The sequence below is a fragment of the Malus domestica genome, chromosome 17 (genome assembly GCF_042453785.1).
Source record: "Malus domestica chromosome 17, GDT2T_hap1".
NCBI lineage: Eukaryota > Viridiplantae > Streptophyta > Magnoliopsida > Rosales > Rosaceae > Malus > Malus domestica.
This window is the reverse complement of record NC_091677.1, coordinates 21,021,743-21,093,831: the sequence shown is the minus strand read 5'-3', so window position 1 is coordinate 21,093,831 and position 72,089 is coordinate 21,021,743. Positions and strand designations below refer to the sequence as shown.

At 37.4% G+C, this 72,089-nt stretch overlaps 2 protein-coding genes across 2 annotated transcripts; both read left to right on the top strand.

The window, feature by feature from the left end:
- Positions 1-31,621: 31,621 nt before the first annotated feature.
- LOC103439064 (ATP-dependent 6-phosphofructokinase 3-like) lies at positions 31,622-36,307 on the top strand. Its single transcript, XM_008377614.4, has 13 exons — positions 31,622-31,859; positions 32,770-32,816; positions 32,929-32,968; positions 33,045-33,107; positions 33,195-33,332; positions 33,524-33,682; positions 33,790-33,843; positions 33,959-34,027; positions 34,130-34,259; positions 34,578-34,834; positions 35,277-35,325; positions 35,460-35,614; positions 35,873-36,307. Exons 1-13 carry the CDS (start codon positions 31,758-31,760, stop codon positions 36,062-36,064), a joined length of 1,455 nt encoding a protein of 484 aa, XP_008375836.2. The 5' UTR covers positions 31,622-31,757; the 3' UTR covers positions 36,065-36,307.
- A 13,889-nt stretch (positions 36,308-50,196) lies between these two features.
- LOC103439065 (ATP-dependent 6-phosphofructokinase 6-like) lies at positions 50,197-55,255 on the top strand. Its single transcript, XM_008377615.4, has 13 exons — positions 50,197-50,684; positions 51,743-51,789; positions 51,902-51,941; positions 52,081-52,143; positions 52,230-52,367; positions 52,447-52,605; positions 52,713-52,766; positions 52,908-52,976; positions 53,078-53,207; positions 53,528-53,784; positions 54,225-54,273; positions 54,408-54,562; positions 54,820-55,255. The coding sequence occupies exons 1-13, from the start codon at positions 50,583-50,585 to the stop codon at positions 55,009-55,011; spliced, it is 1,455 nt and encodes a 484-aa protein (XP_008375837.1). The 5' UTR covers positions 50,197-50,582; the 3' UTR covers positions 55,012-55,255.
- The last annotated feature ends 16,834 nt before the right edge of the window (positions 55,256-72,089 follow it).

Genomic DNA, 72,089 nt, shown 5'->3' with positions numbered 1-72,089 from the left:
CATATTTTTCATCCAAGTAAATAGCCAAATTAAGAGTCAAAATCGAACCTAAAGTGGAATATGGAGAATGGAGATGTAGGATGCAAAGATGTAGAGATGACCAAAGATGACAAGGATGATTTTGTCCACTGCACGAGGAAGGAGAAAAGAAAGACTGAGAGAGGCTACCAGAAGAACTGAACATACCATGGGAGAGAAGGGCTAGGAGCCTAGGAAAAATAGACGGCGGGATCGGGAGAGAGGTTACGGGAGGGGGGAGAGAGAAAGGGATTAGGGCTTTTGTTTTAATCAAATGGTAAAATTGCAAAATAATGGAATAGAGAAGGGGTTTTTTCGTCCAAAAAAGTTCTAATAATATAAGTCAAATAGAATCCAACGGTACAAATTTACTCTCATTTATCTTACGGCTGTTATTTAAGTAAACTCTGTAATAGTTTTTTTAATTAATGTAGAAGTGTAAAAAATATAGAAAAAATATATAAACATTCGTAATGACAAACTTTACAACTTTCGTGAAGTTAACTTCAAAATTCGCCACTATAATCATATAAATCATAGATCAAAATTTAACTGTTGATTGTTGTCTACATTTACACTTCATTTTTCTCATCAAATTTTGTTAATTTTCGGATTTTCTTTTTGAAGACATGATCTATTAGAGGATGTAGGAAGATGGATGGTTTGGATTGTTGATATTATGTTCAGAGTTTTACGATTAGTGAAAATATTGCTTGATGTTTATAAAGTTTCTACAAACTATATGACATCGACTCATATTTATGTTAACCGTAAATATTGAAATGTGATATCAAAGATCTGAACCATTCATCTTCTTGCATCCGCCAAATGATCATGTTTTCAAAAAAGAAAATTTTAAAAATGAAATTCAGTAAGAAGAATAAAGCATAAATGACAATCGACGGTTAATTATAAATTTAAGGTTTATGGATTACAGTATTGGATTTTGAAGCTGACCCCTTCATGAAAGTTGTAAAGCTTGTCACCATGTGTCACATCCCAGTCCCGGCTCAGCCGTAACACAATATTGTCCGCTTTGGGCCCCGGCCATGCCCTCATAGTTTTGTTTCTGAGAACTCACACGAGAACTTCCCAGTGAGTCATCCATCTTGGGAATGCTCTTGCCCGAACTCGCTTAACTTCGGAGTTCCGATGGAATCTGAGGCCAGTGAGTTCCCAAAAGGCCTCGTGCTATATGGAGGTGGGCATGTACATATAAGGCACATCTCCCCCTCTCCGTTGGTCGATGTTGGATGTTACAATCCGCCCCCTTAAGGGTATGATGTACACCACACGACAGAGTGGCTCTGATACCATTATGTCACATCCCAGTCCCGGCTTCGCCGTAGCACGACATTGTCCGCTTTGGGCCCAGGCCACACCTTCACGGTTTTTTTCTAGGAACTCACATGAGAAATTCCCAGGAGGTCACCCATCTTGGGAATGCTTTTAGCCCGATCTCGCTTAACTTTGGAGTTCTAATTGAATCCGAAGCCAGTGAGTTCCCAAAAGGCCTCGTGCTATATGGAGGTGGGCACGTACATATAAGGCACATCACCCCCTCTCTGTTGGTCGATGTGAGATGTTACAAATGATTTTAAATTTCGGGGACGAAATTTTCCTAAGGGGATGGATTGTAACATCCCACATCGACCAACAAAGATGGGGTGATATGTCTTATATGTACATGCCCACCTCCTATAACACGAGGCATTTTGGGGACTCACTGGCTTCAAATTCCATTGGAACTCCGAAGTTAAGCGAGTTCAGGCGAGAACATTCCCAAGATGGGTGATCCACTGGGAAATTTTCGTGTGAGTTCCTAGAAACAAAATTGTGAGGACGTGGCTGGGGCCCACTAAAGTGGATAATATCGTGCTACGGTGGAGTCGAGATTGGGATGTGACATAATGGTATTAGAGTCACTCTGCCATTCGATGCGAGTGTGCCGATGAGGATGTCGGGCCCCTAAAAGGGGTGGATTGTAACATCCAACATCGACCAACGGAGAAGGGATGATGTGCCTTATATGTACATGCCCACCTCCTATAGCACGAGACCTTTTGGGGACTCACTGGCTTTGGATTCCATTAGAACTCCGAAGTTAAGCGAGTTCAGGTGAGAGTATTCCCAGGATGGGTGATCCACTGGGAAGCTCTTATGTGAGTTCCCAGAAACAAAATCGTGAGGGCATGGCCGGGGCCCAAAGCGGACAATATCATGCTACGGCAGAGTTGAGACTGGGATGTGACACCATGAGTGATTGTATATTTTTTTTTTACATTTTTTTATACTTCTACAATAATTATTATTAATTTTATTAATTTTTCCCTCAAATAGAAAACATTATTCATGAGGGTTTGGAGGATTTTAAAAATCTAAACGATAATGTAAGTGTAACCATTATCTACTCGTGGAGGAATAATGATGAATCACGAGTGTTTATATATTCTTTCACATTTTTCCTACTTGTATGTATGTCTTCTTAGTTCTTGCCTATACATATACTATACTAGTTTATTTTAATTTTGGACAACAGCATGTTAAATAAAATTTATCCTAATAGTGATAATAAGGAACTCTCATAATAAAAATAAATAATGACTAAAACTTTTTCTTTTAAACTTATATAGAATAATAATACAAAACTATATATTTAATATAGAATATAATGTATATATTAATATGGCTATTGTATTTTATAATAAATCTTTTAGTAATTAAACTTTAAAATTATCAAAATAATTTTTTTCTTAATGGGTCGAAAAGGGTTGCCCACTTGTTATCCGCTTGTATACCCGTTAAGAACCTGTTATTAACAGGTTCTTAACGGGGTCACCTGATAATGACCTAAAACCCGTTATTTTTCGTGTCGTGTAAAAAACGGCAGGGTTTACCTGCTGCTTTAAGACCCCCATCCCCCCTGAAAGGAAATATTGTGTGGGATTTCAAGTGACTAGCATGCATATTCAATTCAAAATTAACATACATAAGCAACGGAAGCATATTACCAAAGCTATAGTCATGCAAATCCCCTTCAAAAAGCATAGGTTCATATTTGTTGCATCTAAGAAACTTATTGAAAAACAAGTTTAAGGAGAAATGTGTTTAACCTTTGGAACTTGACTTAAGTCCAATAAGTGACCGCTTCCAAGACCTCACCTCTTGGAAGTTCTTGAGCCTAGCCGCCCTTCTTGCTTCCTCCACCTTGATAGGTTTGGAACTCCTTTGATTCTCCTCTAGTCTCCAAGATAGAAGACCTCTAAAGATCCAAACCCACTAGTGTAGTGAGATAGATGTTGGCATAACCAAAAGGGGAAGAGATGATTAGCTATTTTCTCCTCTTGGTGGCTAGCCTTGTGTGTGTGTGTGTATGAGAGAAAGAGAGAGAGAGAGAGAGAGAGAGAGAGAGATTTTGTTTTCCCTTGAGGTAAAAGCTCACACAAAACCCTAAGGAACCTTTTCCTATATCTTTCTATATAAAGGTGAGATAAGTAAGTTAACAATTAACTTTTACCCCTCTCTCCTTTAATCACCCTAATGGCCGGCCACTATGTGTTAGTTTGGGCTTTGGCTTTTATTAATTTAAGTCATTTTTATGCTTGAATTAAAAGCCCAATGGGTTTAGGCCCAATGGACCCAAAAGTATCCGAACTTTTCTTTAAGCCCAAAACGATATTTTATCACCTCTATGATTTATTTAGACATTCTAATCAATCATAATACTTAATTAATCCAATTAATTAATTCCACCATCTGTTAATTTTCTCAACACATGAGTGTGTCGATGTACAATCGTTTTAGGTTCCAATTAGCGAGGCAGTGATGTGATTGGTGTCAATCCAATTGATTAGTGTTTATGGAATCACTTAGTGAATTAAAACTTATTTTATTTCTCCTTTTCTTCTTTGATGACTACTTATTTAATCATCTAGAAGAACCCACAAGCCATGAGTGACATCTAACCATATATCATGGCTACCCAAGCTAATGTAGAATTTGGTCGAAGAACCTATTCAGTTGAAATTACAATGTAATTCGATCATTCTCTAATACAATACTCATAATCACATTACTAGGGTATGGATACTTTACATCAAACCCCTAATGTGATTATACTAAGTTATATGATTCAATTGAGTCATATAGGAACGCCTTCCATCATTACGCTCGATACCTTGGCCAAAGATTGCCGAATCATATATTAGAGTATTCTTCCTCTCATAACGAGGATTAGAGATCCTTTGTTGATCATTCACATGCCTCTGAGAATAAATCACTGACCCCAACAATGCATAGAACACATCCAAGATGGGATATGGTCACGTCTTATTATCAAATGATCAGCAACGTATCCCCAAGACAACTATGATGTTTCATGTCAAAGGATTACTTACATTATTATAACCAGTAAAGTTACTTGTTTGACATGTGAGTAGACCTCCATGCAAGTACTCTCGTTTGATTGTGTTCAGTGAACTCATTCCCTTAATAAGCACCTAAATACTTGTCTTATTGTCAATACACGAATGGCTTGAGACTTTCCATCTTTCCCATTTGAAGGGGACATAGTATGTACTGGTCTATGTATTGTCAGTGTCCTTATGACAATCCTACGACCAAGAACCTTTTGGACATTATGGTTATGTGAAGAAGGTCTCTGCAGTCTAACATCATTAGATTACTTCTTCCATCGTCAATTGTCCATGGATTCACTATTTTAGACATATATCGTTTATTGAGATAGTCCTAATGAGTGACTTTGCCTTTTGATGTATTAGAGTTATCTATACATACAGACATTGCCCTGAAAGGTTTCTTCCAAAGATTGACTTTCAGGGCATATCTGCAACACCCCACACCTCCACCCCCCTCCCAAAATTTGAAACACTGTATATCAGCATTCATTTGTGGAGTGACCACCTGTTTGAGACCCGTAAGGGCAGGGTTGAGATCTTTTAGCTTAGATGTCGAGAAGAGGGTCTTAAAGTATGCATCAATGTGGTTTCTAATCTGACCATCTTCTTCCAACTAGACTTTATCAGAATCTTTAAGCTTCAGAATACGATTTTTTTGGCGGTGCTGGATCGTAGAGTGGTGGAAGAAAACAGTGTTTTTGTCTCCATCACACAACCAGTTAATATGCAACCTCTAGAGCCCTTCTTTTTCATTTCTCCAAACTTCCCCTAGCTTTCTGGTGGTTGTTAAGTGAACCTCACATTTAGTGTCGGCATGAGGCTGAAAGTCATTACCTTTGAGAACTTTGAGCAGCTTATTTATAGTTATCCCATTGTTAGAGAATTTTTTGCTCCAAGTTGACAACATACGAGAAAAATGAGATAAATTATTAGCAAGCACACCTAAAGGAATTATTTATATTATCATTCCAAGTTTCTTTTACAACACTTAGAAACTTAGAATCCCTAAGCCGAAAAGCTTCTAGGGAGAAATGACTGGGACCAAGAGCAACAACTTGAGCAAATTGAATAGTTAGAGGCTGATGATTAGAGCCAATTAAAGTATTGTGGGATATCACCATGTCAGGCCAACATTTCGTCTATAAGAGATTAGCAACGGCTTGATCCAACCTTTCCTCAATATTCCCCCACTCATCTCAATCTCTTTCCCAAGTGAAAATTGGACTACAGTACCCAAGGTCAACAAGAGCTTTCTATTGCATGAAGTGTTTTAAGTATCTACAGCCATGATCCTAATCCCTTCCACCTTCTTTTTCTCATGTGCCACAGTAGTTCATTAAAATCAACAGCACAAACCCAAGGCAAGCCAAGATCCGAGAGAGAGGTGTCCCAAAAATAACTTTTTTGATGGTTATGAGGAGGACCATAAAACCATGAAATATGGATAGGAGTAGCCGCTGACTTCTCTTGGATGCATGTATCAATGACAAAATTATTGGCAGAGAGGATTTTGATGGTAGTACCTGTAGACATCGAAATTTCGGTAAATAAATGTTGACCGATAAATCAAAGTTTCAACGCTCATGTATTACATAAATTTTACACGTAGCGTATGTCTAAACAAAAAATCGAAATAAGTTGGAAAAGTTATCAAACAGGACACATGTCAACACCTGGCAGAAACGACTGGCATATTATATTCAAAATTAGGCATTGGAAAATTCTATAAATAGAAGTCATTTCATTCATTTTAAGGAGGAACCAAAATCATTAGGCAAAATTCTTGAAGCTCTGAAGCTCTGAAACTCCGAAGCTCTCAAGCATCCAGGTTCCCGAAGAATCAAGAAAGCGTTCGTCGTTCTTCGTTCATCGTTCTTCCAAGATCAAGCCCTAATGGCCCTTTGGATCAACAATCATCCACTGTTCTCCAAGATCAAGCCCCGACGGCCCTTGAAGAAAGTGTTCTTCGTTCCTCGTTCATCGTTCTTCCAATATCAAAGCCCCGACGGCCCTTGGATCAACCATCCACCAATTCAAGATCAAGCTCTAAAGGCCCTTGAAGAACTTCCACCAATTCAAGATCAAGCCCCGACGGCCCTTGAAGAAAGCACCATCGTTCATCATCCGTTCATCCAAGATCAAGCCCCAACGGCCTTTTGGATCAACAACGTCGACAAATCCACACATCCAACCGTTCTTCAAGATCAAACCTAAAAGCCCTTGAAGATCCATTCATCACTGTTCTTCAAGATCAAGCCCAAAAGCCCTTGAAGATCCGTTCATCACCATTATTCAAGATCAAGCCTCAACAGCCCTTGAAGAAACACTCATCCTCAAGATCAAGCCCCAACGGCTCCTTGAAGATCCGCTCAAATCCACCTTCAAAGATCAAGCCCAGGGCCCCTTGAAGAAACTTCCAACAGTTCATCCAAGATCAAGCCTCGACGACCCTTGGATTAACGAAACATCCACAAATCAATACCTTACGGAGATCGAATCAGAGGATCAAGTTATAGAGAGATTGTAACCCAAAATCATCACATATAAATATTATTTTGTGCACGTTGTTCTTGTCTCTTTCCTTTCAGGAAATTTCCGTGTTCACAGTACCATCTTTCAACCAAATGCATAACCCACCAGACCTACCTATTGCAGGAACAAAAAACAAATTACAAAAGCCCAAGGAATGTCCCACTTTTTGGACTACATTGTTCTTACATTTTGTTTCAGATAAAAAAAAACAACCAAGGCTTATTTATACATAATTGCTCATGATGAGCATCCATTGTCTAGTCTTGCCCAATCCCTTGACATTTCAAAGCTAGGTAGATCACTTATCCCCTGTGGCTGCATTAGGCCAGCCACCAGTACCCTGGAGAATGATAGGGTTCTCCACACCCTTGAGAGTAGCACTGTCAATCGAGGTAGTATCAATATCATTTGAATCTTCAACCGAGGTAGCCGATTTAGTTATTGCCATATGGGAAAAGACCTGCTGGCCCCGACGAGGGTTAGGACAACCACGAGCACAAGCATAAGTAGCCAGCCTTCCACTCCTAGATAGCTTGGTTCCCTGCACCAAAGAGGGAAATAGCTGATTCTCCAAGAGTAATGTTTTCTGCTTTTTTGTACCCAAGTCCTCCTCACAAGTAGGGACCTCTCTCTTCTAAGTATTCTTGATATGCATATGATCCAAAGGTAGTTTTCCTAGATTTCTTAACAAAAGACTTTGGGTAATGGTTGATATGGTCGGCCTAAGCAGGGACCCAACTTCCATGACATGAGAAGCATTTAGGTTCTTGGAGAAAAAGGCAGAGGGTGGCGGATGTGGATTATTACTGATGAGGAGTCCCATAAGGTTGGAAATTTTGGATAGAGTCCCATTTAAGTAAAAATGTTGGGACATGAAGAGATCTCCTTCAGGAAAGTATATGGTTGACTTAGGTGGGGTAGCAGGAGTTGGGGTGTAAAGAGTAAAAACTATTGACTTTGAGGTTGGTAAAAAAGTCATAGTTGATTGAGAGGACTTTGCAAGCCAACTAGGTGTGGAAATATTTATGCATGGTGGATATTTTTTTCTACAATAAGTCAAAGGCCGACAGTTTCAAAGAAATACTAGAATTGGTCTCCAAATGGGTAGCCATACCTGACATTGGCTGGGTGGGGAAGACATATGGCTTAGTAGGTGATAGACTGAGAGACAGGGAGGGTCAACCCTCAAAATTTCCCGGTGTGTCATGGTAGAGATGACTGTAGCAGAAGCACCATCTAGCAGTGGTTTCGTTAGAGGGGTTCCTAGAACCCAAGGAAGACCCTGACCCTTCTTTGGGGTGGAGTTCCAACGTTTTCCACCCCCACTCGTAGAGTTATTTAAGCGGGTTGCAACATGAGTGAGTCTTGGTGGCTAGACCTGTTCCCCTACCATAGCAATTGAATAAAGATAATCTTTGTTTACATTTGGCACTTCATGCTCACAGTATTTGTTAAAGTGACCAAGTCTTCCACAGCAAAAGCAATATTTGAACATCACCATTGTTCTTCCACCATCTCTTCTTTGTAGCTAGAGCATGTTGGAAAAGGGTTTCCTTGCATCCACTTTAAGCCTTACTATGAGAAAGTCACAGACTCAATCTAGACATTCAAGAGGATCATCCACATCAATGACTTCTCCAAAAGGATTCCTAAAGAGATGAGCATTTTCAGAGGAAAATCCTCCTGAGGCATACCATGCATTTGAACCTAGTCGTAGATCCAGTAAGCTAGTATTTCCTCAAATGTGAGGTGCGGTGGCCACTTATGAATGGCAAGGCAGTATCCAGCTATATTCCAAGGCCCATCATCAAGGACCCTATTGGTTGCTGACTCTGAGTGTGCAGTGATGGTAAAGGTTGTATCCATACGAGCTGAGACTTTGAAGTCGCCATACGGATACGACTCCAATCTATGTTGGTAATTATAGATTCATAGTAATTAACGATATAAACCAAAGGACGCATGACTCCTTTGTTGACGACAATCAAAGTGTCTTCAAATGAAGAAGCAGAAGGTTGTTTTTCTCTACATTTCACTACATTATTTCTAGCTAGGGTTCCTCCTGCGAGCAACAAAATCAAATCCACCATGTTCACATACTCAAATCCAATGTTTACATAGGTATGTCATCCTTTCTTTCCTCTTAATTTGTTCAACATAATTTGTTTGTGATTTTTTTTAATTTTATTTTCAATTCAAGGAAAATTATTCTTAGCTCAAATTCACTGAATCTCTAGTTGCAATTCCCCTAAAAAAGTTTAATTGGTTTAATAAAATGCATGCTTGTTATTAGAAGCTGATTTTTTTTCCCTCGTAGGAAACTGATTTTTATTTATTAAATTATTTAGTTATTTAATTTTGAAATAGTTTGTTGGATAAGTTTGTGCATCTGGGTGCTACTGAAAAATATCAAAATCCATAATTTAGTTTAAAAAACCGAAAACTGAACTGAATACCGAAAAAAATCGAACTGAAAAAAAACCAAACCAAATTAAAAAAAACCGAACCGAAAGTTATTGGTTCGGTCTAGGTTTCGATGATTCAAAAAGTGAACTAAACCGAATTAAATATAATTAATTTTATTTATTTAATATTTACGTGTTTATATTCTAAGCCCAATATTAAGTTTAGACCTAAGTTTTAAGCTTTTATTTTTGGCCAACCATTAACCTATAATCCATGTCCTTTTTCTTCTCCCCACCCAACCCTCTTCTTTCTTCCATTTTTTTATCCCCCCCCCCCCCGACCCTCTTCTTTCTTCCTTTTTTTTTCTCCCCACCCGACCCTCCCTATCTTCTTTCTCTTTGTTTCTTCTTGCATCTTCTTTCTCTCTTTTTTTCTTCCTTTACTTTCTTTGAAATGGAAAAACTGGAAGCAAAGTTGTGGAGCATAGACCAATTTTCAAATTTAAAAAAAAATTTAGGTTTTATAAAAAAAATCGAACCGAACCGAAATTAAACCGAAAAAAAAACAAACTGAACCAAAATTTCGGTTTGGTTTCGGTTTCAGCAAAAAACCAAACCAATTGAAACTAAACTCTTTGTTTCGGCTGATTGAATCTTGTAGGGAATTATTTTATTTTATATATCTGAAGAAATTTTCAGAATAATTGGTAATGATTAATTGAAGTGATCTATTAAATCGTAACATATGCATTATTTATTATCCAATGATAGTGATTATTTATATTGTTCATGTTATGATCCATGTTCCTGTTATGATCAAATGACAGTGAGGTTATTGTTAGCTCATGTTATGTGAGGTGCCCTTCTGTGATTGGTGGTAAACCAGTATTTGCAACTTTTTCACAGTAGGCTATTTAAGTTTTATTAAGATTCTTGACACTGACACATGGTTTTTGGCTCACATATCTCTGGGCACAAGCCCTCGCATAATACTACTTCTATGGGGACCTTGTTTCTAGTTTTTAGGGTTCCTTTCTAGAAGAAAGTCAATGCACTTAAGGTGTTGTGTGCAAAGCTTTATGAGATAGAGAGGTCTAGACTTCACGTCAATCGAACAAAACTTTGATCTCAACAGGTATGCGGGATATGATGTATTTTAGTTGAAATAATTTGGTTTGGCTTTGCTTTCAATATTGATATATGGTGATCAACACATTAAACAGATTGGTAGTGGGGATAGATCTGAACGCATCCGTACATACAATTTTCCTCAAGGACGTGTAACGAATCACCGTGTTGGCATCACTACGATAAATGATGTCATGCAAGGAGAGAATCTGGATGCAATTGCTTCTTTCAGTTCTTCGCAATGAAAGTATGACGACTAGCAATAGTATACTATACCATTCTTTTGTGCTGATATATTAACTGTTCTTGGTGAACAATATCTTACTATGCAGTTAAATCCTAATACTGTATTTTTATACGCTTGCATTTGTGAATATTAGTTTTTATATGAACAATAGTGGATTTTTGTATGTAGTTAAATACTAAAACTTCATTTGTTGCTCTAAAAAACCGTGCAGCTCCCCACAGCAGCTCATCCTGATTTTGTTTTTACCAAAGTAGAAAGGTCAATACAACAACAACAAAGTATTATCCCACAAAGCCTTATCTCGTACTCACAACTTCTAACCGGAGCATCTGTAGGTTTTCGTTTCATATGTCCAAACCACCTTAACCGATTCCCTCTCATCTTATCTTCAATTTCGGCTACTCCTAATTTGTCTCGGATATCCTCATTCCTAATTGTTGGGAATTTATACAAATATAATATAAAGAATTTGATATAGGACATACCTTGCGGAATTAACGAATTATGGATTGTTGTCTCGTTCCTAAGAATCGTTTCACGAACTATGAAGGAGAGCATCATCCAAGGGATGATTCGGTTACATGTAGCCCCGTTAAATTGCCTACGTACCTTGTACCCATGCACAGGGTTCAAACCGCCGTAGTTCTTAGTAGCCTCCTAATCCTAGGGCCAAGGTGATACCCTAGAGGTTAAACTAGGAGAGAAAAAGATTACTAAGGTTGGAGAGCATTATCTCCCCTCTCTAAAGCTAAGAGAATTGGTTTTGTTGGTGTCTTCTCCTTTCCCAAAGCCCTTTTTATATAGTGGCTAGGAGGGAAGAGAAAAAGGAAAATGGTCAAAGTGGGACAAATACCACATATCGATAACACACCCTATATTGGGTGTATAAATCCAACATCTCCCACTCACCCACATAGGGTGTTGGAACCATCTTAATTAGCTCATCTAATTCTCATCCATTATAGTTTACCTCCTCATACAGGATATGGGACGTGCGACCTTGCGAAAATGAACGTACACATCCAGGAGTGTTGTCATTAAGGTATCACCAAGCTTAACAAGAGTGCATCACTCAGAAGTTCATCACTTTATACCCCAGATAGTTCGTCATACACCAAACTTGACATTCTTTATCCCTTTTACGATATAAAAAGAAATGTCACATTCCACGAGTATCATGTATCCATGTTTTACGTTTAACAACTAATATCAAACAGACGATAGCTAGCTAATGAATCACATGACATATTGTAGTCTTTAAACTATCTTCCCTATGCTCTTAAATCACTCTAATTTGGTTTAACTGCTTGCCTAGACACGTCTCTTCGGATAGTTACTAACTTGACCATCTTAGATAAACGTGCTAAAGTAGTGACCATTAAACATCCTATTTCTGACATAGACTTTAGTTCAAAGGGTATAAGGGTATGATCACATAGATCTAGTGGCTCATACAGTGACTTGAAACAGGGATCAATTTGTCACTCCCACTGTCGTCCGCAACTAGCACATACAGTATGAAATGTATGCTATGGTGTATTCTCAATTTAATGAGGGTGTCACATATCCATTGGACATACACCATACGGATCTTAATCTAAGCGCTATATAAACGCCTAACTTAAGCGTCTAGCCTAGTCACCCCTTTCGGCGCCTACATAGTTACTCACATCTGGCTTGACAAGCTTTAACATGGATTTCAAATGGAAAAATCTCCATGTTTGACCTTTGCTAGGTCTCATCTTAGAATTCCAAGGTGACATATACATATATATAGTGTATGTTTTGTACGTGAAATCATACGCATGTCTGGTCTTGCACTCAAATGCATTTCAAACATATATGTCTCATCCTGCTCGCTACCTCAGCGCCAGGGCAAATCGTTTTGTGTGAGTGAAACGGATTTTAGCTTAGTGACACTCGGAAAAAAAATGTGCATCATAACATTCTCAAAAACATTAATTCTAATGAGTCTCTTGTAGCTTTTATACCTAGGAGTGACATATCACCACTATTGCTAGGGCCGCTATAAACACGAAAAATCTGTATCGAATGAAACAAGAACACGTGTACAAAGTAAATTTGTATTGATTTGAATTTGTAGGTTACAATCTCTGTTTACAACTTTTCCTCTGATTTAGTCTTCAATTTTGATGTAGATGGTTGATTGTTGATCCAAGGGTCACGATGACTTGATCTCGAACGAATGGTTGAACGATTGCTTCAAGTTTTAAGCTTGAAAACAATGCGTGGATGGTCTTCACCTAAAAGTTGCGGCAAATGTAGTGTTTGATGCGGGATTTCATTGCTTCAAGGGTCTTGGCGACTTGATCTTGAAATGAACGTTGCTACAAGTTTATAAGCTTGCAACAAAGTCTTGAAGGAATTGGCATAAGCGCTTATTGATTCTTCAAGGAAGTGTTTCGGCCTCGATCAAGCGAAAGCTTTGGCTTTGGTTGAATGTTCTTCGAAGAGAGCTTTGGCAGCGTATTAGTCTTCAAAGGTTTGGTAGCGGTTCTTCTGTGTAGAGATTTTTCCACCCTTATGCTTATGGGAGGACCTTGTATTTATAGGCTTCTCAATGCTTGCCTTTGGGTGGATTTGGCCTTGATTTGTGTCTTAATTCGTCCATGGGAGAAATTAGGCATATTTTGTGTCTTAATTTCAGCCACTTTACTCCTTTGGTTGAAATTATGAGGCCTTGTTGCCTATTTTGTGAGTAATCTTCAGTTCTTACTTGCTTTATGAAGATGCCTTAACTTTCTTTTCGATTTTGAGAGCAATTTGGGTCATTTTGCCAAATTTAAAGGAGTTTTCTCCCTTTAGCGAAATTTTGGGAATATTTTATACTACCTTTGCTTGATTTGTGCCACATGTCATTGATGACTTGTCCATCTGTGATGAGTCATATGCCACGTGGAGCTTTGCGATGCATTCTTTGTATTCAATGAAATTTACATCTCTACAAATGCCCCCACTTCAAGGCACGTTGTAGGCATGTTCTTGTCACATGTAGGAAACGTGTTTTGAAGTCCTGCAATGTTCTAACTCAAGGGTTATTGAGACTTGGTCTTGAATTAGTTTGTTTCTTCAAGGGTTGTAAAGGCGAATTTCTTGAATCGAGAAATGGATTTTGTCCAGGGCCGTTGAGGCGTGTTTCTTGAACGAAACATTTCTTTAAGGGCCGTTAAGGCTTGATCTTGAATGAAGTGATGGATTTTGTCAAGGGTCGTTGAGGCATATTTCTTGAACAAAGCATTTGATGCATTTTGAATTTTTCTTTATGGTTGTAGGAAAAATGTTTTCCTTCCTTTGATAGGAATCCCCTTCAATTTTGGTAATGAGGGTGACTTTCTTCAAAGTGTTGGAAATCTTTTGATGACTTCCTTCAAGGTTTTGGAAAGTTTTAACACTTTTCCTTGAGTGAGTAGGATATGCATTTTCCTTTCCCTTTTTCTTTCCCAATGCAAAGAGGGTATTTTTCTTTCCTCTTTTGTTTTCCACGGCAAGGAAGGAGTCTTTTTTCTTCCTTGTTTTGATTTTCCAAGCCAAGGAAGGAGTCTTTCTTCCTTATTTTGGTTTTCCCACGGCAAGGAAGGAGTCTTTCTTCCTTGTTTTGATTTTCTATAGCAAGGGGGAAGTATTTTTCTTACCCCTTTTGATTCTCCACAACAAAGAGGTATTTCTCCTTTCCTTTTTTTTTTTTTTTTGTTTTGGAAAACATGTCATCTGACTTGCACGCCCAGTTTGAGGTTGATTTCTCTTCTGGAAATTTCTGAAAAAATATGGGAAACGTAGCTTTGTCTCTTATCTTTTCAGGCATATATCGTATGCCACTAAGAAAAATCGGGAAGGCCTTCAACTTTGCATTTTCCTACAGTTGCGGAATCCTGATGGGAAAGCAACTTCTGCGAGAATGATTTTGAAAACTGGAACGTCCGACTTTAGGGAAAATTATAAAATTTAGAAACAATGATCCTTAGCCACTTAGCTACGTTCTCCAATTGGCCTTACATCAAAACTCTTCTGGAAAGTTAAATTATTACCAAAAACGTCCTGCCTGCGCAGATTGGCTGAAACTTGTCATTTTTTGGTTTAGAATTTGCTTCCTTCTTTTGGTTGGAATGTGCTTCCTTGTTTTGATTTTCCTTTTGCTATTTGGGTATGTATTTTCCTTATAGCATTAGGAAGCAATTTGACCCTATATATAGGACTATTGGGCGTGTATTTTTTTTAACACACAATTGCTCTCCGTCTTGTAGCTGCCTTCTTCGCCGTACAGTGCAAGAAACTGCTCGCGTAATCGCTGGGGGGTTGTGTAGCATTTTTTTTTCTTTGCTACCGTAGCGTGCTTAAAGGACTGCCTTGTAGCTGCCCTCTTTGCATCACGACTGCATTGCATTCTCCGCGTCTGTTGCCCGCTGTAATGGCCGCTGCGATATTTGTTGCAAAGGTCGTTGTGCTTCGACTGCTGCTGTTGCATGCTTAGGTGAACAAGACAGAGCATTTTGTTCCGTTAGTTTTATGGCACCAAGCAGCAAGCTCGTGCTCTTCTTTTCTTCTTTTATTTTTTAATGGTGCAGGTGGCCATTTTTCTTGGACGAGATCCACCACCAAGGCCCGATGCAAAAGAGTTTATATGTCTCTCTTCTAGTCATCTCGTGCACCACATATTTTATAATGTCAAAGGAACTTGGCTATTCATACGGGCTCATCATCAACCCTTTTCTTTTGTTTGTATTTCTTTTTTCTTTTTTTTTTCTTGGGTGCTTCTCTCTTGCTTTTTTTATTTTTCTTTTGTTTGTGAAAAGAGTAAGTGTGTGTGTGTGTGTGTGTATATACATTTATTTTTTTTTCTTTTTTGTTTTTTGAAAAATTCTTTTACTTTGCTCCCTCATTTGATGATTAGTTTTCTATAGGTGAACGCACTTTCTAGATTTATGCATCTTCTCCCTTGGATTATGATGTGTTTTGCTGCTCGAGCCCGCGGGTCATCTTTGAGCCCAGTTTCCAACTGAAGGTGGCGATTTTCCGCAAGGGAGTCTACACGTTGCAAAGCAGTGTGCTCACCACAAGAAAGGTTGCTCGCCATAAAGGAGTGCTGGATTGCACATATTGCTGCTGCTGCAAGGGAGTCGCAAGATTGCACGCATTGCCTTTGCCTGCAAAGATGAGGACACACCGTTGCCTACGAGGATGAGCCGATGTGACAATGAGTTGTGATGTCATTGTGAAGACAAGTTGTGATGCCGCTGTGACGACGAGCTTTGATGCCACTGTGACGACAAGTTGTGACACCACTGCAGGCTACCATTGTTGCAGGTGTCGCTTATATGCCCGCACCGCCTTTGGGACAACATTGCCTCTGATGCACATTGCACTTATGGTTGCACTGCCTCTGGAACTCTCTGCTCCACATTACTCTTGCCGCTTGCTTGTTCTTGGAAGACACCAATGTATTGAAGACATTGGAGGACTTGCTTATGATTCAGCTGCTCAACTTCAAAGACTTAGTCTTAGAGTGATGGCTTGATCTTGCATATTAGTCTCAAAGGTTTGAACATTTTTTTATTTTTTTTAATTTTTTTTTTTGTGTGTGTGACTGAACTCGACTTTATTTTTTCGAGCTGCCCACGTACCCTTCTAAAAAAGAAATCAAGTCGTAATGTAGTTCAAATGAGTGATAGGTTTTGGCAATTCTGATGGTGATTTTTTTTTTTTTATTTTGATTTTGCCGTAAACAGTTTATGTTTTTGCGGGCTAGGAATGTTAAGTGTTGCCTTTTAAACTCATGCGAATAAAGAGGGTTGAGTGCTGCCTTTTAAGTTCGTACGAACAATGAGCGTTATGTGTCATTTGGTGTCATTTGCAGTTTAAACTCGTGCAAGTGAGAAGTGTTGTGGCGTTTGCAGTTTAGCTCGTGCTGGTGAGGCGCATTGTGCCGTTTGCAGTTTAGACTCATACAAGCGAGGAGCATTATGCCGCTCAGGGGTAGTAACACTTCAAGAATCTGCCGTTGATAGGGCTGATCTTCATGCCGTCTTCCGCCATGATTAGGTAGGTGTCGTTGGTGTAGACCTCTTGTATTAAGTAAGGTTTATCCCACTTTGATGTGAACTTGCTTTTTGTTTTGTGAGTTGTGATGATGAGCCTTCTTAAGGCCAAGACAAGATCTCCAGTTTGGAAAGACCTTGGGCGGACCTTCTTGTTAAATGCCTTGGATAGCCGTGCTTGGTAGCATTCCAAGTGTTGTTGAGCTTTGAGCCTCATTTCGTCGAGTGCTTCTAACTCTTGAAATTGTAGCTTTGTGTTTTCCTCTTCAATCAAGCCTTCTTGTATAACCATCCTTAGTAAGGGGATTTAACTTTCGAGTGGCATAATAGCTTCCACACCATATACAAGAGAATATGGCGTAGCTTGGGTAGGAATCCTATGTGTTGTCCTATATGCCCAAAGTGCTTTGCTTATTCTTTCATGCCAGTCTCTCTTTATTCGGCCGATTACCTTCTTTAGGAGATTGCACAATATTTTGTTGAATATTTCTGCAAGACCATTGGTCGGAGCATGATACATGAAAGACTTATGCTACTTGAACTTGTATGTCTCGCAAAGCTCGTCCACAAGTTAGTTGGAGAACTATTTTTCGTTGTTGATGATGATGTAACGAGGCACACCATATCGGTAGATGATATGCTCCTTAATGAAACAGACGACAATTTTCTTCTTAACTTCCCTTAGAGGTATGGCTTCAGCCCACTTGGAGAAGTAATCCGTTATGGCTAGGATGTAGGCCTCTTCGACAGATGATTTTGGTGCGATTGGTCCCACGAAGTCTAATCCTTGGGCATCAAATGGCCATGAAGTAACCATAGGGTGTAATGGCTCAAGCGGTTGATGTATGAAGTTGGCGTGGAACTGGAAGGCTTGGCAATTTTTGGCTTATTCCATGCAATCTTTCACCATGCTTGGCCAGTAGCAACCCATCATTTTGAGCTGGAAGTGCAGCTTTGGTCCAGACTGATGTGCTTCGCATACGCCTGATTGTGCTTCTTTCATGGCTTGATTAGCTTTTTCCTTATCTAGGCATCTTAGAAGTACTCCTTCAAAATGGCGTAGGTAGAGTGTTCCTTTGTAGTAGAGAAAGTGAGATGCTCGTCGACGTATTTCAGAGCGGTGTCTAGGATCGTTTGGAAGCTTTATATGCTCTAAGTAGTCAATCAGTGGCTGTTTCCACTCTTTAGTGTCGACTAGAAATACTGAGATGATGTTTGTATCATCCAGTAGCATTTCAGTAACGAGTAAGATCACCCATGTTTGGCAAACTGGCACGTTTGCAGCTTCATCTTCTCCTAGCGCCATGCTTAAAGCTAAGTTAGTGAAAGCGTCTGCCAATTGATTTTCTTTTCTTGACACATGTTCCAGCGTCACAGCCTTAAATTTCAGAGCATTTGAGTTGCTAGTCAAAAGTATGGGATGAGATCATCTTTCCTCACTTTATATTCAGTCAAGAGTTGATTGATTATGAGCTTGGAGTGGCCATACACTTCTAGAGTTATGATTTCCATCACCATTTGGATTCCGATAATTAGTGCTTGGTATTCAATGACGTTGTTGGAGCATAGATCGCTTAGCTATAAGGAAAAGGGTAGTTTTTGTCTTTGTGGTGACATGAATACTATTCCTGCCCCTGCTCCGTCTGTTCGTTCGGATCTGTCGAAGAACACTGTCCATGTTGGGAAGATGTCGACGTAGAACACCTCCTCATTAGGCAAGTCATCTGAGATTTTCCAATCGGCTGGGATTGGATGATCGGCAAGGAAGTATGCTAGTGCTTATCCCTTGATAGCTTTAGCTGGAATGTAGATGATCTTGTATTGATTGAGAAGCAACACCCATTTCACTAGTCGTCTTGTCAAATTGGCTTGGACATGATGTATTTGATTGGGTCAGCTTTGGCAACCAAATGGATGGTGTAAGCATGCTTGTAGTGTCTAAGCTTTTAGATGGCAAAGACTAAGGCAAGGCACATCTTCTAGATCAGTGTGTAGTTAAGCTCGGCACCAGTGAGGGTTCTACTTAGGTAGTAAAGTGCTCTTGGCTTTTGGTCTTCATTTTCTTGTTCAAAGAGTGCTCCAATGGAACATTCTTGTGCAACAATGTATAGGGTGAGCAGTTTTCTAGGCATAAGAGATTCTAAGATAGGTAGGCTTGCTAGGTACCATTTTATACTTTCGAAGGCATTATGGCAGAAGTCATCTCATACGAAATGAGCATCATTCTTCATGAGTTGATTGAAGGGTTGACAGCGTCCAGCAAGGTTAGAGATGAAATGTCTGATGAAGGCAAGCCGTCCTTGTAGACTTTTCAACTCGGGTAGATTCCTTAGCTCATGCATGCTTTGAATGATCTTAATCTTTGATTGGTTTACTTCAATACGACAATGCTTGACAATGAAGCTTAGGAACTTCCCAGAGGTGACGCCAAATGCACATTTCAACGGGTTCATTTTGAGGTTGTAGTGCCATAGTTTGTCGAACACATTTGTAAATCCTTCAAGTGATCGGATCTCTTCTTGGTCTTGATAACTACGTCGCTTACATAACACTCTACGTTTTTGTGTAGCATGTCATTGAAGATCTTTTGCATGGTGCGTTGATATGTGGCTCCAGCATTCTTCAAATTAAAGGGCATTACCTTGTAGCAGTAGATACCTTTTGAAGTGCGGAAGGCTGTTAGTTCCTCATCTTTAGGAGCAATGCGGATTTAATTGTACCCAAATGAGCCATCCATGAATGATAGCGCCTTGTGGCCAATGGTCGAGTCCACCATGATTACGATGATTGGTAAGGGAAAGTCATCATTTGGGCAAGCATCGTTAAGGTCTTGGAAGTCTATGCAACCACATATTTGTCCAGATGTTTTAAGAACAATGACGATGTTAGAGATCCACTTAGGGTATTGCACATCTCGAATGAAACCTGCTTCGATTAGCTTGTCAATCTCGGCCTCAATTTGTGAGATGAGTTCAGATCGATAGTGTATTTGACTTTGCTTTATTGGTCGCGTTCCAAGCTTGACTGCAAAACGATGCACAACGATGGTAGGGTCAAGGCCAGGTATTTCTTTGTTAGTATTCCTCTCATGTGCCTAAGTTGAGCTCATTGAGATTATCAACCATAACTTCCCCTCATCCTCGAGCTATGGTGGCACAACAATGACGTCTTCCTCGAGGATTTCTTCTTCTTTGCCATCTTAGATTGTGATATGGAAGACGTCTTGGACCTCCTCTTCAGTGCCGTTCTCTTAGGCTTGTTGGCATGAAGATTGGCTAGTGTGGATGATGGTACGCCTTTTTACCTGCAGTGGTCCTTTTGTGTCAACCTCCAAGGTTGCTTGGCGTTTCATCCTTGAAAGAATCGAGCTTCGAACATCAATTTTTTATCTAGATTGTCGAGCTTTTCCTCATTTGGCATTGTCTTTCTCCTCTTGATTTTGTTCAACGCTTACGCTGATGTGTTGAGCGCTAGCATTTTTCTCTTTTCTTGAAATCTTCACAAGCGTATTTAGTGTGAAGCTAAGTCTAGCTTTGTTGTTGTCAACTCCGTAACCATGTTCTTTCAACTTCTTCTAAGTCTCGGTGAGGTCACGTTCTTTGTCATTGATGGTGTTTGAAACCTTCTTTCCAAGATTTGAAGGAGAGGCGAAATCGTAGCCAGCCTTTGACATGAGTTTGTTCGTGTTTGAGTCGAAGCCTTTTTCGGTCCTTTTAATTGGAAAAGAGCTCGGTTTGCCCCCTTTGGCATGGGTTTTACGAAGCCTAGCAGTGATTTTGAAATTTTAGCGTCACCTAGTTGTGTCAGAGGTAAAACTGCGTTTGTGTTGAGCAACTTGACATCGTCCTTGTGTAGCTGTGTGTTAGCTATGCTTGTTCCAGTTTCGAACAGGGATTGCCCATTCTTTCTTCTCGACATTGGGATATATCAGAAGACGGGTGTGCTTGATCCTTTTGAGGGCATCACACTTCCTTTGTTTGTTGCAGGCTTAGCAGGCTCATTGTCATTTTTGCTTAAAGATGGCACAACTTCTCCTTCTTGCTCTTTGGGCATGACTCGTCACTCCTTCTTCTTGGGTGCTGCTTTGCCTGTGAACTTGATCTCTTTTGGAAGAGCTTCAGGCACCGTTTTTTCATCCATGTAGAACTGGGGGTCTGCAAAGTGTAATTCGGTTTCAGTGAATGGCTTAGTGTCTCCTTGTATCACCTTCACCCCTTCTTAATAGAAATTTAGGCATTGGTGGAGAGTGAATGGTACCACTCCATTTTCGTGGATCCAAGGCCTTCCCAAGAGCAAGCTATAAGAAGTTCTTGCGTCAATCACGTGGAATAGCGTGCTTAGCTTTAATTCGCCAATGGTCATTTCGACTTGGACCATGCCTATTGCTCTTTGTCTTTCTTGGTTAAACCTTGGATTAAAAGATGGCTACAAGATAATTCATCTACCTTGATGCCGATTGTAGTCATTGTTGACTTTGGCATGATGTTTATGGCCGACTCACCATCCACAAGTATGCGGTTGACTTTGTGCTCCTTTACGTGCCTAGAGACAAAGAGAGGACGGTTGTGAGGCTTTGATCCCAGTAATAGGTCTTCGTCAGGGAAGTTGATTACATCATGGGCGGTACAACATGTGGCATATCCATGTGGTCGAAGCTTTAAGCCTTTGTCCTTGCTTTTTTACGATTCGTGGACATTAGCACTCGCTAAAACCTCTATTAGTGCTCTTCGCATCTTTTTGGGCAATCGCAGTGCCTCCTCGATACTAAAGTATGATGCCAAGCTTTCTTCAGGTGTAAAAGTTTTTTATTCCTCAGTGGCAATAACTTTGCCTTTTGACGGCTCTTCTATCTCTACTTCAACCATGTGGCAGCAGAGGTAGTGCATTGTTGGAATAAATCCTTCGGGAATGTGTAGCTCTTGGTCTATAGGTTCCCTAGCGTATGTCGGCTTAGTAGCTCTTACGTTTCCCTTAGGCTTCCTATTATTGTGGCAGCAGAGCTTTCTCGCTTGTTCCACCTTTGGCTTTGTAGCTTGTAGTTTTGGCTTCCTTGTCTTTTTGTAGGTCACCAGTGTCCACCTCTCTTCATTGTCAGTAAGTGTATTTTGGTCACTTGCACCCAGCGATGGTTATGAAGAATGTGCCATGTCGCTTGAGCATGGACAAGAATAAGCATGTGTTACTTAGAGAGGCACGAGATCAAACGAACTAAACACAATTGCAGTAGTGTGTGTTACGGCTGTGTCTTCAAGATCGAGTTCAATTTGCTCTTATTGTGCCATCTTCATGATGAGCACCTTAAGGACGAAGCACTTACCAATAGAATGGCTCACGATATGATGGTATTTGCAATACCTAGGATCATTAACGCGATTCATCTCTTCAGGGTGCTTGTATTTGGGTAGCTCGAGAACCTTTTTCTCCAACAAATCATCTAGCATTGTAGCTATGTCAAAGTTCGGAAAGGGTACGTCTTTTTCTTCAACTCCCTCAAGGTGTTTTCGTACCTATCTTGGGTGCAAAAAGGCTTTTTTTATCTCCTCCACTTTGTTCTTGGAAAAGATTTTGACGGGCGCAGAGGAAGTCTTGACAGGGGTAGTGTCGACGGTAAAAACTTCCTTGGCAGGCTTATTCCCAATCTTGTCTACCTTCAAAGCAAACACCTTATCCTTCTTGAAGTTGATGATTGGCTACTTTTTTCCATGGTTGGCGATACTCAACTCCATGTTGTGGGAACAAGTCACCAGTTCCTCAAATGTCCCCGGCTTTATGCCTTGGAGGATGTAGTGTAAGCCCCAGTGTATGCCTTAAATGCATATCTCAATGGCGGAGGTTTCAAAAAGCTAATCTTTGCAATCCAAACTTAATGAACACCATCTGTTGATGTAGTCGACGATCGGTTCATCATTTCATTGGTTCATACTCGTCAGCTCTAGCATGTTTACGGTGCGGTGAGTGCTGCAGAAGCGGTTAAGGAATTCCCTTTCATACTGATCTTAACGAACTGTCATGCCCAATTAGAAATCCTATGATCAGAAACGTTTAAGATATGTATATGAAAAAGAATGGTCTCATGAATCTAACTTCTTTAAATCACATTCTCCCAATTACATACTCCTTGGACTTATCATTTAAGCATATAACATTTATATGAGACGACTTTAAACAATAATCTTTGCCCTTTATATTAAACTAGATTAGTTTAACATGTGAAATGTTCATAAAATATCATCATATGATTGGCTTTAGGGCACATTTCTAACAATACTCAGCTCCATGTCATGTGATCGAGTTGCCAACTCCTCAAACCTTCTCGGCTTTATACCTTGGAGGATGTAATGTAGCCCCCAATGCATGCCTTGAACACACATCTCAGTGGCGGAGGTTTCAAAAAGCCGATCTTTGCAATCCAGACTTAATGAGCGCAATCTATTAATGTAGTCGACGACAGGCTCATCCTTCCACTGTTTTGTACTTGTCAACTCCAGCATGCTTATGGTGCGGTGAGTGCTGTAAAAGCGGTTGAGGAATTCCCTTTCAAGCTGATCTGAACTGTTGATGGACTCGGGCTCGAGGTACAGAACTGATCCCTTTCAAGCTGATTCCAACTGTAAAAGTGGTTGAGGAATTCCTAGTCAAAGGCGTTACCTTTTAGCAAGCGCACAAATTGCTTGACGAGGTTGTCTCCCTCCGTCCCAACATTGTTACAGGTTTCGATGAAATGGGCAATATGATGTTTGCGATTGTCTTTTCCACCGAATAGCATGAATTTGGGCCATTAATAACCCTTTGGCATTCTTAAGGCATTAATCTTTTTAGAGTATGGCTCTGAATACTGCACAGGGTCATGTGAACTTCCATCATACTGCACCTTGATTGTGCTTGTGATCATCTCTTGCAATTGTTAGATAGAGAGAGAGATCTCATGAGCGTCGCAGCTCGGTCTATCTTGAGCTTTTCCTCAGTTTTTTCCATCAGAGGCTTCTCTTCCTCATTAGTTTTCTTCTTTTACGGGTCAACATTCAGGTCGTGGTCAACTTTCTTCTTTTGTGGCAATTTGCAGGTCATTCTCTTCTACGGTTTATATCAGCCTTGCAATTGATTCATTCATCTATGCAAGTTACTCCTCGATTGAAGTCGCACCAGTAGTCATGACTTGCATGGCTATGGGATACGAGCTGCTACTTGAGTCGGAATCGGAAGTCAATGACTCGAAGTACCTCCTCGGGCTTTCCTCCCTTAGTGCCCATAACGAGGCTAAGGTGATCATAGGCTTGTGCCTTGGGTGCTCTTGCTCATTCGGCAGGTTTGATGTATGGGTGGAGGGCACAGCAGAGAGAGCTTTTGCCTTGCTTCGGGTTGTGACACCCAAAGTGCCACCACTTGCGGTAAGGATGTTCTTGTTCTTCCCATTGATTACGGGAATAGCTTGATCATTTCTTGATGCCATTTGTGCATTTTATGGATTTGAAGACAGAGATGAGAGGCAAAGATATCCCACCTGGCGTGACAAATTTGTAAACATAAAATTTTTGTAGTGAATGAAATGAGAACACGTGTACAAAGTAGATTTGTATTAATGAATTTGTAGGGTTACAATCTTTGTTTACAATTTTCCTCTGATTCAATCTTCAAATTGATGTAGATGCATAGGTTGTTGATCCAATGATCGTGATAACTTGATCTCGGATGAACGATTGAATGATTGCTTGAAGTTTTGAGCTTGAAATGATGAGTGGATAATCTTCACGTCAGGTTTAGGGTTGCGGCAAAGGTAGTGTTGATGTAAGATTTCATTGATTCAAGGGTCTTGGTGACTTGATCTTGAATCAAACGACGTTACAAGTTTTAAGCTTGCAACAAAGTCTTGAAGGAATCGGCACAAGTGCTTATTGATACTTCAAGGAAATGCTTCAGCTTTGGTCAAAAAAAAGCTTCAGCTTTGGTTGTGCGTTCTTTGAAGAGAGCTTTTGCAGCGTATTAGTCTTCAAAGATTTGTGCAAAGGTTCTTCTGAATGTAGAAATTTCAACCCCTGTACTTGTCTTGGGACTTTGTATTTATAGACTTCCAAAGCCATGCCTTTGGGTGGATTTGACTTTGATTTGTGTCTTGATTCGTTCGTGAGAGAATTTAGGCATGTTTTGTGTCTTGTTTCAGCCCCTTTTCCTCATATTGGCATAATTATAGGGCTTTCTTGCCTATTTTGTGAGCAATCTTCAATTCTTGCTTATTTTATGAAGATGCTTTAGCTTTCTTTCCAGTTTTGAGAGCACTTTGGACCCCTTGCCGATTTTAAGGGATTTCTTCCCCTTTTTGCCAAGTTTTGGGAAGGAAAGGTACTTTCCTTTGCTTGATTTGTGCCGCATGTCATTGATGACTTGTCCATTTGTGATGAGTCATATGCCACATGAAGCTTTGTGATGTGTGATGCATCATTTGTAAACCTGGCATTCGTGTCGTGTTTCTTGTGTTCATGTCGTTTTCGTGTCATACCCGATAGCTTAAAGGATCATGTTGTGTAATACCCGTTAAAGTAAATGGGTAATATGACCCAACCCGAAATCAACCCGTTAATATTATCAAGCAATATGACCCAACCCGTTACCCGTTAAGAAAAATATATTTTAAATCAATAAAAATGAAAATGAAAAACATAATTTGACCCAAAAAAATGTAAAACATAATACTAAATTAGTATATACATACTAAATTTTGGAGTTGACCCCTTCATGAAAGTTGTAAAACTTTTCATTATGAGTGATTACATTTTTCACACTTCTACAATAATTATTATTCATTTTATTCAATTTGCACTCAAATAAAAAACATTGTTCATGAGATTTGGAGGGTTTTAAAAATCTAAACGACCATGTAACTATCGTATAAGCGTTCAGGATGCAATTAACTTTTATTATGCTTTCACATATTTCAAACTTATACATTAATGATTATGAATTTTGTTTATTTTGAACTCCCTTAAAATTACTATTCATGAGAGTTTGTAAGGTTTTAAAAATTCAAACGATCATATACCCATCCTCAAAGCGTAGAGGATGCGAATACGAGCGTTTGCATATTTTTTTCATTTTTTTTTGCACATGTAAATTAATTATTGTAATTTTTTAATGTGTTTGGTATTTTTAAATTACTTGATATTTTTATTTTTAATGTGCTTTATAACTTTTTTCTTATCGTATCAAAACAGGTTACCCGCTTGTCATTCTCGTGTAAACATGTTAAGGACCCGTTATTAACGGGTTATTATCGTATAACCCGATAATGACCCGATTAGTTATCGTGTTGACTTGAAACCCGTTATTTTCATGTCGCTTACGTGTCGTGCAAGAAATTATCAGATCTAATAATTTGTATGCAACGAAATTTATATATCTACAATACGACCATCAAATAATAATTGTATTAAATACATATAATTATTGTAGTCGGTTCTAACTGAACTCATCTAGATTATAGAGTCATTTAACAACTGCTTAATTTTTTATTTTGATTGAAAACTTCTTTCATAGCTACTTTCAATTTAAAAAATAAATAATCTAAAATTAAAAATAGTTACTAAATAAATTTATAATTGTTAGTTTACAGAAAAATGAATGCTAAATACTTAAAGCTGGAAGCGAAAGACCATCAAGGGGCTCCAAGATATTTCACTTTGAAGTGTCAAAACTCCAACAGTATAAATTGTATATTACTCGTTCGAAAATGATTATTAGACAGATGAACTGCAGCCACATGCATGCAATGATGGTACAGAATATAATGTCATGTCATTGAACAACTGTTTAAGTTTCCCAACTTTATCTCACAACTTTTTAATTAAAGAAATTTTAATAAAAAGTTATTAATACTATTTATTTTAACGAAAAATCATATTTTTATATTAAAAAATTAATCTTGGTTTTATTCATTTTATCTTTATCGTTAAAACTCAAAATTTTCAAATCTTTTTTATTAGTTTTTCTTTTAATTAAATATCTAAACCTGATTACCACAACATAAATTATGTATTGGGAAACAAGTGTCAACTTCACCACCTTATGTTACAATATATTTTTAAGCGCTTTATATTAGTGCTTGAATCTCAATTTATACGCTGTTTAGATATGAGTGGGCACGGTTTAGAATAAAACAGTTTTAAGAAAAGTCCTAGTAAAATTGTAGAACCTACTACATAGATAATCTATCTAAATACAAGTTACTAAGAAAGAAGGAGACATGCTTCAGTGGAACACATTCAACGACACCACGATGTCTTATGCTACTAATACAAAAAAATATGCAACACTTTTTATTGCATAACATTAAATTGATCTCTAAAATCATACATTTAAAATATCAAAATATAAAAATTAACAGAGACGTCATAATGATTATCACCTAGAAGGCATGTTATTGGTGCATTTTCAGTAACCTCAATGTCATGCAAAGCTCCCCTTGCCGTCGGCCTAACAATTGTTGGGGTCAGCGGCTACCCCTCTGGTTTGCAATTTCTTAGCTCTTGTCTCAATTGTTAAGAGCGAGTATCTCATATTTGGATGATGTGCCATACTCTTTCACTCAACCCTCCCCATCCCCCCATCCTCCCCCCCCCCTCCCCCCAACAAAAAAAAAAACACATGTTTTACCTCTTTCCTTTCTTTCATCTCTCAAATCTCATGCCCAATATTTTCAATTTATGCTTCATTGCAGCTACTGCTCAACCCCACCCTTACCACCACATTTGTGGACTTTGAGTCTACAGTGGTCTGTCAAGTGGATCAAAGGTCACTTTCGGCCATTTCTCTAATCTATTGAGAATGACGCGGGTTGGCTGGAGTACAAAGCTATAACCCTATCCTCTATGGATCTCTTGTCGAGACTTGTTCTTTACGTCTCTCTTGATTGCTGATGGCGGCATCGTTTCTTGCGATGTAGGAATAGTAGGGTTCCTCAAGTTTGTTCTTCTGTTTGGGGCCTTCATGTTGTTGCTTGGTTGGTAGATATATTTTATTTGTGCTTAACTTGAAGCTTGCTTACTCCCCTTTCCTCTCACTGCCGCTTGCCTAAACCGAATCCACACACCACTCACCTGTCTCCTTGTGTAATTGGACCCTTTTATGTACTCTTGTTTATGATAATGGATTATCATTTCTATGAAAGAAAAAAAGCCATAAGCTTATGCGCAGAAAAAGTGTTTTGTACAAAAATATTTCACAAACAAGCTCTAACCCTCATTATTAAGCCTATGCACTTTCTATGACCGTAAAGAAATTGTAACAGAAGTGCAAATATCTTTTTGTCCGATTATAGAATCTGCTCAAAATATTTATGTGCACGATTGATAGTGTAGGTGTAAGAAAAATAGGACATTGAAGTAAAAAGAAGACAATACCCAACAAACTTTTGTATGGTTGATTCGATTGGAACATTTTTGTTTTTCCCCTGCTTGTTTTTCTATGCCGACATCCAAAGTCGACAAAAGCCATTGCCCATGCGGACACCACCAACGTCACACGTCAAAATGATTTGCTTTGCTAACCTATTTAGAGACTTTTATTTATTTATTTATTTAAAAACGAACGAATTGAAGGGATTTGCACATGAGCTACGAACAAACTCACAGGCATGCATTTGGATGTCACCGATTAGCACTTAGAGCATCCCTAAAAAAATGTCAAATATTATATATACTAGTATATGCCCACACATAAAATGTGTGTGAAATATTTTTTTATTTTTATTTTTTAAATTGAAGGAGAGAGGAAGAGATGGATATGGAGACCCTAAATGGAGTCCCTAATCCCTACAACCGTATAGTCTCTAAACAAATGGACAATAGACTTCCAATGGATCGAAATAGAAGTCCTCAAAGTATTCCAACACACAGAAATTCTCCAAATACCTAAAAACAATCAACAAATGTAAGGACTGTATATAGAAACTCAAAAAGTAAGCCCATGGTTAATTTTAAGTGAGAAGCAATCACACCCATATATGATTTTTACACAGCAGCTACTTTGTTATGTTTTTACTAATTTTTAACAATAATGCTATTCTTACCATATTTTTGTACCACAATTGTATACCACCTTAGGTGGCATATGATGTGGACAATCATATCATCTAAATTAATTAGCATTTAATTTCAAAATGTTGATCAATAATTAATAAAAAGATTGTTAATTAAATGATGATTGTGATATACGAAGAGTCTTCTTCTGTCACCTAAGATTATTTAAACGTTTTAATTAATAAAAAAATTGAAATTAAATGATGAAACTTGTCCAACCCACCCAAAATGGTAAAGAAATATGGTATAAATTTATGGTACCAATCAAGTGAATGATTCCGCAGCTTTTTTCGTCTTCTTTTCTGGCCATATTCAGCGCCATATTCATTTGGGCTGCTTCCAAATTGTTTTTCTCTTTTCGATGGTAGCCAATTAATTTTTTTTTATTAATATAAGCTAATGTATTTATTTGAACTATTTAATGGTTGCATTTTTTTCTAATGAATTCGTTTAATAATGGAGCGATAGAGGTTAATTTTTTTTTTAAAAAAAATTAATTAGAAATGTTAAAATCATATGTAGGTGATACTTAAATAAAAAATGATATAATTTTATTTTTTGAAATTACATTGCTGTCCTTAATTTTTTGTTGTGATAGTTGACTAAATAATTTTTTTACCCTTTTTTAATTGACAAAAATGATCCTATTAACATGTAGTTTAGATACATATATTTATTGCATTCAAATCTAACTAAACTCATCTAGATTATAGAGTCATTTTACAACTGCTTAATTTTTTTTTATTGAAAACTTTTTTCGTTGCTACTTTCAATTTAAAAATAAAATTGAAAATTAAAAATAATTACCAAATAAATTTACAGTTGGTAGTTTAAAAAAATGAATGATAAATACTAAAAGCTGAAAGATGAAAGCGAAAGACTATCACAGGGCTCCAAGATATTTCACTTTGAAGTGTCAAAACTCCAACAGTATAAATTTTATCTTACATGTAGTTCGAAAATTTTTATTAGACAGATGAACTGCAACCACATGAATGTAATGATGGTAGAGAATATAATATCATGTCATTATACAATTATTTAAGGGAGACAGATTCTTTGCCCTCTCACTTTTCGTGTCATCTCGTACTCTTCCATTTGTGTGGTCACGATTAAATCACGTCAACATTTTATATTACTATTTTTTTTATCTTATTATATCTATAAAAACAATAATATAAAATATTGACCCACATAAAACAGAAGGACACCGAAAGTAAAAGGGCAGAGAATCTGCCTCCATAGTTAAGCTCCCCAACTTCATCTAACAACAGTTTTTAATTAAATCTCTAAACCTGATTACAACAAAATAAATTATATATTGGGGAACAAGTGTCAAGTTCACCACCATACGTTACAATATATCTATTTAAGAGCTTTATATTAGTACTTGAATCTCAATTTATACCCTTTTTTTAGGGAAAATGATACTTGTCGAATTTTTTTTTTGGGATCTTAGGGATTCCGTGATCCGGACCGTCCATAGTATATCGTGTAATTAGAAGAAATCATTTTAAAATGTAAAATTTAAAATTAAATATGAATAATACCTAACAAAAACTAACGCACGATATACGAGGGACGGTCTGAATTTCGGGCCCTAGGATCTCTAGAAAAAGGATTAGGCTATGATTCTTTTCCTTTTTTTTTTATAAGAGTAGGCACGGTCCAGTTTAGATTAAAGCAGTTTTAAGATAAATCTTAGTAAAGTGTAGAACCTACTACATAGATAATTTAAATACAAGTTACCAAGAAAGGAGATATGCTTTGGTGAAAAGCATTCAATACCACTGTAACGTTTTATGTCAATAATATAAAAATGTATAATACTTTCACTGCATAACATTATATTAATTTGTAATTTCTTATGCTACGAATACAAAAGTGTGTAATACTTCCACTCAGTAACATTATATTAATTTGTAACTTCTTACGCCACTAATACAAAAATGTGTAATACTTTCATTGCATAAATTATATTAATTTATAAAATAAAACGTTTAAATAATAATAAACCAGTTTCATAACAATCTCTCTAGAAAAAATCAGTCCATCATTATTATTAATATAATAAGTAGGGACATAAATTTCGACCAAGAAAAAGTAGGCACTTAGATGTGAATTGACAAACCCATCCATGCTAAACATATTTCAAGTTTTGAACCTAGAAATAAATCAAAAAATGATCTTGAATCTTTCAAACTCTCTAATATTCAATTGGGATTTTAAGAGATTTTAATTCTTTTAATGAATCTATAAGTATTCAATCAGGATTTTAAGTGATTCTCTGAAATTTAAGTTATATTCAATTAGAATTTTAAGATAGTTTATTAAAATCTTTAGAAATCCGGGTGTATTCAATTAGGATTTTAAAGAAGTTTATACATTTTATGTGTATTCAATTCAAAATTGATTTTAAAGAATTTGAGAAAGTTGAAGAATTAGAGGGAATTGAAGAGATTTCGTAATGTATTTCAAGCATCTACAAATCTCAAATCTCTCTATAAGGTTTCAAGGGAATTGAATCAAAATTTTATATGAAATATTTACAAATCAATTAAACTCCATAAAAATTCATAGATTTATAAATTCATTAAAGTCTCTCAAATTCTCAATTGAATACAGCTCTCTAAATTCTTCCCAAAGAAATTCACATTAAACAAGCCGCAGTAAAAAAAGGTAAATTTTCCAAGTCAACAGGTGGGAGCTGTCTGATTAATCAACATCAACGGCTACAAATACGCCCTGCTGTCTCATTACATTTTTGTAGTCGAGATACGGCAATTTCCAGTTCCAGGTTCCGCTGCTTCGACCACTCTTACCCTGCGACTCCCGATCACCCTCCATATTTCCCCGCCTCCACTCCCAACGACCGTTCCAGTGGCAGCATGGCAATTTCCGACAACTCCGAGCCCAAAACCGCCACCGGCCCCTGCGGCTACGTCCTCGAAGATGTTCCTCACTTAGTTGATTACATCCCCGATCTCCCAGTAACTCTCTCTCTCTCTCTTTCCCCTGCTACTTATACGTACTTTTCTCTTTCTTAATGCTCTGTTTGGATGATCAGAAAAACTACTCAGTTTATCAGTGTTATAGTACTATATATGCTACTTGTATATATACTTTGATTGTTTTTTTTTTTTGTGAGAAAATAACAATCTAATAATTGTAGCTGCTAAAAAAACATGCGATCTTGTTGTTGTTGTTGTTTTTCTTCTTCTGGTTGGTGTTTTGCATGTTTGGTGTTGCGGTGGTGGTTGCTTTTTTTATTTTTCCTCGTATTAAGTGGTAACTGAAACGCGGCGTTTTGGGATGACTGAATGTCTGATCCAGTACAAAGAGCTTTGATTTCTTTTTCTTTTTTGTTCTTTCTGGAACTTGTTTAAGTTGCGTTTTTAAGTTTTAACTAATCTGATTTTCCATGTAATTTATTTATTGAGATTTAATTGTTGCTTCAGTAAACAGAAATGGGGTTCTCGATTGTTTTGTCTTTAGTTGTTCTAGGATGACATCGTTGTTATACAACGATATATTTACGCTAACGAGTGGAGAATAAATTGATCGCAAACTCTGAGATTCAAACGCTAAGAGGATATTGTTAAACTACTATTACTAACATTATCTTAGGTTCGATTTACTCAAAAATAGTGATGATAATTAGAGCGTGGTTGGAGTGCTTGTCGAAGAGTGAAAAACTTTGGGCTGGTTTGGAAGTTCTTTCAAAATGATTGAAAGTATTTTGGTGAAAATATTTTTGAAACCAATTTTTAATTATCCGTGAATAACAAATTCTATAAATTGTGTTTCTAAAAATTGTGCTTAACATTAGCTACTAAAATTGCTGCAAGGGAAAACGAAATCTAACATTGAAGTTTTCATACGTTTTATGGCAATTTGCAGACGTATCCCAATCCATTACAAGACAATCCCTCCTATTCGGGTGTCAAGTAAGTTTGACACTTTCAGCTACTTAGCTTCACATTTACGGCAAATGCATTTGGTACGACTCATTTCGTTGTGATCTTGATAATTCGCAAAACTGATCTTGCTATTGACCAGGCAGTATTTCGTCAATGCGGATGATACCGTTGCCCAAAAGGTGAGTAATATTCAGTGCGATATGAAGACTTCAATGTTTAACAATTTCGTCAATGCGGACGTTTTTCTCTGTACAGATTGTTATCCACAAGGATAGTCCGAGGGGGACGCACTTCCGACGCTCTGGACCACGTCAGAAGGTTTTACATTCCGAATTTTTTTCCCTCTATTTATTGCCCTTATATTATATATTCCAGACAAATGACATGCAATTGGATATTTCGCAGGTGTATTTTGAGTCAAGTGAAGTGCATGCGTGTGTCGTGACATGTGGTGGTCTATGTCCAGGACTGAATACAGCTATTAGAGAAATAGTATGCGGGCTGAACCACATGTATGGTGTCAAAAGAATTCTCGGAATAGAAGTAAGGCATATTTGACATGTATTCAATGACAATTTCAACCTCCGAATCATTTTGTTCCCACCCTCTCATTCTATATCGGTGGGCTGCTTTTAGGCCTATTGGTGGATAATTTGGCCCTCAATTTCGTCATAATCTTTTGTCGTACGGTTGAACAGTGTCATGAACTCAGCAAGTAAATGTTCTCCATGCAGGGTGGATACAGAGGGTTTTATGCCGCAAATACAATCCCCTTAACGGCAAAGGTTGTGAATGACATCCATAAAAGTGGTGGCACCATCCTTGGGACATCACGAGGCGGGCATGATACCTCAAAGATTGTGGACAGCATCCAGGACAGAGGAATTAATCAGGTCGATATTACTTATCTTACTCTAGATTTTCAGATTTCATTTTATGTTGTCTTTGCTTTCTCCAAAAAACTTTTGTGCATGGACTTACCTCTGTTTATGCACGTCAGGTTTATATACTTGGGGGAAACGGAACTCAGAGAGGAGCTTCGGTGATTTTTGAGGTAATTCAGTTTGGAAGATTCTACAACATTGAGCGTGTTGGGCAACAATATGGGATGAAATTATAAGTAAGTTGAGCGCAATTACGAGTTATTTACCTGCCATTATTCTATGCAGGAAATCAGAAGGCGTGGCCTCAAAGTAGCGGTGGCAGGAATTCCAAAAACCGTCGATAATGACATTCCGGTACTCCCTTATCCCATGCATGACTTGTCTGATGTATTTGATCTAAATATAGCATTCACTCTTGGAAGCAGTCTTAATTTTGGATTCCATGCTTTTATTTAGGTTATAGACAAATCTTTTGGTTTCGACACTGCTGTTGAGGAGGCTCAGCGAGCCATTAGTGCAGCCCATGTTGAAGCAGGAAGCATTGAGAATGGTATCGGCGTCGTCAAGTTAATGGGCCGCTATAGTGGTAAAGTGTATTCCTCTATAATCTTAAAATTATTTGATTTTTGAGTAAAACACACAAGATAATGTGAAAAAAGGCTTCCAGTGTGGTGATATTAGGTCACTATCAGCTCTCTTACTTCTCCAATTGATTTGATTCTCCCTGAACAGTCACGTGTACTAACTGTGTACTAACTGTGCCCTCTGCATGTCGACTAGATGTGTACATGGGTTTCAATTTCCTTTACCTGTGACTATGTACACCCATTGATGAGACTGTGTGGTAGACCGTGGAACAGTCACTGTTACGTAGTTCTTATTCTGAATCTCTCTTGTCACACAGGATTCATAGCAATGTATGCTACTCTTGCTAGCCGAGACGTAGACTGTTGTCTGATTCCAGAATCGCCTTTCTATATGGAAGGACCAGGTGGACTTTATGAATATATTGAAAGAAGACTGAAGGAGAATGGTCACATGGTTATAGTAATAGCCGAAGGTGCAGGACAAGAGCTTCTTTCTGAAAGCATGAACCAGCAGGATGCTTCCGGAAATAAGCTTCTCCAAGATGTTGGTCTGTGGTTATCGCAAAATATTAGGGTAAGATGCTAGCAATATTTCTATGCCTGATTTCAGAAATGTTGTTCCTCCTCCCTTGTTTGTGTGGTTGCCTGTTTTTTACACTTTTTCTGTTGTAAGCATGTCCGTAGCCTTTCTCCCTTGTTTTCTGTTGTATTGTCTCCATTAGAAAACACTTTCAATCTCAAGCAAATAAATTGTCAGTTTCCGATCAGTCCCTTTATCTTTGTCAGCCAAAAAGTAGTCCTAGTATAACCAGAAGGTGGTGCTCTGAGGATTTGCTTGCATCCTTTGTCAAATTTGAAAATTACAAGGTCTTATACATCATACAAAAAGCAATGTGGCCTACTTGTTGGATGATGTCGACATCATATGCTATTGTTTATCGTCACAATTTTGAGTGACTTGACTCTGGGTATGCCACTTCTTACCATATATATTGGTTTTGAATATGTTCTTGTAGGATCACTTCTCGAAACAGAGAAAGATGACTATAAATCTCAAATACATAGGTTCGTCTTACTGAAGCATTGTCTTTCGTGGGATTGTGGAGTGTTGGTTTTTTTTGTCTGATTCTACAGATATTCATCGTACAGCCAGGTGGTACAACTTATATAACCTAACAATAGCTGTGCATTTCTGGCAGATCCCACTTATATGATCCGTGCAATTCCAAGCAATGCATCTGATAATGTATATAGCACCCTCCTTGCTCAAAGTGCCATTCATGGTGCGATGGCTGGATACACGGGATTCACTGTCGGCCCTGTTAACAGAAGGCATGCTTACATTCCGTTCCATGTAAGTTACTCTTGGTTTCAGTAAAAGAAGGGAAGCATATGATTCATTAGTGGGGAAACTCGGCTGTTACATTCCCCTATAAAATTTAATATGCCAATACGACAGGAAATATGAAGCAAGTGATGCAAAAACATAGGCAAAAAATAGAATTTACATTTATTTGATGTGCATGAGAACTTCTCTTTTCGTGTACTACCATAAATTGTCATTGTTTGTGATTGAGTCGTATGCTCAAGTTGATTGTTCTTTCATGCACAGCGGGTGACCCAGGGGCAGAACAAGGTTGTGATAACTGACAGAATGTGGGCGCGGTTATTGTCATCGACCAATCAGCCGAGCTTCTTGGACCTCAAAGAGGTCGAAGCAAAGAAGAAAGAGGAAACAAAAGCGCAACCGATTGTTGGGGAAAACCATTCTGAAGCGACTTCAGCGTCTAGACCAAAGGAATAGGAAAAGGGTTCAACGAGCAGCTTGTTTCTGAACTCAAACGTGGTTGTGCACACGGTGTTCTTATTCATTTTCGCTCCCTATCTGTCTTAATGTGTGAAGTAATTCTTTAGAAGACCACCTATATCCAGCGGTGTTTCGGCTTTCACCATCGATATCTTTATAAGGAGCCATTGTATATATATGAAACAAATGAGTAGTTATGAGTTGTGGGCAGATATGATTCCTCTCCACGCTTTTTCCCAACTAAGCATTTCATTTTCTATTTTCAGAATGATTTATCCATTATGTTTTTACTTTAAATTTTATCCATTATGTCGTCTATAAATTTGTTGCACTTACAGGTTGTGAGCCACTTAAAAGTCGTGCAATTCTGATCCCTCTGTAACACTTAGAACTCGAGTTTTTCAGTTCAGTTTTGCATACCCGCAATGTGCTGGGTTGCATATATTTATACTCAATCGTAGATTACACCAGGCGTTATCAAGAACCCTATTTACACTGACATTTTGAATTTCAAATATTACAACAGCAATCACACTTTAAACATTTAAATGAGACCTAGATCTAACGGACTTATCCTCCGATAAGGATTCCAATCTAGAATGACTAACAGATGAGTTCGAAGAATTCAAACACGAGCTGGATTGTGGATAAGCCTGAGTCGGTCTAACATCCCCCGGCAAGCTGACAGGTCGTGCAACAACTGGAAGCTTGGATACCAAGAGCTTGAAACGTGATGAAGACAAACCCTTCGTAAACAAATCCGCAATTTGATCTTGAGAACAAATGAAATTGACCTGAAGCTCTCGTCGAATCACCTTTTCACAAACATAGTGATAATCAACCTCCAAGGGTTTCGTTCGGGAATGGAAAACTGGATTAGAGGCTAAGGCGATCGAGGAAACATTATCACACCATATTTGTGGTCTCAGAAGATGCAAGTGAAGATCTTTGAACACCGACCTTAACCAAGACAATTCTGCTGTTGTGTAGGCCAGTTGCCTATACTCGGCTTCTGTACTCGACCTGGAGATAGTCTTCTGTTTCTTCAAGCTCCAGGAGATTAAGTTTTGTCCCAAATAAACATAGAAACCTCCAATGGAATGACGGGTATCCGGATTACCTGCATAATCTGCATTGGATAATGCGTTTAACTGCATTCCTCCAGGTTCATATACAAGACCATGATTGTAAGTTGCTTTCAAGTAACGCAAGATGCGTTTCATTGCCATCCAATGACGTTTTCAAGTAACGCAAGATGCATTTCATTGCCATCCAATGAGTATTCTTAGGTAATCGTTAAATATTGTAGGGCTCTAACAACACTTCTGTACTGTTTTGGATTTTTGTATGGATCACCAACATAAGCACTCAACTTGTGACTTGCAGGGATTGGAGTAGAAATTGGTTTGGCATCTGTAAACTTTGTGCGTGCTAAAAAGTCTAGGGCATATTTGGTCTGCGTCAGGTGCATGTGATCACCAACATATGTGGCTTCAACTCCCAAGAAATAACTCAAAGGCGTTGACGTGTGAGTCATATAAATCAATCAGCATTGGAATGTAATTTGGTTTCCTAGATTAAAGGGATTCCTTCCTAGTTTAGCATAAACTCCTTTATTATTATTCCTTGTACCGCAAGGTGTGGATGTATATATATTCCCTCCATATTGGAGAGATGAGAATAAGAATCAATCAAAGTTATCTTAGCATTAGAACCAGGTTTTCGACATGGTATCTTTCTCCAATCCTAAACCTATTATATGTGTGTGCTGCTGTGTCCCGACAAAAAGGGACTCACTTGCAAAACACCCCAAATCAGAAACACAAAAAAGACACTTTTCTACTGTGATGGCTGCAGAAGTAGCAATTATTCCCGTAGGGGCTTCGGCTTCTGGTACAAATGAATCTCCAAGTCTCGGATTCAAACTAAATGATTCGAACTATAAAATTTGGTCGAAGATGATGGAAGTTCATGCAGAAGGATTAAATAAGATGGGTTATCTCAATGGGAAGACTTCGACAGTGGATGAAACAGAACCTGGGTTTATGAAGTGGCATACTGAGGATGCAATTGTCCGAGGATAGTTGCTAAAAACTATGGAACCACATCTGTTAGGGCTATTCATTGAGTTACCAATGGCACATGATATTTGGGAGAGCGTCAATCAGATGTTCTATGACGGGAAGACAAATCCCAATATTATGAGCTTCAATGCAAGGCAACAAGAACAAAGCAGAATGGACGTCCAGTGAACATCTATTTTGCAAAACTGAAAAGCGTGGCAGGAGATGGACAAACAACATCCCAACAAGATGGTGTGTGCAGCCTGCTTGAAAAGTAGGAAGGAAGATCTTCAAAAAAACAGGGTGTACGACTTTCTTGCGAGACTCGATGACTCATTGGATGTGGTACGGAGCATGCTTCTTCGATTAAAACCTGTCCCTGGAATAGAAGAGTGCATCAACACCATTCGGCGAGAAACACAACGAAAAACCACTATGCTAAGCAATAAGGATGCTGACAATGGTCCATATGTGGCCATGGTTAGTAAACCATTCCCAGGTCCATCACACTCACTGTGGGATTTGGAAAATGCTAAAAAAGACAAGCTTCAATGCTTTCATTGCAATGGCACTCGTTATACAAAAGATACTTGTTTCGAAATTCATGGATACCCTGAATGGTTCATGGAATAGGGAAAACAAATCAAAGGGAAATCAAGCAAACGCCCAGCCCAAACAAGGAAGGCCGACCCTGATCCTAACTTAGCTGCAATGGCAGCCCACTATGGTGGGCCGGGAATAGTCAAATCAAACCCGGATGGGCATGAAATTCAAGATGCAGCAATGGGCCACATCACCATGGTCCAAAACCAGCCCAAGGAATCAGCGCAGTTTTTGGATCAGGATAGTATTGGGCAGCAACTATCCTTTTTAAATATGATCTCGTTAAACAATTCCGATGACCCAAGTAATATGAGTACTGCCTTAATTGCTTCCATTAATCATGATACAGGTTGGATCATTGATTCAGCAGCCACCGATCATATGACTTACGATTAAACCCTCTTCAACTCTATGGTACCACCACTAAGGAATAGCATTATCACGGCAAACAGGGGGTATTGCGCCGGTTATAGGGGCGGGTTCTATTGCACTCACCTCTAATCTTTCTTTACAAAATTGCTTGCTTGTACCCTCACTCTCCAGTAATTTATTATTTGTAGGCCAAGTCATTGAGCAATTAAACTGTGTTGTGCTAATGTTTCCCACTTTCTGTCTACTTTAGGATATTCGAACTCGGGCGATCATTGGACATGGTACTAAGAGGAGAAGGTTGTATTATGTGGATGATGTTGCGTCAGGACGTGTTCATCAAGTTCAAAGTTATAGTAGTGGAAGGTGTAAGAGTGAAATTGAGACAACTAAAACAATATAAGTCTCAACCCAAGAACCAAAAATCAAGCAATTAAATTACAATATTGATTTGCATATGAAGAACAAAGGATAAACCACATATGACAGAGAACTAACCTACAGACATATTTGTTGAGGTATAAGCCATGACTTTCCTTGCACACAACCTTCTCTTCTCTGCAAACCTCAATGCTCTCCCAAGAATAGGTTATTGGTTCGAAAGTGAGAGCGTTGTTTGTGAGAACAGTGGCTTACGTTTATATACTAATCCACAAATTGCCCTATTACAATCCAATAAGGAATATTATTCCTCCTACTAGAATGAGTTTTATACTTGTGCAAATACAAGAGTTCTCAATATCCCAATCACAATAAGATTTACTCTAGCTAACATGACTAAGACTTCTTTATGATAATGTTAATTATCCCAAGACATGCAAGAATCATACTCATACTTTAACATTCTCCCACTTGAGTACGATTCATCACAACAGATAATCATCTCAAACTATCATAAAGGTGATCACACAAATCTTTTATCAATTACACCAGTGCACAGATACAACCAGCTTACACAAACCAAAACAATGAATTTGTAATTTCCTTTGTAACACAGAATACAAAATCACCTTACAAATCACAATGTCTAGTTTATGCTTATAGCAATGCATCTCAATACAAGAGTAAACCAAAACGTATACTCCCACTCACATAGCCCAAAATCGATATAAAAAATATCTATCAGTCTTAACAGTAAATTGTTAACTCAAAATCATTCACTACCAGATGAACAACACATTTATGACACATTCAACAGCTTTATTAGTACTTTAAATGATTCACAAACTCTTATTGAATTGAAAATTTATTCTCTAGAACAATAATCACAGAAACATGTGGAAAAATTGTATTGAACAAAATCATAACTAACTACAAATAAAACAAACAAGAATAGCTAACTAAAACACTTAGCTTTCAGAAAATTCTTGCAGAATGCTTTCCTTGTAAAGTAATCCACTGCCATCTTCCAATAGCTCTAATAAAACTCTTACTACAGCAGCAATTACTCCCACTTTTGAAAAGCTTCCAACATTCCCATTCGAGTAACATGAGACTTGAAAATACCATAGGCAAAGCTTTTGTTAGAGGATCAGCAATCATCAAATCAATAGTCAAATGCCTTACTATAATTGCACCCTGTCTAATTTTTCCCTAACCTTCAAGAATTTCACATCCATCAACCTTGAAGCTGAAGTTCTTTTGTTGTTCTTCGAGAAAAACACTGCATAGCTATTATCACGAAACATCTTAATCGGTTTCTAAATTGAATCTACAATCTTCAACTCATTGATGAAGTTCTAAAGTTAAACTGCCTGTTTCATGCCTTCAAAGCATGCCACAAACTCTACTTCCATAGTATATGTAGAATCACAGTTTGCTTGGCACTCTTCCATGAAATGGCTCATCTATTGAGCATGAAAACATAGCCTTCAGTCGACTTTCTTTCATCCACGTCCCCAGCCAAATCTGAGTCAGTGTAACCAATAAGCTCTAATTCATTTTCTCTACCACATACTAGCATGAAACTCTTTGTTCTTTTATAAATACCTCAAAACCTTTTTCATAGCTATCCAGTGTGCTTCTCGAGGATTTGACTGAAACCTTCCCAGTAGACCAACAACGAACGCAAGATCAGGTCTTGTGCAAATGTTTGCATACATTAAACTGCCTACCAAAGAAGCATATGGCTTCATATCCATTTTTTTCTTCTCTAACTCATTATTTGGACACTGTTCTCGAGAAAACTTGTCCCTTTTATTGACAGGTACATCAGCTTTGGTACATTCTTCCATGTTGAATCTTGCTAAGACTCTTTCAATGTATCCTTTTTATGACAGTCCCAAGAACTTCTTCTTTTTGTCCCTCACAATCTTTATACCCAGAACGTAGTGTGCCTGTCTCAAATCCTTCATTTCAAAATTTGAACTAAGCATAACCTTGGTTTCTTTCAATAATTGCATGTTTGAACCTGCTATTAGAATATCATCTACATACAGTACCAAGAAAATAAACTTAGACCCATTAAACTTGGAATATATGCAATCATCTAGTTTGTTTTCAGTAAAACCATGTGCTACAAGTACTCTGTCGAATTTAATATACCATTGTCTGGAAGCTTGTTTAAGTCCATAGATTGACTTATTCAACTTGCAGACCATATTTTCCTCCCCCTTTCAGCAAATCCAGGTGGTTGAACCATGCAAATGTCTTCCTCCAAGTCTCCATTACGGAAAGCAGTTTTTACATCCATCTGGTGTAACTTTAAGTCATAATAGACTGTTAAAGCCATGATTACCCTCATGGAGTCTTTTGAAGAAATTGGAGAAAAAGTATCATTAAAGTTTATACCTCTCTTTGTGTATAACCCTTTGCCACCAATCGAGCTTTATACCTTTCAATCCTACCTCGAGCATCTCATTTGGTTTTATAAACCCATTTGCAACCTATAGGTTTTGATCCACCTTCAAAATTCACCAAAGTCCAAACATTGTTTTTTGACATGGACTGAAGTTCTTCTTCCATTGTTTTCTTCCATAAACTTGCTTGAAAGTATGATAGAGGGTCATCTATATCTCCCAAATCAAATTCAGTTTCTTGTAAGTACATATAGTCATTCGAGATTGTAGGTTTCTTCACTCTAGTTGATTGCCTTAGTGGTTGTTGCACCATTTGATGATCTTGATGTTGAATATTTTCATTAACCTTTGCTAAATGCTCATCAACATATGGTTGTGCACTAGTCTCAGCCATTTCTAAATCTTCATTGTCAATTGCAAATGACACATGTGAGAAAGTGGGAATTTGTACATACTAATTCTCTGTAAGATCGACTTCTGCATGATTGATTTCTTCAATAATAAAGTATTCATCTACTAAATTTGCAATATCTTGTTCTTCTAAGAACACTGCATTGAGAATCTCTTGAATTATTGAATAAGCTTGCGGGCAATAGAACTTGAAACCTTTGGATTTCTCAGAGCATCCAACAAAATAGCATGTAGTGGTTCTAGCATCTAACTTCCTTTCACTGGGATTGTAGAATCGAGCCTCAGATTTGCATCCCTAATCATGGAAATACCCAAAACTTAGTTTTCTACCAGTCTAGACTTCAAATGGTGTCCCATTAACATATTTGGTTAGAACTCTGTTCAAAATATAGGTTGCAGTCTTGAGTGCTCCCCTCTACAAGAAACTAGGCAATTTAGACCTCGAGATCATGCTTCTGACCATCCCAATCAATGTCCTATTTCTCCTTTCTGATACACCATTTTTGCTGTGGTGTGCCAAGAGTTGTATATTGTGCCACAATTCCTTGTTGCTAAAGATAGAGTACAAATGGACCCTTCTGTTATCCAGCCTCAGTATACCTGCCAAAATACTCCTCCTCTATCTGATCTAACAATTTTAATCTCTTTATTTAATTGTTTCTCAACCTCAGTCTTAAAGATTTTGAAGCATTTAAGTACTACTGATTTTTCACTAATGAGAAAGGTATAACAATATCTAAACAAGTCATATATGAAATTCACAAAACAGCTATTTCCATAGATGGTTTTGATAGGGAAATGACCACAAATGTCAGCATGCACAATTTCTAAAAGATTTTGACTTCTCTTTGCATCAAAGTTCCTGATATTAGTCAATTTACCTTTAATGCAATCAACACATTCTTTTGCATTTTGAAATCAATTGCAGATATCAAATTATCTTTAACTAGTTGCTTAACTCTTTCTTTTGAAATGTGTCCTAGCCTTTTATGCCATAAATCAAAAGAATTTTCTTTTTCATGCATTCTTTTGGTGTTGATATTCAAAACGTGAGATGATTTGTTTTCAATGACATGATCCAATTTCCACAGTTCATCATATAGAATAGTTGTCCATACAAGTGAATCACATTTACCTCTTTTAAAAAACTTAATACTATCATCATCACAGAGAAAACCAAAACCTTGTTTCACTAATTTGGATGTAGAAATCAAGTTTCTTCTCATGGCTGGGACATATAAAACATCTTTCAATTCAAGAACAAAGCCAGTTTACATTTTCAATTTTACAATTCCAATGGCTTCAACTGCTACTTTTGACCCTTCTCCAACATAAACATTATAAGAAAACTTATCAATTTGTTTTTATCTTTCAAAATCATGCAATGCATTTGTTATATGCACTTAACATCCAGAATCAAACCACCATGAATTAGTAGGAATTTCAACCAAGTTTGACTCCACACAAATATAGACATTAGTTCTACCTTTACTCGTCAGCCAATCCTTGAATTGCTCACAATCCTTTCTATAGTGACCTTTAAGCTTACAATGATGACATCTAATTTTAGTCACATCTTTTATTTTGACACTAACATTGTTAGGTTTAGAGGGTTTGGAATATTTAGCAGACTTACTAGACTTATCAACATAATTAGAAGGTTTAGATGCCTTACCAGAAGTCACAATGGTCTCTTTATGGCCAGTTTGCACGAAGTTCACAGATTCTGCCTCGTTACCCTTCTCTTGCCTCTGCCGAGTTTCCTCTTGCACACATTGAGCAATCAATTCATCCACAGTCCAAGTCTTGTCTTGAATGTTATATGACACTTTCAGTTGACTATATTTGGTTGGAAGAGCTTGAAGTATCATAAAAACCAATTGCTTCTCACCAATATTCACTTCCATGGAATTGAGTTTTTCTGCAGCATCTGTCATCTTCATTATATGATCTCTTATTGATACATTCCCTTCAATCTCGTAAGTTGTCACATAGACATATACTGACTAATTTTAGCCTTCTCAGATTCCTTGAACTTGCTTTCAATGGCCTTGAGATAATCAACTGCGAGATCATGTTTATTAATTCCTCCTCTCACCTTGTTTGTCATCCCACTTTCAAGAATAGATAAAGAAATTTTGTTGGCCCTTGTCCACCTTTCAAAATCAGCTTTTTCTAATTTGGTACTTTAATCTATCAATGGTGATGGCTTGGGCGTGTCTAATGCAATATCAAATTCATTTAGAGTCAACAACAAACCAATTTCACGCCTCCATCTCTTATAGCTTCCACCAGTGAGAATCGGAACAGTTGCCAGATTAAGGGTTTTAAGGGGAATTGCAAACATATAAATGAAATCACAAAAACGAGCTATGAGTTATTGATTTTAATTTACATTCACTAGAGACATTACTGTAATGAACCAATTTAATCATATACACAAACTTTTCAATATCACCGAAAAGTATATATTGTTTAAACAATTCTACAGTGCTGTAGACATAGAAACTCCAGAGATAACTCATGGTTTTCGTTTCGAAGCAGATCGAAGCAACAATAAACAAAATAGTTAATTTCTGCAGAAGTATCAGGATGTTCATACTAAATCGAAAATTTTCGGGATTCTAACAATTGAATCAAAGAACATCATTCCATCATGAATAAAGAAAATGAAATTAACAAGAATTACCTCAAGGATCATTATCTTTGAAGGCACACAACGGAATTTTAATTATTGAAACATGAATCCAAGAATAACGTGTTTCCTAAAGCGTTTGCTTGAATCTTAACTTAGAAACTCGATGAGAAAACACAGAAGCAGCATTTTGGAAAGGTTCACCTTTCCTTTAGACCAGTAACGGTCAAAATTTTATTTTTTTTTAAGAAAACCCTAGTTCTTACCCTTTATATCCCAACGGTCAAAATTTCTTTTAAAAAAAAAGGTCGAAAAACGATGTCGTTTATTTAATGATTGCTTTATCACAGATTTATTTTTCCATTCCAGTTCGAAAAAGTTTCATAACTAAAGTGTTTTATCAATTGAACTTAATCACCAGATTTGGTAGGCTCTGATACCACATGTAAGAGTGAAATCGAGACAACTAAAACAATATAAGTCTCAACCCAAGAACCAAAAGATCAAGCAATTAAATTACAGTATTGATTTGCATATGAAGAACAAAGGATAAACCACATATGACAGAAAACTAACCTGCAAACATATTCATTGAGATAGAAACCATGACTTTCCTTGCACACAACCTTCTCTTATCTACAAACCTCAATGTTTTCCCAAGAATAGGTTATTGGTTCGAAAGTGAGAGCGTTATTTGTGAGAACAATGGCTTATGTTTATATACTTATCCACAAATTGCCCTATACAATCCAATAAGGAATATTATTCCTCGTACTAGAATGAGTTCTATACTTGTGCAAATACAAGAGTTCTCAATATCCCAATCACAGTAGGATTTACTCTAGCTGACATGACTAAGACTTCTTTATGATAATCTTAATTATCCCAAGACATGCAAGAATCACACTCATACTCTAACAGAAGGATGAAGAATGTTCAGTTGTGGCATCATCGACTAGGTCATGCTTCATTTGGATATTTGAGAAAATTACTTCCGTTGTTATTTAATAATATTTCAGACTCTCCTAAAGTGTAATACTTGCACCTTAGCCAAAAGCCACTGTGCTTTTTTTTCTCGAAGTTTTAATAAAAGCACAATACCTTTTGAGTTGATTCATTCTGATGTGTGGGGGCCATCTCTAGTTACTACCCTTCATGGTATAAGTTGGTTTGTGACATTCGTTGATGATTGTACCCGGATGACATGGTTGTATCTTATGAAAAATAAAAGTGATGCGAGTGAAATCTTCAAGAATGAATCAACTCAAAAGGTATTGTGCTTTTATTAAAACTTCGAGAACATGATATCCTTCATGAAATTACACATCCTCAGACTTCACAACAAGATGAAGTTGCAGAAAGAAAGAATCGTTATATCCTCAAGACTACCTAAGCACCCTAAATCGGTGCATGTGTACCCAAGACATATTGTACAAATGCAGTAACTTATGCCGTTTATCTTATGAATCGCATGCCATCTCAAGTTCTCTCTTTTCGAACTTTCTTGGCCGTGCTTGCAAACCATGTTACGCTTCCCTCAACTCTTCAACTGGAACCACAAGTTTTTTGGTGTGTTGCTTATGTCCATCTCCATAAGAACCAACGAAGCAAACTTGATCCGTGTACAGTTCGGTGTATTTTTTTTTCTTTAGTCCATAACAAAATGGCTACCAATGTTATCATCTGCCTACTCGGCATATGTACATCACTATGAATGTAACTTTCTCCAAGGATGAATTGTTTTTTCCTCCCAACCATACTCCTCAAGGGGAGATAGTAGCAAGTGAGGACTATAGTTAGTTTGATGTGCCTGCCATAGCAGCACATGAAGAACGCCCAAGTGGGCTAGTTGATGAACAAATAGAAAGCCCAAAAGAATAAGTGGCCGAGAGGCAAAAAGAGAAAAATGACTAATGGAAGAGAGCCTAGATAGGCTAATTATTGGACATTGGACCGAGAGCCTAGATGGGCAAATTAATGGGAGCATCGAAGACAACCCAAGTGGCCCAGCGACAACTGCTGCATTAGACAGCCCAACTAGGCCAGCCACAACCGCATCCTTGAACAGCCTTAGTGGGCGTGGGCCAGCTGCTGGATCCATGAAAGGTGTATACGACGTCCCCTCTCATCTTATTTCTCAAGTACCCATTCAAGATCAACCGAATATTCTTGAGGTAAGTACTAACTCAGAAAGAATTAAACCTGGTTATGTGTTGCCTTCTAAAGAAAATCGAGGAAAACCCATTGACAGGTACTTTCTGGAGGGAAATGTGTGATATTCAATTGCACACTATGTTTATACTCATAGACTCTCACCGAGTTACTATGTATTAGTCCAACAAATGGAAGATCTAAAAATACTCATAAGAGTTGAGGATGCCTTGAAGGATTCGAAATGGACAGAGGCAATGCAGGTGGAATAGAGGCTTTACAAAAGAATAATAAATGGACATTGGTGCCACTCCCCAAAGGTAAACCGGTATGGTGTAAATGGGTATTTGCCATTAAACACAAGTAAGATGAAACTATTGATAGATACAAGGCAAGATTGGTGGCAAAGTGGTACACACATAATTTTGGTGTTAATTACTAGGAAACCATTGCTCCAGTCACGAAGATGAATACCATTAGACTTCTGTTGTCTCTAGCTACTAACTTTGATTGGCCTCTAAGACATTTTGACGTAAAAAATGCTCTCTTACATGGAGACTTAGAGGAAGAGGTATACTTGGACTTTCCACCAGGGTACAACATTGCGAACTCTAGTGGAAAGGTATGCAGACTTCAAAAGGTGCCATACAGTCTTAAGCAGTCACCTAAAGCATGGTTTGGCAAATTCACTCGGGCGATGAAAAAGTATGGATACCGACATGGAAGTTCTGATCACACTTTATTCATCAACTGTAAGGATGGTAAAGTGACCTTACTCATCATATATGTGGATGATATGATTGTCACAGGTAATGATACAAGGGAGATTGAAAGATTACAAAGGTACTTGTCTGCTCAATTCGAGATGAAGGACTTAGGAGGACTCAAGTATTTCCTAAGAATTGAAGTGGCTCGGTCTCGTGCATGGATTTACTTGTCACAGTGCAAGTACGTATTGGATCTGTTATCTAAGACATGTATGTTGGCTTGTAAACCGGCAGAAACTCAGATTGTGCAAAATCATCACCTGGCGATCTATCAGGATCAAATTTCGACTAATAAGGAGAGGTATCAAAGGTTAGCGGGAATATTAATTTATATGTCCTTTACCCAACCGGATATTGCTTATGCAATAATCGTAGTTAGTTAGTTCATGCATGCTTCAAGTGAAGACCACATGGCAACAGTAATGAGAATCTTGAATTACTTAAACGGAGCTCCAGGGAAAGGATTGATGTATAAAAAGCATGGACACATGGAAGTGAAAGGATACACTGATGCAAATTGGGCAGGAAATATTACTGACCGACAATCTACATCAGGTTGTTTTACGTTCATAGCTGGAAATCTTGTGACTTGGAGGAGTAATAAGTGTGGTGGCAAGATCTTCGGCAGAGGTCGGGTACAGAGGAATGGCTCATGGAATTTGTGAGCTTCTATGGCTGCAAATCTTGCTCACTGAGATAGGGATCAAGCCAGAGGGGTCTATGATGTTGTATTGTGATAATCAAGTAGTGAGAGAAATAGCTAACAACCTAGTGCAACAGACATTTCATCAAAGAAAAGCTAGATGTGAAGTTGATTGATATTCCATACGTGAAGACAGAGGAATAGTTGGCGGATATTGTAACATGCTATCTCTGGTAGAAGATTTTGTGACTCACTTGACAAGTTAGGCCTAGGAGATATCTACGCACCAACTTGATAGGGAATGTTGACGAGTGAGTCATAAATCAATCAGTATTGGAATGTAATTTGGTTTTCTAGATTAAAAGGATTCCTTCCTAGTTTAGGATAAACTCTTTTATTATTATTCCTTGTACCGCAAGGTGTGGATGTATATATATTGCCTCCATATTGGAGAGATAAGAATAAGAATCAATCAAAGTTATCTTAAGGACCCAAATCCTTCATTGAAAACAAACTGCCCAACTTTGTGATTAACCAAGCCATCAGAGTGTTATTGTTCCCTTTTATCAAAATGTCATCCACGTAGATCAACAAACTTAAATAAACTCCTGGCTGATTAAAAACGAACAAGGAATAATCAGACATGGACTCTTCAAATCCCAATTGAATTAAGAAGTCAAAAAATCGTTGGAACTAGGCCCTTGGAGCCTCTTTTAACCCATACAAACAACATTGCACCTTACAAACATAATTGGGATAATCTTTGTCAATGAAACTTGGTGGTTGTCTCATATACACGTTCTCATTGAGATAACCATGCAAAAATGCATTCTGAACGTCAAGTTGTTGAACACGCCACTTCTTTAAAACTGCAAGGCTGAGAACAAGTCTAATGGTGCTATGCTTCACAACTAGACTAAAAGTCTCAGTGTAATCAATCCCTAATTTTTTATGGAAGCCATTTGCGACAAGTCTTGCTTTATGTATCTCAATCGACCCGTCTGCACGTCGTTTAATATTGAATACCCATTTATTGGGCAGTAAATTCATGTCACAAGTATATGGTATCAACGCCCATGTGCCACAACGTTGCAAGGCATTAAACTCCTGGGCCATCGCACTCCTCCATTTCTTATGTTTCACTGCTTAACTAAAACAAGTTGGTTCAAAAACTTTGTTGTCAGTAATAACATGTAAAGCATATTTCGGATTCGGCTTTTGTATCCCAGCCTTGGACCTCGTTGTCATTGGATGAACTGGTGGTGGATTGGGAGCTGAGGAATGATTGATGGATGGTGATGGTAAGGACTGATTCATAGGCTATTCATGCACCAAAGCTTGCTCATTTAAAATTGGCAATGGTTCCCTAGGGCTCAGGTTAGGTATTTCGTTTTGGGTGTTAGTGGGTTGTGATGTGGATGCTCGTGATCATGACCATTCATCGTACATCGTGCAATCAGAAATCATTTAAAATTTTAAATTTTAAATTAAATATAAATAGTACCTAACGAAAATTGACTGCATGATGTACAATGAAGAATCATGATCACGAGATCCCCAAGAAAATGATCCGACCAGAATCATTTTCCCATTTAAATGATGATAAATTTGTTTGATGACAATCTCTCTAGAAGAAGTTAGTTCGATCATTATTAATATAATAAGTAGGCACATAAATTTCGACCAAGAAAAAGTAGACACATCATATAGATGTGAATTGACAAACTTGACAAACTCATCCTTGCTAAACATATTTCAAGTTTTGAACGTAGAAATAATTCAATAAATGATCTAGAATCTTTGAAACTCTTCTAAATTCTTCCCCAAGAAATTCACAGTAAACAAGCAGCGGTCAAAAAAGTAAATTTTCCAAGTCAACACGTGGGAACTGTCTGATTAATCAACATCAACGGCTACATATATGCCCTGTTGTCTCATTACATTTTTGTACTCGAGATAAGGCAATTTCCGGTCCCAGGTTCCGCTGCTTCGACCCTACCAACTCTTACCCTGCGACTGCCGATCACCCTCCATAGTTCCCCGCCTCCATTCCCAACGACCGTTCCAGTGGCAGCATGGCAATTTCCGATAACGGCGAGCCCAAAATCGCCACCGGCCCCTGCGGCTACGTCCTCGAAGATGTTCCTCACTTAGTTGATTACATCCCCGATCTCCCAGTAACTCTCTCTCTCTCTCTCTCTCTCTCTCCCCACTACTACTTACACTTCTCTCTTTCTTAATGCTCTGTTTGGATGATCAGAAAAAACTACTCAGTTTATCAGTGTTATAGTGTTATATATTCTACTTGTATATATACTTTGATTGTTTTGTTTTGGTTTTTTTTTTTTTTTTTTTTTTTTTTTGTTTTGAGAAAATAACAATCTAATAATTGTAGCTGCTAAAAAAACATGCAATCTTCTTCTTGTTGTTGTTTTTCTTCTTCTGGTTGGTGTTTTGCATGTTTGGTGTTGCGGTGGTGGTTGTTTTTTTTTTATCGTATTAAGTGGTAACTGAAACGCGGCGTTTTGGGGTGACCAAATGTCTGAATCCAGTACAAAGAGCTTTGATTTTTTTTTTTTTTTTTTTGGTTCTTTCTGGAACTTGTTTAAGTTGCGTTTTAAGTTTTAACTAATGTGATTTTCCATGTAATTTATTTATTGAGATTTAATTGTTGCTTCAGTAAACAGAAATGGGGTGCTGGAGTATTTTATTTTTTTAATAAAGTTTTCTATGAGGATATCGTTGTATTTATATAACGAAATATTTACTCTAACGGGTTGGGGAATAAATTGATTGCAAAATCTGAGATTCAAACGCTAAGAGGATATTGTTAAACTATTATTCTAACATTATTTTGTTGTAGAATTGATTTACTGAAAAATAGTGATGACAATTAGAGCGTGTTTGAAGTGCATGTGGAAGAGTGAAAAGCTTTAGGCTTGATTGGAAGTTCTTTCCAAATGATTGAAAGTGCTTTTGGTGAAAATATTTTTGAAACCAATCCTTAATTATCCGTGAATAACAAATTCTATAAATTTTGTGTTCATAAAAATTGTACTTAACATTAGCTACTAAAATTTGTAGGACCCGAATATTCAGTAGTATTTTGCTACGAATGCTTTGAAGTGTAGCAACTTGACATGAATTTTGATATGATAATCCTATCTTGATTGTTTTGCTGCAAGGGGAAACGAAATCTAACATTCGGTTTCATATGTTTTATGGCAATTTGCAGACTTATCACAATCCATTACAAGACAATCCTTCCTATTCGGTTGTCAAGTAAGTTTAACTCTTTCAGCTTCTTTGCTTCACATTTACAGCAAATGCATTTGGTACGACTCACTTCGTTGTGATCTTGATAATTCGCAAAATTGATCCTGCTATTGACCAGGCAGTATTTCGTCAATGCGGATGATACCGTTGCCCAAAAGGTGAGTAATATTCAGTGCTTGGTCTATTAACAATGTATTCATTCTTCTAGTATGTATTTTACGCAAATTCCTAGTGATATGAAAACTTCAATGTCTTACCATTTCGGTTTTCTATTTCTATGACGTTTTCGTTGTATAGATTGTTGTCCACAAGGATAGTCCAAGGGGGACGCACTTTCGACGCTCTGGACCACGTCAGAAGGTTTTAAATTCCTACTTTTTTCATTCTATTTATTGTCCTTGTATTATATATTCCAAACAAATGACATGCAGTTGGTTATTCCTCAGGTGTATTTTGAGTCAAGTGAAGTGCACGCGTGTATCGTGACATGTGGTGGTCTATGTCCAGGACTGAATACAGTTATTAGAGAAATAGTATGCGGCCTGAACCACATGTATGGTGTCAAAAGAATTATCGGAATAGAGGTAAGTGAACTATGTCATAATCTTTTATCATACGGTTGAACAATGTCATGAACTAAGGCAGTAAATTTTCTCCATGCAGGTTGGATACAGAGGGTTTTATGCCAGAAATACAATCCCCTTAACGCCAAAGGTTGTGAATGACATCCATAAACGTGGTGGCACCATCCTTGGGACATCACGAGGCGGGCATGATACCTCAAAGATTGTGGACAGCATCCAGGACAGAGGAATTAATCAGGTCGATATTACTTATCTTACTCTAGATTTTCAGATTTCATTTTATGTTGGCTTTGCTTTCTCCAAAAAACTTTTGTGCATAGACTTACCTCTGTTTATGCACGTCAGGTTTATATACTTGGGGGAGACGGAACTCAGAGAGGAGCTTCGGTGATTTTTGAGGTAATTCAGTTTGGTGTGGTACTCGGGAACAAGGGGATTGGAAGATTCAACAACATTGAGTGTGTTGGGCAACAACATGGGATGAAATTATAAGTAAGTTGAGTGCAATATGAGTTATTTACCTGCCATTATTCTATGTAGGAAATCAGGAGGCGTGGCCTCAAAGTAGCGGTGGCAGGAATTCCAAAAACCATCGATAATGACATTCCGGTACTCCTTATCCCATGGATGACTTGTCTGATGTATTTGATCTAAATATAGCATTCACCCTTGGAAGCAGTCTTAATTTTGGATTCCATGTTTTTATGTAGGTTATAGACAAATCTTTTGGTTTTGACACTGCTGTTGAGGAGGCTCAGCGAGCCATTAGTGCAGCCCATGTTGAAGCAGGAAGCATTGAAAATGGTATTGGTGTCGTCAAGTTAATGGGCCGCTATAGTGGTAAAGTGTATTTCTCTATAATCTTAAAATTATTTAATTTTAGAGTAAAACACAGTAGATAATGTGAAAATAGGCTTCCAGTGTGGTGATTTTATGTCACTTGATGCTCTCTTATTTCTCCAATTGATTTGATTCTCCCTGAACCTGTACAACTTGTAATCACGTGTACTAACTGTGCCCTCTGCGTATCGACTAGATGTGTAAATGGGTTTCAATTTCCTTTGCCAGTGACTATGTACACCCATTGATGAGACTGTGTGGTAGACCGTAGAACAGTCACTGTTACGTAGTTCTTATTCTGAATCTCTCTTTTCACACAGGATTCATAGCAATGTATGCTACTCTTGCTAGCCGAGACGTGGACTGTTGTCTGATTCCAGAATCACCTTTCTATCTGGAAGGACCAGGTGGACTTTATGAATATATTGAAAGAAGACTGAAGGAGAATGGTCACATGGTTATAGTAATAGCCGAAGGTGCAGGACAAGAGCTTCTTTCTGAAAGCATGAACCAGCAGGATGCTTCCGGAAATAAGCTTCTCCAAGATGTTGGTCTGTGGTTATCGCAAAATATTAGGGTAAGATGCCATCATTATTTCTATGCTTGATGTCAGAAATGTTGTTCCCCCTCCCTTGTTTGTGTGGTTGTCTGTTTTTTATACTTTTTCTGTTGTAAGCATGTCCGTAGCCTTTTTCCCTTTGGATATTACTGCCCGCCCATTAGAAAACACTTTTAATCTTAAGCAAATAAATTGTCAGTTTCCGATCATTCCTTTTTTCTTTGTCAGTCAAAAAGTAGTCCTAGTATAACCAGAAGGTGGTGCTCTAAGGATTTGCTTGCATCCTTTGTCCAATTTGAAAATTTCAAGGTCTTATACAACATATGAAAAGCAATGTGGCCTACTTGTTTGATGATGTCGACATCATATGCGATTGTTTATCGTAACAATATTGAGTGACTTGACTCTGGGTATGCCACTTCTTACCATGTATATTGGTTTTGATTATGTTCTTGTAGGATCACTTCTTGAAACGGAGAAAGATGACTATAAATCTCAAATACATAGGTTCGCCTTACTGAAGCATTGTCTTTCATGGGATTGTGGAGTATTGGTTTTTATTGTCAGATTCTACAGATATTCATCGTACAGCCAGGTGGAACAAATTATATAACCTAACAATAGCTGTGCATTTCTGGCAGATCCCACTTACATGATCCGTGCTATTCCAAGCAATGCATCTGATAATGTATATTGCACCCTCCTTGCTCATAGTGCAATTCATGGTGCGATGGCTGGATACACGGGATTCACTGTCGGCCCTGTTAACGGAAGGCATGCTTACATTCCGTTCCATGTAAGTTACTCTTGGTTTCAGTAAAAGAAGGGAAGCATATGATTCAGAAGTGGGGAAACTCGGCTGTTACATTCCCCTATAAAAATTAATACACCAATACGACAGGAAATATGAAGCAAGTGATACAAGAACATAAGCAAAAAATAGAATTTACATTTATTTGATGTGCATGAGAACTCTCTTTTCGTGTACTGCCATCAATTGTCATTATTTGTGATTGAGTCATATGCTCAAGTTGATTGTTCTTTCATGCACAGCGGGTTACCCGGGGGCAGAACAAGGTTGTGATAACTGACAGAATGTGGGCACGGTTATTGTCATCGACCAATCAGCCGAGCTTCTTGGACCTCAAAGAGGTCGAAGCAAAGATGAAAGAGGAAACAAAAGCCCAACTGATTGTTGGGGAAAACCATACTGAAGCGACTGAAGCGTCTAGACCAAAGGAATAGGAAGAGGGTTCAACAAGCAGCTTGTTTCTGAACTCAAACGTGGTTGTGCACATGGCATTCTTATTCGTTTTCGCTCCATATCTGTCTTAATGTGTGAAGTAATTCTTTAGAAGAGCACCCCACGTCCAGCGGTGTTTCTGGTTCTACCATCGATATCTTTGTAAGGAGTCATTGTATATATATGAAACAAATGAGTAGTTATGAGTTGTGGGCAGATATGATTCCTCTCCACGCATTTTCCTAACTAAGCATTCCATTTCTCTTTTCAGAATGATTTATCCATTTTTTTTCTTCAAATTTTATCCATTATGTCGTCTATAAATTTGTTGCACTTACAGGTTGTGAGCCACTTAAAAGTCGTGCAATTCTGATCTATCTGTAACACTTCGAACACGAGTTTTTCAATTCAGTTTTGCATACCCGCAATGTGCTGGGTTGTAAATATTTATACTCAATCGTAGATTACACCAGGGGTTATCAAGAACCCTATTTACACTGACATTTTGAATTTCAAATATTACAACAGCAATCATACTTTAAACATTCAAATGAGACCTAGACCTAACAGACTTATCCTCCGATAAGGATTGCAATCTAGAATGACTAACAGAATGAGTTTGAAGAATTCAAACACGAGAAGCTTGAGTCGGTCTAACATCCCCCAGCAAGCTGACAGGTCGTGTAACAACTGGAAGCTTGGATACCAATCTGATCTTGAGAACAAATGAAATTGACCTGAAGTTCTCGTCGAATCACCTTTTCACAAACATAGTGATAATCAACCTCCAAGTGTTTAGTTCGGGAATGGAAAACTGGATTAGAAGTTAAGGCGATTGAGGAAACATTATCACACCATATTTGTGGTCTCAGAAGATGCAAGTGAAGATCTTTGAACACTAACCTTAACCAAGACAATTATGCTACTGTGTAGGCCAATTGCTTATACTCGGCTTCTGTACTTGACCTAGAGATAGTCTTCTATTTCTTCGAGCTCTAGGAGATTAAGTTTTGTCCCAAATAAACACAAAAACCTCCAGTGGAATGACGGGTATCTGGATCACCTGCATAATCTGCATCGGAGAATATGCTAGGTTTGTATACAAGACCATGATTGTAAGTTGCTTAAGTAACGCATGATGCGTTCCATTGTCATCCAATGAGTATCCTTAGGTGAATGCATAAATTGGCACACCTGATTCACAACATAGGATAGATCAGGTCTAGTAATCGTTAAATAATGTAGGGCTCCAACGACACTTCTGCACTGTTCTGGATTTTTGTATGGATCAGGATCACCAACGTAAGCACTCAACTTGTGACCTGCAGGGATTGGAGTAGAAATTGGTTTGGCATTTGTAAACTTTGTGCGTGCTAACAAATCTAGGGCATATTTGGTTTGCGTCAGGTGCATGTGATCACCAACATATGTGGCTTCAACTCCCAAGAAATAACTCGAAGGTGTTGACATGTGCGTCATAAATCAATCAACATTGGAATGTAATTTGGTCTCCTAGATTAAAGGGATTCCTTCCTAGTTTAGGATAAACTCTTTTATTATTATTCCTTGTACTGCAAGGTGTGGATGTATATATATTGCCTACATATTGGAGAGATGAAATAAGAATCAATCAAAGTTATCTTGGCATCAGAGCCAGGTTTTCGGCCTGGTATCTTTCTCGAATCCTAAACCTATTATCTGTGTGCGCTGCTGTGTCCCGAGACAAGGGACTCACTTGCAGAACACCCCAAATCAAAAACAAAAAATAGACACTTTGCTGCTATGATCGCTGCAGAAGGAGCAATTATTCCTGTGGGGGCTTCGGCTCCTAGTACAAATGAATCTCTATGTCTGAGTACCATACCGTTCATATTAGATTCAAACTCAACAATTCGAACTATAAAATTTGGTCGAAGATGATGGAAGTTCACACGGAAGGATTAATCAAGTTGGGTTATCTCAATGGGAAGACTCCGACAGTGGATGAAACAGAACCTGGGTTTATGAAGTGGCATACTGAGGATGCAATCGTCCAAGGATGGTTCCTAAAAACTATGGAACCACATTTGTTAGGGCTTTCATTGAGTTACCAATGACACATGATATTTGGGAGAGTGTCAGTCAGATGTTCTATGACGGGGCAAACGAGTCTCAATATTATGAGCTACGATGCAAGGCAACAAGAACAAAGCAAAATGGACCTCCAGTGAACATCTATTTTGCAAAACTGAAAAGTGTGTGGCAGGAGATGGACAAACAACGTCCCAACAAGATGGTGTGTGCAGCCGACTTGAAAAGCAAGAAGGAAGATCTTCAAAAAGATAGGGTGTACGACTTTCTTGTAGGACTCGATGACTCATTGGATGTGGTACGAAGCATGCTTCTTCGATTAAAACTTGTCCCTGGAATAGAATAGTGCTTTAACACCATTCGGCGCGAAGCACTATGAAAAACCACTAGGCGATAAGGATGTTGACAATGGTCCATCTGTGGCCATGGTTAATAAACCATTTGAAGGATGATTTTGTGAAAACATGTTCATTTGAATAACATCTATAGCATGCAATTAACAATTAAAAGGCGGAATCATGCTTGCATGCATTCAAAAACAAAACATTACCCATGAAATTCAAAGCCTAGTAGATTGGTGAACCATTAATCAACTCAAAACAAAGTGAGTTGAGATTTATACCTTTGTAGATTCCTCTTTGCATAAGCAAAGGCTAATCACCCAAAGAGAGGGCCTTCATTCCTTGCATCTTAAATCTATGGATTTGGATGGATGAAAAGGTTTCTCCAAGTTCCCAAAATTGAGAACCTCTAAGTCTCTTCACCAAGGTTAGATTGGAGAAGAAATGAGTGACCTTGGAGTAGTGGGATTGCTAGATGCACCCTCCAAGGGGCCGGCCTCTTTAGAGAGAAATGGAGAGACATGTTCTCTCCAATTTTCTCCAAAACAAACCCTAAATGAATTTTGGCTATAAAGTCATATTTATAGCTTTATTCATTTGAGTGGCAAACTTGTAAATAAGTCCAAGTTCACTACCCTTAACAATATGGCCGGCCTTAGGGTGTATTTGGGTTGTTTGGGCCTTTGTGAATATTTAGTCATTAAGTTGTCATACAACTTAAGTCAATGGGCTTGACGTTCGAAGCCCATTGGGCCTTAAGGTCCAAAAACTATCCCGAGGTCTTTAACGAACTTATTCGTTTGATTAATTAACATATTAATTAATCCTTGCCATTAATAAATAATTAAACCATTTAATCATTCTTACTCATCTCCATTGTTTCTTCAATCTTCACCTTACACGGTGTACGATCCATTAGGTTCCTTTTAGCGAGGCAGTGGGCGATTAAAACCATTTCACATCGATTGTGAATTGAAACTTACTTTCAATTCTCCCTTTAGTGATTACACACGTTTAGGGCTTCCACAAACCATGAGTGACACCTAGCAGCATATTATCATGGTTACCCAAGCTAATCAGAAGAGGTGGAGAACCTATTCAGTTTAGGATTACAAATGCAATACGGTATTTCTCTAATACAATACTCTTGACCACATTGTTTGGTTTGATAGTTTATTTATTCATGTCTACTATCCAATGTGATTCGTGTGCTTATATGATTACCTTGAATGTGATTTGGAACGCTTTCCTAAATCTCATTCATACTTTGGCCAAAGATTCTTAATCATATCATAGAGTATTCTCCCTCAAACGGTTTGAAGGTTAGAGATCCCTTGTTGCGCATTCATATGCCTACATGACTAGATAGCTTGACCCCAACAATGTCGTAGACACTCCAATGGAATGCCGTTTGACATGATCAAAGATCAAGGACCTAATCATTAGACATCTATGATGCCTCAGGTCAAAGGACTACTTTGCATTATCCCAACCATGAGTTCTCATGTGACATGAATATGAGAACTCTTCGTTGATCGTGTTCAGTGAACTCATTCTCTATTGAGCACCTACGTACTTGTCTTGATGTCACACACACCAATGACTCGAGACTAGTCACTCTCCCTGAGAGAAGACACAGTACGTACTGATCTTAACGGACTGTCAATGCCCAATTGGCAATCATATGATCAGGAACATTTAGGATGTGTCTACGAAAGAATTGTCTCATGAATCTAACTTCTTTAGATCGTATTTTCCCAATCACATATTCCTTGGACTTATTGTTTAAGCATATAACATTTATATGAGACGGCTTAAAACAATAATCTATGCCCTTGATATTAAACTAGATTAGTTTAACATGTGAAATGTCCGTAAAGTATCATCATATGATTGGTTTTAGGGCATATTTCCAACAATCTCCCACTTGCACTAGAGCCAATCAGCTTGTTCATCAGTGATGATACCTCTTATGTAGTCATTTCATAAATGGCTGAGTAGTAAGCCTAGACAATGGATATCTATATGTTATCCATAGAAGCAACCTTGAGAATAACGACGTCACCATTATACATGATTCTCAATCATGTGGTTCAGTCTCTCATTTGAGTTCGGATCTTGATGAGACCTTGATTCCCTGGCTTGAGCTATCGCCCCATTAGTGTCATACACTTTCTGGTTGGAACCGAATAGATAGTTCATAAATGAACTTTCCCATCCAAACAACATTGTTGTAAACTTCTATATGGCAATATATTTTGCATTCATAATGGAACACACTAAAGTCATTACTTTAATGTTTCCATCCAAATATCTCTTTAGTCATAATAAAGAGATATTTGATTATCTCTTCATTCATAATGAAGAAACATCCAATGATGGATTAGATTCATAATCTAATACATTTACGCTTCCATTACGTTACTCTAATTCTTCCTCGATCTTTGAGGAATTTATCCTTTAGTATTTCTTAAATACTTAAGGACTCACTTGACAATTGTCATGGTTCTGATCCTGGGCTTGCACTGATATCGTCTTGTACCGTTCTAGGTACAACTCATATCAATGTTTTTTCATACAATATGAAATACATAAATCACCTTTATACGTATGCATAAAGGATTCTATTTACGCATTATTTCTTTGGGAGTCAAAAGGGCACGTTCCCTTTGAGAAGGGCAACTTGCTAGTCACACTAGAGTCATCCTTCTAATTGAAGTTTATCATCATATGAGAAACTTCCTAGCATCTTTTGTCTATTATTAGGAATTGATATAATCCAATTATATCCTAAAAAAATCTATCATTATAGATTTTTATCCCATGTATATAGACTATGTCTCCCATATACATTCTATCGTTATAGAATGTTTAAAGTCATAACTTTAACGAAGAAGTATTCTTTTCATTTCCAAAATTAATATATCATATATATATATATATATATTTATATATATCATATATATATTTATATATATATATACAAATTTAGGAATATGATTAACTCCCACTAATCTTTTGTAAACCTAGTAAACAAAAGATTCATTTACATCTTTATGAGAAATCAAACGATTTGACATTTCTCTCATAAGACGCTTATAGCTCCCACTAGCTTGCTAAGATTCATGATGGATGGATCTCTACAACTTACATGTCTTGTGATTCATAGTTTTTAGACATATATTATCAAGACTATCTTAATAATGGTTTCGAAAACCCATATTATGTCCAAACATTGAATCACCATTTAGTTGTAGCTAGCTATCTTCGAATTAATTGAAACCAAGACTACGTCAAAAATGGTTTCTTCAAAGTCAACCATCATTTTGATTGTAGTTACCTTAAGCTACCAATTAGCTTATGAAGGTTTCATTATTTCGGGTCAAATGGTACTTTACCATTTCCTTGAGTATATATCATATATACACTCAATGTAGTCATAAGGATTTTCATTCTTATTTCTTTCGAATTAAGAGGTGCAACTCTATGACATAGTCATAAAGTTCAAACCATTCAACTTAGACGGTTTATAAATCCTTCTCGACTACCTTGGAGCTTTTGGTATAGGAACTAGGTTGTTATATTTATTGATTACTTTCTTGTCTCTCAAAGAACCCATTCTTTGAGTTCTATCTCTCGTTCATTTGCTCTTAGGCAAATCACATTGTAAGATTACAATGAACTACCCAACAAAACAACATTTGTTAGTTGGTTTATAGAAGCGATATCCAAAAGTTAATTTAAGGATATCCCAAAAGATTGTTCTCAAACAAATATTGCTTATTAGCTCACAACCCCAAATCTTAACATGCTTAAGATTTGTCTTTCTTTCCAACTACATCTTATGGAGTCATGAAAATATTGGAAGATCTTCTAATTTACAATCATATTGTTTTAGAAGTATATATCCTATATATGGGTAATAGATAACATCTAACGAACTAAATCTTATTCGAGTTCGTTCTTCTCCTAAAAGAGAAATTTATTATCTTATGATGCTATTTTCCTTGATATCTTTCAAGAAAACTATTCTAAAGTGTTACCATTCCTTGGATCAAATCTAAGGATGTAAATACTTTAGACGTCTTACTCATCAACTTACATTTCTTGAATTCTTTGAAACCTTTTGCAAAGTATTCGAACTTGTGTTTATTCAAAACAAACTATAGTCCAACCGAGAGTGATCTTCGGTGAATGTCATATAACATGAGTAGTATTATGTTGTGGACAAGTGCCACTAACATCTAAGTGAATTAACCTCAACAACTTTGTGATTCTTTCTTCTTTCCAAAAGAATAAAGATTCGAACATTTCGCCTCTATACAATTTTAACAAGAAGGTATTGGATCCGGATCTAACGATCCAAAGCATCCATCTTTCACCAACTCGTAACTTATGTTTTAGAGGTATCACAACTTAGTTGGGATTAGTCACTACCTTGCAACCTTTTGGGTTTTAAGCATCATTATATTCTAAACAGTTAACACTACCATATCATCTCTACTATAGAGACAATCAATTAGATTACCATAATCCAATCATTGATTAATAAAGAACAATGTTTTGTCAAACAAAACATTCATCCATCTCTACTATATTGACGGAATTAAATTCCTTAAAATTGAATGTAAAGACAATCTTTGGTTTTTCCAATTTCTTTGGTAGTTCATATGAGGAAGTAAGTACTATCTGCTTTCGCAAAGATCTATATTTTATTCACGTTCCGAATGTGAAGCACCTTTTCCTTCTCTCATATATCTTCTACTTCTTATTAGTCACACTTTTACAACGATTGTAAAACATAGTTACTAATACGGAATCATGCATTCAAGTAGAAGAACCAACTGTTTTGAACTATTCAAGAACAATTTACAACACCTTTGAAAGGTGTATTCTTGACACTTGCAAGACATTTCTTACAAATACCCCTTCCAATGTTCATCCTTTCATAAAGAAAGTTTGTTCCCTTGGAGTTTAATTTTATCTTCTTTATTTGACTTTCACCTTAGACTACATTAGTCATGGTCCCTAAACTCCCATTATCTCTCTTGAAACCTTTTTCAATTGTGTTATACACATCAAACAATTTGGAGAGCTTGTGGTTATTGTTCACTACATAGTTTACAATAAACTTAGTGAACCATTAGGATAGGGAAACAAAGGTGAAGTCCTTGCCTAGTTTCCGTCTCGTTAAGTGGTTTATCACTTCAACACTCAATGATTCAAAATCATCATAAGTCCATGTTGATGGATTATTTTTGTCAACCAACCATTATGTTCTAAACATAATTACAAACTTTCAAGAGTTGTACAAGGCAACTCTCATTTCTTCATGCAACAATTTGTAAGTGAAGAATCATGGCACATTAAGTGTCCATGCCTTTGTGCTTTCTTCTAAAGTTCCTTGTTCATGTAACAAAGAAACAAGCATTAATGTTTGCATTGATTAAGGGTTGTTCAAAGCAACTCCTATTTCTTCATACAACAAATTGTAATTGAAGAATTATGACATTAAAAGTGTTGTCCTCTTTATGATAGACCTTTTCTAACATATTCTTCTAATGTTACATTATCAATAGGAAGATTGTGAGGATGAGACTACTTAGGTACATTTACAAGCCATTAAAGACAATCTATGGTTTTGTAGTACCAAGTACGGAAACTAAAGCTTTCGGCTTTTATTTGTCAAGTGTTGGATAGCGTTTGCAAATATATTGGTAAACAAATACATAACGAATATAAATTGATTGATTTTAAGCCATATGATTCGGGTCTTTAAATCAAATAGCACCACCCACTATTTTTGGCAAATTCCATATCCCTCATTGGAATTCGAGAGTTTTGGAGGAAACTCTTAGTAGGGTATGGGAGACTCACTATTACCAAGCCCACCTCAGAATTATATCATGTTGGCTAGCGTTAATAATAATGAGAGAGTACGCTTACTCATTTGCATCTCTTGCAAGTACCCATCTAATTTAGCCTCTAGAGAATGATGCCTCAGAATTATATCATGTTGGCGTCATTGCACTTAGTTAAGTCATTCCCACCATGCCTAGTTCGTGTAAGGGTTCAAGCATAGCCTCAGAATTATATCATGTTGGCTAAACTCGTTGCCTACCTCACTTCATCATGTATGTATATAGAACTCCTCCTGAGTGTAAGCACGCACTTTGTACTCCCCCATTATAGGGTGAAGCCGGTGTACGAGTCACATACGATCGGAGCCTACCACGGTGGAAGGCCACGAAAGAGTGTTCAAAGCACTCTCACGCTTATCAACTTAATAATGGTTTGGTTGAGGGTTTTAGGTCTCATCACATATAAACATACATTTTAATCTCTATTAAAACAATTTTGGTCCTATTACAACTATTGGTCCATATGATTGTTTTTAGTTGTATATAATACTCCCACTATGCTTATAAAACGTTTTTAAAGCAAGAGTATATGATACTACTAACATAACCTTTGCATTCATTTGAAGGACTATATAGTTGCCTTAGGGCCTTAGGATGACTATGAACCTTTGTTTAGATTCAACACGAGCCTTGTGTTGAATCTCGGTCTAGGAATGGTGATTGATTTTAGTTACGCGTTTAATCACATTAAGGCGTGTTGTCTTAGGGGCGTTGGACCCAACTACTTCATTTTCACGCATATCAAATAAAGCAAGAAAGAAGTACTTCAAAGTAAAAGTGAGCTTATGCTCATTACAACATTTGCATAAAACAAATTACTTTAAAGTAAAGAAGAGCTTAAGCCCTTTTACAACATTTGATCAAATCAAATTACAACCAAAATCTAATCTACACATTCCCATGGTTCAAACAAATTTGAAACGGCCTATCACATAGCTCAATTATATTAGGCTTAGGTTCATAATCATCCTTTAATTAATTAACACTTTAACTAATTAAATTGAATGCAACATTTTCATTTGGTTTTTGTATCCATAAAATTGATTTAAATGGAGCTAAACAAAATGAAAATCCAATTCTCATTTAAAGAGACAAAACAATTTTGTTCTCTACCTAATTTGGGCCAATATGCAATAACCACAACTTTTGGGCTATCTTGTAATTAACCTCAACTTTTGGGCTATATTGCAAAAACAAAAACTTTTGGGGTCACTTTGTAAAATCACAAAAGTCCACTACTTCATGAAATTACAACTAGAACCCTTAATAATGCAAAAACTTCATTAAAGGAGCAAAACAATTTGTCCTTTAGCGTTTTTGGACCTAAACGTAAAAACGTAAACTTTTGGGCCAAAGTACAAATACACAAAAGTATCAAAACTTTATGTAATTGCATAAAAGCCCCAAAAGCACCCCACTTAAGGGAGGGCCAGCTTTGGAAGAGGATTAGAGTGATGTGTGTGTTGATTTGTGAGTTTTGACATAAAGCAACAAGTGGTGCAAGTGGTGTGTGTGAAAGGGAATTAATCCTTACACACCCATCACCATTTCCATCACCATTCAAATAAATATCTAATGCAATAAATCATTGGAAAAACATAAAACATAAATTTTATAAAATAAATCAAAACTTTGAATCAAAACACCAAACTTTATGTTCTTGGCAAAAATGTCAAGAACAATGAAGAACACTCATGAAAAACCCAAAATTTTTCCATGAACATTTTTCACCCAAAAACATTCCAAAACCATTCAAACTTTAGGGAAATAACATCTAACCAAACTAGGGTACATAGGGGTTCCAAAAGTCACTTTAAAACACTTTTAACGAGTCAAACAAGAACCCAAAAATCCACCCTTTGGATTTGGCCGAATTTTCCCAAAAGCATGGCACCAAATTTTAGCTCCAATATTCATGCTCATATGAACTACATCTACAACATTTGAGATGGCAAATTTTCTAACAAAATTTACATTCAAAGAAACAAGAATAAAGCTTGTAACAATTACAACTTTTAAATCACAAACTATGAACTACAAAACCCAAAAGGATTCACCAACTACTAGACCTAGGCTCTGATACCACTTGAAGGATGATTTTGTGAAAACATGTTCATTTGAATAACATCTATAGCATGCAATTAACAATTAAAAGGCGGAATCATGCTTGCATGCATTCAAAAACAAAACATTACCCATGAAATTCAAAGCCTAGTAGATTGGTGAACCATTAATCAACTCAAAACAAAGTGAGTTGAGATTTATACCTTTGTAGATTCCTCTTTGCATAAGCAAAGGCTAATCACCCAAAGAGAGGGCCTTCATTCCTTGCATCTTAAATCTATGGATTTGGATGGATGAAAAGGTTTCTCCAAGTTCCCAAAATTGAGAACCTCTAAGTCTCTTCACCAAGGTTAGATTGGAGAAGAAATGAGTGACCTTGGAGTAGTGGGATTGCTAGATGCACCCTCCAAGGGGCCGGCCTCTTTAGAGAGAAATGGAGAGACATGTTCTCTCCAATTTTCTCCAAAACAAACCCTAAATGAATTTTGGCTATAAAGTCATATTTATAGCTTTATTCATTTGAGTGGCAAACTTGTAAATAAGTCCAAGTTCACTACCCTTAACAATATGGCCGGCCTTAGGGTGTATTTGGGTTGTTTGGGCCTTTGTGAATATTTAGTCATTAAGTTGTCATACAACTTAAGTCAATGGGCTTGACGTTCGAAGCCCATTGGGCCTTAAGGTCCAAAAACTATCCCGAGGTCTTTAACGAACTTATTCGTTTGATTAATTAACATATTAATTAATCCTTGCCATTAATAAATAATTAAACCATTTAATCATTCTTACTCATCTCCATTGTTTCTTCAATCTTCACCTTACACGGTGTACGATCCATTAGGTTCCTTTTAGCGAGGCAGTGGGCGATTAAAACCATTTCACATCGATTGTGAATTGAAACTTACTTTCAATTCTCCCTTTAGTGATTACACACGTTTAGGGCTTCCACAAACCATGAGTGACACCTAGCAGCATATTATCATGGTTACCCAAGCTAATCAGAAGAGGTGGAGAACCTATTCAGTTTAGGATTACAAATGCAATACGGTATTTCTCTAATACAATACTCTTGACCACATTGTTTGGTTTGATAGTTTATTTATTCATGTCTACTATCCAATGTGATTCGTGTGCTTATATGATTACCTTGAATGTGATTTGGAACGCTTTCCTAAATCTCATTCATACTTTGGCCAAAGATTCTTAATCATATCATAGAGTATTCTCCCTCAAACGGTTTGAAGGTTAGAGATCCCTTGTTGCGCATTCATATGCCTACATGACTAGATAGCTTGACCCCAACAATGCCGTAGACACTCCAATGGAATGCCGTTTGACATGATCAAAGATCAAGGACCTAATCATTAGACATCTATGATGCCTCAGGTCAAAGGACTATTTTGCATTATCCCAACCATGAGTTCTCATGTGACATGAATATGAGAACTCTTCGTTGATCGTGTTCAGTGAACTCATTCTCTATTGAGCACCTACGTACTTGTCTTGATGTCACACACACCAATGACTCGAGACTAGTCACTTTCCCTGAGAGAAGACACAGTACGTACTGATCTTAACGGACTGTCAATGCCCAATTGGCAATCCTATGATCAGGAACATTTAGGATGTGTCTACGAAAGAATTGTCTCATGAATCTAACTTCTTTAGATCGTATTCTCCCAATCACATATCCCTTGGACTTATTGTTTAAGCATATAACATTTATATGAGACGGCTTAAAACAATAATCTATGCCCTTGATATTAAACTAGATTAGTTTAACATGTGAAATGTCCGTAAAGTATCATCATATGATTGGTTTTAGGGCACATTTCCAACAACATTCCCAGGTTTATCACTCTCACTACGGGATTTGGAAAGTGCTGAAAAACATAAGCTTCGATGCACTCATTGCAATGGCACTCGTCATACAAAAGATACTTATTTCGAAATTCATGGATACCTGAAATGGTTCATAGAATGGAGAAAACAAATCAAAGGGAAATCAGGCAAACGCCTAGCCCAAACAAGGAAGGTTAACCCTAATCCTGGCTTAAATGCAATGGCAACCTGCTATGATGGACCAGGAATAGTCAAATCAAACCCAGATGGGCATGAAATTCAAGATGCAGCAGTGGGCTACATCATTGTGGGCTAAAACCAGGCTAAGGAACCGACGCAGTTTTTGGATCAGGATTGTATTGGGCAGCAACTATCCCTTTTAAATATGATCTCCTCAAATGACTCTGACGACCCAGGTAATATGAGCACTACCTTAATTGCTTACGTTGATCACGATACAGGTTGGATTATTGATTCAAGAGCCACTGATCATATGACTTACGATCGAACCCTATTCAACTCTATGGTACCATCACCAAGGAATAACATTATCACAGCAAACTGAGGTATTGCGCCTGTTACAGGGGCGGGTTCTATTGCACTCACCTCTAATCTATCTTTACAAAATTGTTTGCTTGTACCCTCACTCTCTAGTAATTCATTATCTGTGGGCCAAGTCACTAAGCAATTAAACTGTGTTTTGCTAATGTTTCCCACATTCTGTCACTTCAGGATATCTAGACTCGGGCGATGATTGGACGTGGTACTAAGAGGAGGGGGTTGAACTATGTGGATGATGTTACGTCAGGATGTGTTCATCAAGTTCAAAGTTATAGCAGTGGAAGGATGAAGGCTGTTTAGTTGTGGCATCATCAACTAGGTCATGCTTCATTTGGATATTTGAGAAAATTACTTCCATCGTTATTTAATAATATTTCAGACTCTTCCCTAAAGTGTAATACTTACACCTTAGCCAAAAGCCATCGTGCTTCTTTTTCTCCAAGTTTTAATAAAAGCACAATACCTTTTGAGTTGATTCATTCTGATGTGTGAGGGTCATCTCCAATTACTACTCAACATGGTATACGTTGGTTTGTGACATTCGTTGATGATTGTACCCGGATGACCTGGTTGTATCTTATGAAAAATAAAAGTGATGTGAGTGCAAGATGTTCTATTCCATGGTTTGCAACCAATACTCATTTCCTGTGAAGGTTTGGCAATCTAACAATGGTGGTGAATATGTTAATCATGATCTTTCTCAATTCTTCAAAGAACATGATATCCTTCATGAAACTGTTGACCTAATTGACTTAAAAATATGAAGTGTCATGTCATCATAAAGGTTGTTAGAATCTGTTGAATGGTTAGGATCTGTTGGGATAAGATTGGTTAGTTAATCCTAGTCAGCTAAGATTGTAAGAAGAGCGGTTACTCTTGTATAAAAGAAGAGAATGTGAGAATGCAAGAGGGTATAATAATAAAAAAAATATTCAGATTTTCTCTTAGTTTTATCTGTGTCTTTCTTTTTCCTTCTTTTTCCTTCCTTTTATTCTTCTTTTTCTCTTCGTTATTGTGATACAATTGATACTGTTAATATGGTATCATCGCCGAGCGTCGATTCTTGATGGTTATGTCCACTGTGCAAATCTTGGTGTGTTGCTTATTTGTTCTGTGTTGTTGATTCGAAGTTAGGATCTTGAAATTTGTCAGGTTGGCTCTTCTATCTGTCATTTTCTTTATGCATACATGGTGTTAGTGGAAATGTCGCTGAAGGAAAAGTCTGAGATTTTATAAATGATTGGTTGTGAAGGCTATTATCAATTGTTAAAGTATGATGAAATATAGTTTTCTTAATTGGTTGCTAAGATATTCTGATGATTGATTGTTAAAAAGGCTGAAGCCATTGTTAAAGATCTATTGAAGTACAGTAGTGAGTTGTGTTGTTTTGAAAGAATTCTTGAAATTGTGGTTATTCGTTTGATTGAAGATATTGATTGAGTTGAAGATTGATAACTTTGAAGCTTAGAATTTAATCAAGATGTCGGATAAGGCTGTGAGAATTGAAAGTTTGCTTGGGATGTTAACTGTAAAACTCCATGATGATAATTTTGTGAAATGGAGTTACCAATTTCAATCAGTGTTGTGAGGGTACGATTGCTTTGATTTCTTTACTGAAGAGTCTCAATGTCCACCTAAGTTTATGATTGATACTGAAGTGGGTGTTACTAAAGAAATTACAGAGGCTTATAAATCATGGGTTAAACAAGATATGGCATTGTTGAGTTTGTTGATTGCCATTTTATTTGATGATGCCATGGAGTATGTCATTGGTTGTAAAACTTCTTGTGAAGCTTGGAATTATTTACAAGAGAGGTATGCATCTTTGTCAATGGCCAGAGTTAACCAACTCAAGACTAAATATCATACAATTCAAAAGGGCAGTGATTCTATAGACAAGTATCTGTTGCGATTGAAGGCAATTAAATATCAATTAGTGTCTACTGGAGAAAGGGTTACAGGCAATGATGTAGTTATTACTGCTCTATCTAGTTTGCCTCCTGAGTTTGATGTGGTAAAAACTGTCATTTTAGCCAGAGATACACTTATTAATTTGAAGGATTTTCGAGCACAATTACTTAGTGCTGAAGCTACTATTGAGTCCAGAATTACGTCTCTGACTGCAAGTATGGTTGCAATGCATGTTCAAGGGGATCACTCAGAGAATTCATCTAGAAGATATAAGGGGATATCAAGGTGATAATTACTCACAAGGAGAGAGTTCTAACAATAGTAAAAAAAGTGGAGGTACTCAAGGGTATCGAGGTAGTTTTGGTTATGGAGGAAATGGGAATAGGCCTTAAAATAGGAACTTTGGAAATTCTTCAGGTTTCTATCCTTTGAATAGAAATGAAAATGGTTCTTGGAACAATTCTCGGCCTTACTATAATAACAGACAAAGAGGGGGTAATTTCTTTGGAAACTTACTCCAATATGGTTCTAGAAATGGTTGGAATGGCAATACAAGTTTTAATGCTCTAGTAGTAATTGAATGTCAGATTTGCTCCAAGAGGGGGGATACTGCTCCAAACTGTTTGAACAGAGTTGACTATGGATCATCATGACAGACTTATGAGATCCTTATGTGTCAGATTTGTCGAAAGTAAGGTCACAGTGTACTGGAATGCAGGCACATGAACAATTTTTCTTTTCAAAGATGATCACCACCCCCTTCACTTACAGCTTTTACTGTATAGAATCAGTCTATCCAAGGAATGACAGCAACTGAGTTTGGACAGAATGTACAAGGAGTTTCTGCAGCTGATACTTGGGTTCTAAAAACAGAAGCTTCACACCATATGACATCAAATCTTGAGAATCTGAATCAGCCAGTTCCATACAATGGGGATACACACAATTACCATTGGTAATGGTGAAGGTCTAGCGGTTAAACATATTGGTTCATCTATCATCTCTACTTCTAATCATTCATTACTTCTGAAGAAAATATTACATGTTCCAACCATTCCGGTTAATCTTCTATCTATTAAAAAGTTATGTAAAGACAATGGTTGTTGGTTTACTTGTGATGTTCTTGTGTTTTTCATACAGGACAAGGCAACAGAAGTGATATTGTACCACGACATGAGTAGAGGAAAGTTATATGAGATTCCTGTGAGTGTGTTTTCCAGAAGATTTGTTGCTCAGTCATGTAAAGGTGCTACTTTTCTTGGCAAAGCTATTAGAGTTTCAACTTGGCATAAGAGACTTGGCCACCCATCAAAGGAAGTTTTGTCAATAATGCTCAAGGGGTTCAATAAATCTGTTAGTATGGATTTTAGTCCTTTTGTGTGTACTTCTTATTTGTCTGGAAAAATGTGTAGACAACCATTTGTAGTAAGAGATACTAGAGCTAGTTTCATGTTTGAAAAAGTCCATTCGAATGTATTAGGTCCATCTCCTACTAAGTCATTGGAAAGATATAGATATTATGTAAGCTTCATTGATGAGTATTCAAGATTTCTCTGGATATTCCCTATTATAAACAAATCAGATGTTTTCCAAGTGTTCATCAAGTTCCATTATTTTATTGCAACTCAATTTAATTATGCTATTAAATGCTTGCAAATTGATGGTGGGGGTGAATATATGAGTCGCAGATTTACATAGTTTTTGGAAACTAAAGGATTATTCATTCTATTTCCTGTCCATATACCCCTCAGCAAAATGGTATTGCAGAAAGGAAACATAGACATTTAATAGAGACAGTTATTACTTTATTGACAAAAGCTCATGTTCCATTGATGTTTTGGAATTATGCTTGTTTACATGTTGCCTTTCTCATAAACAGAATGCCTTGTAAGACATTAAATGTGAAATAACCCTATCAAGTTCTGCTTTCTCAAGAACCAACAATTCATACTTTGAAGATTTTTGGTACGGCTATTTATCCATTCTTGAGACCATATAACCAACATAAATTACAATCAAGGACTAAACAGTGTGTTTTTCTGGGATTTGCTGCTGGATATAAGGGTGTAGTATGCTATGATTTGTTAACAAGAAAGCTAGTACTGTCAAGGCATATGATTCATGATGAGAATGTTTTTCCATTTAAGTTGCCTTCATCATCTTAAGTCGGGAGTATGGATAACCTTAAGAACTCGATTGTTTCTCTAGTGGTTAGTCAAGTACATGATTTTAGACATCAAGATCATCATGCTTCTCAGGTACCTACTATAGTTCAATCTGGAAGTCCAGAGGTTATTGAAGACAATACTGAGCATAGTTCACAGAATCTGATAATGCTAAGTAACACTGCACAGGATCTCATTATTACTC

Coding starts and splice junctions, on each gene's coding strand:
- LOC103439064 (XM_008377614.4), top strand. CDS start 31,758: ATGGCAATTTCCGACAACTCCGAGCCCAAAACCGCCACCGGCCCCTGC. Junction 33,333..33,523: donor AAAGAATTCTCGGAATAGAA/GTAAGGCATATT, acceptor TTCTCCATGCAG/GGTGGATACAGAGGGTTTTA. Junction 34,028..34,129: donor CCGTCGATAATGACATTCCG/GTACTCCCTTAT, acceptor GCTTTTATTTAG/GTTATAGACAAATCTTTTGG.
- LOC103439065 (XM_008377615.4), top strand. CDS start 50,583: ATGGCAATTTCCGATAACGGCGAGCCCAAAATCGCCACCGGCCCCTGC. Junction 52,606..52,712: donor AGGACAGAGGAATTAATCAG/GTCGATATTACT, acceptor TATGCACGTCAG/GTTTATATACTTGGGGGAGA. Junction 54,563..54,819: donor ATGCTTACATTCCGTTCCAT/GTAAGTTACTCT, acceptor TTTCATGCACAG/CGGGTTACCCGGGGGCAGAA.